General features: G+C 42.8%; 2 protein-coding genes across 2 annotated transcripts in view; one reads left to right on the top strand and one right to left on the bottom strand.

The window, feature by feature from the left end:
- Positions 1–36,840: 36,840 nt before the first annotated feature.
- Positions 36,841–60,087, bottom strand: nuak1b (NUAK family, SNF1-like kinase, 1b). Its single transcript, XM_050073164.1, has 7 exons — positions 58,798–60,087; positions 52,703–52,823; positions 46,675–46,826; positions 45,426–45,491; positions 44,575–44,694; positions 42,720–42,852; positions 36,841–41,204 (listed from the first exon to the last, which is right to left on the bottom strand). Exons 1-7 carry the CDS (start codon positions 59,113–59,115, stop codon positions 40,111–40,113), a joined length of 2,004 nt encoding a protein of 667 aa, XP_049929121.1. The 5' UTR covers positions 59,116–60,087; the 3' UTR covers positions 36,841–40,110.
- Positions 60,088–71,158: 11,071 nt separating this feature from the next.
- Positions 71,159–72,089, top strand: part of mov10l1 (Mov10 like RISC complex RNA helicase 1) — a 14,531-nt gene continuing 13,600 nt past the window's right edge. Inside the window, exons 1-3 of the mRNA XM_050073269.1 lie at positions 71,159–71,304; positions 71,544–71,684; positions 71,808–71,995. Coding sequence (XP_049929226.1) covers positions 71,588–71,684; positions 71,808–71,995 — 285 coding nt within the window. The 5' untranslated portion in view covers positions 71,159–71,304; positions 71,544–71,587. The remainder of the gene's footprint in view (positions 71,305–71,543; positions 71,685–71,807; positions 71,996–72,089) is intronic.

The following is a 72,089-nucleotide window of genomic DNA, read 5'->3' as shown; positions in this document are numbered from 1 at the left end:
CATTTCCATGTTCAGAGCAATTGTGTGTGGTATGAAAGAAAATATTTTCGGTACAATTTGTTGCACTTAAGAATATCTGATAAGTGCATATTTAGAAAAGGCACTTACTACTTGGAATAGAATAGAATAGAATAGAATAGAATAGAATACAACATTATTTTAGCAGCAAGGCTATTTGTGAAAATGAAAGTCAACCCTAGATTCACTCTTGTTTTGGAACGAGCTTTGTCTGCCTGGCATTTCACCTCACTATAGTTGCATTTTTTATTCTGCGCTGTGTCTGATTTTCAGTGCTTTCTCTTGGATGCGTGCTGCTTACAGTCTGGCACATGTTCGCTACCTTTTTATAAAGCCCCAGTCTCACCATACACACTGCTAGTGGGTACTGATGATTGAGAGGGATTACTTTTGTATGAGACTCTCCATTGTTTTTTAGGAAAATCTTTAAGTAGTCTTTTGAATACAAAGTCACAAAGTATCCTCATACAGTGGTGTGTATGGTATGCACATTCAACAGTTTGTATGGTATCTAATGAATGGCGTCCTCACATTATGTACCTAACACAGTGTTATGTAGGTTAGGTTTAGGGAAAGAAACATCACTGGGCATCAGGACCCTGTGGACAAAAGCGGTAGTGTTTTGCCGGAGTGAAGCCTACATTTCCCATGAGCTCTAGCGCGTATTGTCGTAAAGACGCTTACCTGGCTCGCGCATGTGTTTGTTTTGGGGATGAATGAAACAACAAGACGGGAAAACTTTGCCCCCGCTCCTATCGGGGATCCCAGCTCACCTCTGCCGCGCCCCAGCTCCACCTCACCGGCGTAAGTGCCACCGCCGCCGGGGTAAACACAGCAGTCGGCTGGTAAGGCTGAAGGCCTGTTTGGTGAGCACTTCCACGGCTTCTTGGACTGAGTATGGAGCGGTGCCTCGCCACTCGGCACTTGCTGGACCCTGTCCCCGGAGTGAATCTGCGCAAACTGCGGCCTCTGTGTGTGGCTCCCCGGACAGCTAATGCCGTGGACCCACCGGCTCCTGCCAGGACTGGGCTGGTAAATGCTAGATCGCTAGCGAACAAAATGTTTATCCTGAAGGGTTTCCTGACTTCCCGAGGATTGGATTTTCTCTGTGTGACTGAGACGTGGCTGACTGTTGGTGAGTCCAGTGCTTTCACAGAACTTTTACCCGATGATTGCTGCTATTTTAACTCCCCGCGGACGTCGGGTCGAGGAGGAGGAATAGCGACTATTTATAAGAGTCACTATAAATGTAAGCAGCTAGGTAAGATGACGTGTGCCGTCTGAGTGCCTTAAATCGTTTCGTCCTGGAAGCGACCTGGGGCGGACCCGGACACAGTTTCCTAAAGGTATGGATATACACTATATAGAAGTAGCTTATCTTCACACCAATGGTCTCATTTGCTGTTGTAGGTCACGCACAGACATCAGCAGAAACGAGAGACTTTTGCATATCCAGTTAAAAGTTCCTTGTAGCGGCTTTAATGTTAAGTTAAGCCTGGTTGTTATGATAACTTTATTTGTAGTGTAATGAATGTCTTGTGGGTGTGATTTGGGCAGGTGGTAGGAGGCAGGGTCAGCACTGACATCACACTTGGGGGTTGGTGGTAATGACTCATTTTAAGGGAGCTGACAAAAACACAGAATGTTAAAAGGGTAGGTGTAATAAGTTAAGGCTTCAGCCTACACCTTTTCAGTCCTGTTTTTCTTTTTTTTATAATGCTAAAAAAGCAATAGCTTAATGTTTATGTATTGTCAGTCTCCCAGGATATTTGTGTTTTATAAGTTAGAAAATGACCAAAATAAACTGAACTAAACTAAAAATATACAAATTCTGGCGCACTGCTTTTCGCAGGTATACATATAAACAGTGCATGAGAACAGACTGACATTAAATATCACATGAGTTCTTCTTGACATTCTATCAAACACATTATACTGATGTAATGTTATCAGCCATTAGCACACATAGACACTTGAAGTTGTGTCTCTCTTTGTCTTTCTCCATTTCAGACTATGAAATGACTGAATTACATTGCAGCTGCTGGCTGAGGTTGGTCACTATTGTTAGGTTTAGCTGCTAGCCTGTGTTTTATGGAAACCTTGCTGGTGTGGCCAGTGCAGAAACATAAATTATATTCCACTACCTAAAGAATATGTATCAAATCAAATTGTAGGGTTGTAGTTAAGGTGGTGACGTGACATCTGGCAGTGGCATTAAACTACGTCTGTTGTAGCACTGGTCTATTTTGACTTAGCGGTAAAGAGTTCTCATCATTATGACTAGATGTTTATAATTTTAGTCTAAAAGTTACAGAATGGTTATGCAAATTAGCTGTAAGAAACCCCATTTTGTAACCACATACAATACCACTGGTTGTGGGTTCTGCCAGCCCTCTCTCCTGGCACAGTCCAACTGGAGACAGGTCTGGCAATGTGAGACTAGTGTGGGTCTGGCTCAAGGGTGCAGCCACCACAGAGAATTCCCATCTCTAATTCTTCACAAACTCCACATTAAATTGCTTCAGCATCTGTTTTTTTCCAGACTTACACAGCCTAAACAAGGGAGGTGACTTGTATGGAAAAGGGATGAGATCAGTCTCTCCCTTTGTCGTCCCTTGGGTGTCACATCATCACATGATCTTGGTTATGGAGCTCAAAATGCTCACGGACCCCGTTATACCCATCTGCTGCTCATGGAGGCCCCGGGGAGACATCTGAAAGATGGCCACACGACACAACACGCAGACCCGACCACAGGAGAACAAGGGTGAGGAGCTGGTACATTTGGATGAGGATGAAACGTGTATCCAGAGGAAGGCAGTATATTTCAACAAAAAGAAAAACAAGGAAGACAGGGGTCACATGTGCTTGTGGAAAGGGAAGAATGCTGCCCTGAAGATCACAAGCAGAGAAATAATTTATCACTACTCCCTCTATCATTTCTCCTGGCAGAGACAGATGGCCTGGAGTCAGATTGGATCACTTCTGGCTTTCTTTGGGATTTTTGCCTGCTGCGTGTTTTGAGTGTTCGCACATACACACATTCATTTACTAACACACACATACACAGGAGGAGAGGGGCAATTAGCAGCGTCAGCTAAATGAACATCTGCCTCCAATAATCAACTGACTTCATTTGAACACATGATAATTGTAGAGACAAAACTCAACAGCATGAACTCATGCAAGGTAGTTAATCTTTCATCAAATCGATTAAAGGGTATATTTAAACCAGTTTTCATAGGATAAAGGATTTGGGGACCCTTTGTTTGAGATAAATTATAATCCATCATATTTAACGCCGGAAAAATATTATTGTTTTTGGCTGTTTCCAATTTTCTGCCAGTGTTAGGGAGGCAGCGTTTGAAACTATAGCTCGCAGCATTGTTTGAAATGCTGTGGTTCAGTAATGGTGAGATGTAATTGAGAAACATTTTGACCATGGCCAACCTACCCGCTCCATGTAGGCTTCAACTTTTCAGTTTGTTTTAAACATTAGCGTTTTGCTGGCACTCTGGGTCAGTTGGGGTCAGTTATTTTTTCATGCTGAAACTTGAAGCAGATTGAAATAACAGTTAACCAATGGGAATCCTATCTCATTGGAATACAACAGTCACAGAACAGGGATACAACCTTGCTCAAGGACACTGCAACAAGGCGGATGCCAACCCATACAGTAGCTGCAGTCTAGGTAATGAGGTTGATGGATTTGTTCCTTAAAAACAAGGCCAGACTGTTCTCTTCTCACTGCCCATTGTAAAAGTACAAATGCAGTAGAAACTAACTTGTACAACTCTGTAGCTTTAGTTTGAGGAGAACAATGCAGTTGCACATTTTTAGGGCCCATACACGTGCCACTTCTTTTGTGCCAAAGTAAATGCCCAGAAGGCTTGCTCAAAAGCTAGAGTGACGGTGTCATTGGGTGTAAGCGTTTCCAAGTGCCTACAGCTTTTGGAACACCACAACGTGCAGCACATGTCACGTGAAGAGCCAACAATCACAGGTGGCAGATATATTTTCTTTCTTCCATAAATATCAATCTTACCAGAGCTTTACGATTTGTCCTACGGGCAATACTTTAGGCCGAATACACACCTGAAGAACAATGCCTGTAAAAAGATCCACCCCAAACGCAGGAATTCTGGTGAGTAGGTTCTGTTATGGTGCTAGCTATGGTCACTTAGCAACATCAGGTGCAACCTGCCTTCACGCCCTTGAAAGTTGGCACAGAGTAAGCACCTAGCACCAACCTCACGTTTTCCAGGCGGTAAAAGATGTGGCAGCTGTCCCGGCCCTTAGGATACAGGATCGAATGTCTTGTAAAAGAGGTATTCTATAATAACTTAATTGCACAAGATAAAAAATAAGCCATGTTTTCAGGCTTCTGATACTGCTGAACCAAAGTAGTCTCTCATATAATGTAACAAACCTATAGTTTTTATGCTATGACCACCAGTTTGAATTATTGTGTGCTTTGTCCACCATTTTGTTGGGGTAACAATGGAGAGGAAGCCAGTGAGAGAATTGGAATTGGAATGGTAGGAAATTCAAAACGCTTTGTCATTGTGCCACCACAGGTGCTGAATTCTATCAAATCATTTGCTCGGACAAATCGATGTTTGTTAACGTTAGCTAGATCAGCTTACCATACAACAAATAACGCTGACAAGTGTTTCTTGCAGTGTTAACAGGTGTAACTCATGACAATAATTATGGCTGCATTCCATTCAGGTACTCCAGTGCCAAGGCCTTCATACTTTGCATGTTATTGCTCGCTGTCATGGCTATTGGCCCGGCTAAATGGAATGCAGCTATCATTAATGTAATTAGTTACACCTGTGCTTTTCCTGCAACGGCACGTCAAAATGTTTGCTGTGGGGAAGGTTTATGGGAAAGTGTCAGAGGTTTGGTTCATTGTCGAAAACATGCTCCAGTATTTACTCAGACTTTGAAAGAACTAAACAAAGTCCAAGACGCATCTAAATGTTCTCCAGTGGATACGTTGTTTAGAAAGCTTGAAATCTGTGCAGCCACTGAGGTAACAAAGCAGCAACTGTTATTGATCAGCAACACCTGCAAACCCCTACTGATATATTGGTAGTTGTACTGAGCACAGACCCAGTTAATTACACCTTTGTAGGGGGTTTAATGCCTGAGTAGTTGTTTTTCACATGTTACACAAACATGAACATGAACATGAATCGTACCCAAGATCGCCTTTTCATATGCAGTTTGTCAATCCATTCCCTGTGTTACCTCTCACAGTAACAGCTCACCAGCTCTTAACCTTAGTGGAGAACATGCTGGCTTATTAACATTAACTTTAGCTTGCCTTGTTATGAGCTAGTAACTAGCATTGAGTGGTCCGGACCATTCAGAAGGAAGGATGGCGAGGTCTTTGGGTGCGGTTCACAACAGTGGCTTTATTGCAGTCTTCACTACAAAACAATAAACATGGCCTTCTCATGAGGTTAAAGAGTAGCTCTGAGCTCATCTACACACTTAATTCTGCTGACTATCATCACTTTTTGCTTCCCAAGAGAGCTGCTTCCATTCACATACACACAAAGCACACGTCACACCCTCACAGGTTATCCACAAGGCCACCGGCCCTAAAAGAGTGAGCTGGTAACGGCTGGTGCGGTTCCCCAAAGTGTTCACATTAATCAAACAAGCTGGACTTTGGGGTGTACTCGGATCCAAGTCCCTGATGTGAAAGCCTCCTAAATGCTGACTTAGCTCCATTACAATGCAGTAGTTGCCAATTAGAAGTTGCCCTGAGAGTTACCCTGTGTATCACTGCCTCTAGGAAAGTCAAATGGAAAAAGAAAACCCTACCGCCTCCATCTATCTTTACTCCAGTGAGCGATCACAGCCACCATCTCGTAAACACACACACTCGTAAACATGTAAACACTACGGGGTATAAACATTCACAAGGTCAGTTTCACCCGCATAATCATTGCTAAAGCATCCAAACAAAGCAGGCATGCTGCAGCGAGGGGACACTGTTACGTAAGTTAAATTAAACCAGAGAGGATGACGTTGATGCCAAAGCACAAGTATGAGCTAATTGCTGATTTGTTGTGCAACACGGGTTGAAACTGCCGTGCACCTGACTCACTTCTTTGATGTTAATGAAATACTGCTGGCCCACTGGGTTCTTCACCCTGCACAAGGGCACAGCGGCCCCTATTATGACATGGAAACAGTAATTTTTTTCAGGATGAAAGTGAGCACGGCGCGGGATAGACAAACATCTCACTCTCTCTCCATTTATCTAATCTATCCACACACACACATGAATGCATCTTCAGAATTTCATGTGGAAATGAACCAGGTTTTTGAGTTGCGATAACCATCTTGCTGTAATGATAGTCATGCCATGCATTTCTACAGCTCCTCCATTCACAGGTGTCTTCATCTCTCTCACTCGTCGTGTCTGTCAACACGCAGATGAATCACCGATTGGAGGAATTCATTGGACTTGAGCAGGATGTTTGTGAACGCTGGAAGGCCTTGTTTTCATCCTAGTTCCATCGAGGTATCCAGGCTTTGCGTGCATTTTGGTGATAGATATGCCTACAATGGATGCCAACAGCAATTGAGGCGGGAAGAGTGAGAATGAGTGGGAATGCTGGGAAGGGGCGGAGACAGCGACTGGAAAAACACCACAGAAGTGATGTTATGGATCTGTGGGGAGCAGATATCGGATATTTAGAGGTTGGATTGGGAAATGGCTCATTTGAGGACCTCAAACACCTGCGTGCTCATCACATGTGAGTGTGAGTTTTAAAAATAAAAGAGGGTTTAACTCACACTCGTGATTCACAGCTCAGTTGCTTTGGCAGAGTTCAAGGGCTGTGATTTGGAGCTGTGCGTTCACCCACGCCCCGTCACATCACACACACTCTTGGGTAAACGCACATGCTCACTGTAAAATAAGAAAAGAAAAGAAAAAGAAGAGAAAGGAAAAGAAAAAAGAAAAGAAACAGTAAGATAGCAGATTCAAGTCTGAAAATAACTTTGAGAAATGAAACACGCCTTGGCTGGAGTCCCGCTGCATCCACACCCACCCCCCTGACACACACATTCATCAGCAAAATCAGTCAGTCTGTGAAAGATATGAGCTACCTCCAAGTGATGATGAATAGAGTGCAAGCTACCCTGAACTTTATAATTATAATGATCACACACGGCTGTAATTCTCACCCAACACACTTAACACTTCAGCTCTGTCTTGCTCGGCTGGCATAGACACGCCACACCAATAAATATGCATTCCTGCTCCCCTCTCTGCAAAGATTAAAGGCCTGTTTTATGTGTACACCACTCTGGAGCTGACGTGTCTGTGTCTGCTTTTATCAGCATACAGTATGGCTGTACAGTGAGAGACGTAGTCATAGTTAGAACTGACTTACAAAATAGTTCAGATGTATCCCCAACAAAAGGTACATCTGAAGTGACCAAGGGGTTCATGTTCAACTTAAAAAGAAAAGAGAAATATATTAAAATTAGAAAAAATCCATATATATCCATCCACATAGCAAGCAAGCAGAGCCATTAAACAGTTAGCTAAAATGTATATTTAATGGTTTGCTAAAAGAAGCCTTGTGGATAAATGATCGAAATAGTAATATTAAAGGATAAGCAGCTTAAATAGTTAGTACATTTTTGATGTATGGTGAGCTAGATGTTAAAACAGTGCAAACAGCTGGCTAAAAGTAATGGATAAGTTAACATAGAATAATGAGTGGTTTAAATGCTGTGTATAGTTAAAAGTGGATAAATGGATGAATGATGAAATAGCTAAGGGTTGATGCTAGCATGGATGGAGCTTGGTTATATAAAGAGCACTGGATAAAGTGTTTGAGGTGGGGCCTTGTTCATTCCTATGAAAGTTACTCAGTGGCGCATGAAGACAAAATGATTCAACTGCCACTTACAAAGTTACCTGATGATCAGCGCTGCTTCCGCGACACTGAACCCACTGATCAAGCACACTCGAGACCTCTGTCGGCCAAACCAGCTACTTCCAGTTTCAGTTAACGTGAATGATGATAAAATGATCAAATATGATAAAATCCTGCAGCTCTTTTAGACTTCCCAATTGTTATCAAACAATTGGTTAAAATTCTGATGGTGGAATGAATGATTTTAAAGGCTTGTGATGTTAAAAAATGTACCCACTGATTTACATACGTCTCTTTCACCATGTAAGTCAATGGGAAAAAGCCTTTTTGGTCCACAGGGCATCATTTGAAGGTGTAATTACACTGTTTGGCCACTAGAAAATTGGCTTCAAAGCCCAGCACTCTTTCTGAGGGCCTGGTCAATGTTAGAATTGATAGTACAGATGTATAGATGAGGGACATGTTTTTGTTGATCCCAAGTGTGAAGTGTTGTTCGTCCAATTGTAGCAAACAAATGTTTAGCAGGGGCAAAAAAGACAAAGTCCACAGCTCCAGATCCAGGAGTACTGGAGGAAAGCCGACAGAGGGTCCTCAGCCGTGGGTGCTGACCCCTCTGCCCACCTGCCCTTCCTCAGGTTTTCTAGAGGAGGAGCAAAGCATAGCTGGGGTTGATGGGACTTGCTGGGGGCTGCTCAAGGGTTGTGGGATAAAGCCATGTGGCTGAGAATCAAGCCAGGGCCCCAGGAGCATGTTGGAGTGTTGATTTTCACCACAGCCATGAAGCTTTTGTACAAATCATAGTCATTTTATCACAACGTATTGTAACATAATAGAAACTCTTCACAGATGTTTTGTTTATAAAACTCTGGAGGCTTTACCAGGAGAGGCAGTCGTAGCTGGTGTGAGGAGGGCCAGGGCCCGCAAAGCATGTTGGAGAACCAGAGAGTGTGCAGGATGTCTGCAGGGTCTGTGTCTCCCAGTGTCCACCACAACCCTCCATATGGAGTCACCAACATGCTCTGCGGGCCCTGCGCTCTGAGTGCCTCTCCAGCCCCAGTAGAGCCTCCAGATTTCTGCAAACAAAACATACAGAAGAGGTTGTAATTTTCTGATAAATTAAACTCTCCGCTACGATAGCAGAAAAAGCTTTGTGGCTGTGCAAAATCAACACTCTTGCATTGCCTCGCGTAAACATAGACAGCTGATGACATAACCAATCACAACAGAGCGCACAGCAGAGCATCCCTCCCCTGTCCCTGCAGACCGTCCAGTCTAGCTGCAGCTGTATCGAATAAATGGCTGAGTTGTAAAACTGCCTTTCAGTATGCTAGAACTAAAGCAATCTTTGGCTCATGATGGGCGCCGTCAATGATGAAGTAGGCTCGTCGAGTTCAGCTGTCTGGAGATTGATAGGATCATACATTCAATAACCTAACAGTTGACAGTAACTTAGGTGACAAAGTGAAATTGTCATAAGTACAAATACAGTGAAGACTAAGGATGACAGTGCTTTTGTAATAACAATACAGAGTCGATGTGCTTAGTGTCAAACATACTCTTGATGGCACTGAACAGCAGAGAGGACAAACCACAAGGCAAGATACTTGACTTTTAAACAGCCTTTACACACATTGTGGTCTTATCAAAGACATCCCAGAAGCTTCTCGAAAACAAGCCGACATGCCAGCACAGCTTGCTCTCCCTCTCCACTACCCACAATCCTTATCTGGAAAGTAAATAAGGGCTCCCATCCTGTCTGGAGGGGTTTTGTCTCTTTCTACACTGAGGTCTGTCTGCCAACCATCCTTAAAACGTGGTCAGAGGAAAGGAGGCAGTAAGGCAATGTATCTTGTACAAGCCAAACAGAAGGTAACTATCAGTGTTTGGGATCACGAGGCTCATTTATGAAAATGTTGCATGAGATTTTCCAGGATTTTTGGAACCTTTTGGAGAAAATGTCTTGTAGGGATAAATTCTTGGATATACAGTATATTCCAAGATTCGTGGAACACTTACAATAAAAGGTTGTTTCAGGTCGGAGTCCTAAAAAAGATATCGGCGCAAGACAAAAACTGAACTCTCTAGCTTGTGTTTGGCATCAAATTTGCTCATAAGAATTTTTAGGGGGGGCATTTCGATGACGACAAAAACCTATATCTCATACTCAGCTGTCGACTGAACAGACTTAAAGTTTTTCGTCATTCTTCGTACTCATTTATCCTCATATTTACCTCTGCTCTTGAGGGAAATGGTTGAGGATTTTCACATTTCTCTGCTGCCGCATTCACAGACAACTAAAAAAAAAAGAAACAATTACCAATTCAACCGGCTGACAAAACCCACTCCAAGTCTTTCGTTTCCTAAGAAGCTCAACCCTCATAAGGAGGTCATAGCTTTTAGACTTCCATTCCTGGTATTTTCTGTCTAGGGATTGCGGCGGTGAAGCAAAACATGAAGTTTGTTTGAGTTGCCAACTGGAGAAATGAACTGTAAACACTTGCATGCCTCTCATTTATTCACATTGTGAGTGGAGATGCCAGAAAACAATTCAATTAATCTTTGGCAGAGGGCAGGAAGACTGTAGAGGACAGGATATAAACACACACACACACACACACACACAGGGAGAAAGACAGAGAAGAGATAGATTAGGAGAAGTAAACAATCATCATGAAGAGAAAACGTGCCACGGAAGCCACCCTGTAACGGACGAGGACCGCATAAACAGAGCGGCTGCTAAAATGTTGGCAGGGAAAGCATCACTGATCAGTGGTGGGAATCCAGTTGTAAACACTGTCTATCAGCGGAAGGAGAGGAAGGATCGCTCTGCGGTGCCAAAATGTGTTTGTGTGCATGTGATTACTGGCCTGTGTGTGTTTCATTTGTGAACGTCCATACACGTCCATGTGTACGGGAGAACAAGGTTGGTTTGTCACACATTTACTTTCATTGCCATCCCGTGAAATCTGCATCCTGAATGGATTTCCTCACAATGTGTTATGGAAGCTTAAAACGTCAGGTAGGAATGAAGTGACCTTACTTTCCCTAAGCTTGTTCTGATTAAAAGCAGGCTGTTGTAATGCACTGTTTTTATGTTTTCCTATGAAAAGTAATGCGCTAAAATTCATATCCCATGTAATCATGAGCCAGTAGTTGTTGCATAACACATGTATTTGGGAAGGCTGGAATCATGTGACCAGTGCACTGATAGGTTTAAAGAAGGAAGCAGTTAAATAAGGTGACAGTTTGGGGTAGTGGATTTTCCCCGATGACTTTCCCTAGGAGACCGGTGTTTGGAACCATGCAAACTTGGTGTCATTTTAAGGTGCGTCATCACCATGTGCCTTTTTTAAACTCAATCACAGTAACTTTACTTGCCTATAGCTAACATCTGTAACTTTACAAAAAACCTGCCTCTGTCCAGGGTGCCAGCTGGTGCCTGATTAACCAAACAAATCAAGGCGATTAAAGATACTCAGGTTGACACTTGTTTTATTACCAGCTTACAGTACATTAAAAGCAAAAGAAGGCCATACTCTGTAACTTTACATTAAGCATGTAACTTTTCATTTGGTTTGTGCAACCTGGTCTCATTCTGAAGATGTCAAATACTGGCGCTTAGGCAATGACTTTCAGCATCAAACACTGATGAAAAAAGCAGTCCTTTCACATGAGCATGATAAAAAGGCCGGTCCCTGTTATCGTGTAATGGTGCCCGGTGGTGTTAGGGGGAACTGCGGCAGGACAACAACTCAAGTTAAGGGAGCAAAAACGTACTTCCCGTTTGAATGTAAAGCCAAACCCTGTTGTTTTTGTCTAAACCCAAACACATGCTTTTGCTGCCCACACCTAACCACATGCGTGTGTTCGCTTAACGTAACCACGTGCGACTGTTGTTGAAGGAAAAAATGTCAATTCACAGTGTTGTACTCACGTAGTAGGTTCATTTTGAAAAAGACTGTATGCAAACTGTACATTTATGGGCACCATAAAGAATGTGGTGACAGAGACATGTGCTTGTTTTTCTTGAGAGGCCACTATGTTTGAATACTTGTTGTTTTATTGTGGATTTTTGTATTATATGTTGTATTTGTTGCATTTTAAATGTGTTTTGATTGGCTGCTACCTCGGCCTTGGTGTATTTTGAAAACAGACAATGCATGAACAGCCTTGTGTTACCCCTGGCCATTTTTGTCCATTTCCAAAATTCAAAACTCCCTCACAAATGAAAGGTCACAGGGGGGGGATTTTTTGCATGGGGGTGTCATTCTGGGTGAAATTTCTTAATCTCAACTTTCAGCACGAAAATCCATTATTTGACCCTGTAATGCATTTTTATCCTATCCATGACCCTTCAAGTGGACAAAAATGTCCATTTTCTAGAAAGTGTCCAACAAAATGTCACAGGGGGGTGATTTTTGTGAAGGGGGGGTCATTTTGGGTTAAATTTGAAAATCCCAACTTTCAGCATGAAAATCCATTATCTGACCCTGTAATGCATTTTTATCCCAGCAACAATAACAAATGGCTAAATGACAGGTGGACATTTTTGTCCACTTGAAGGGTCATGGATAGGATAAAAATGCATTACAGGGTCAAATAATGGATTTTCATGCTGAAAGTTGGGATTTTCAAATTCACATTTTTGTCCACTTGAAGGGTCATGGATGTAACTTTTTTGAACGGTAACACACAGCATCCCAAAACATCAACAACAAACGCACCCAGGGTACTTTGTATGTCTTATGTCGACGTGGAAAGTCCATGACCAAGTGTTGATATGTGACGAGGTCAGAGTGAGAATGGGTTGGTATCTGACGTCATTCATGGGACGCTAGTTTGTAGAATATCATACGAACTCTTGTGTTAGGATGTGTTGTCAAGAGATATGGACTTTCAAATATGTCTTGTGATTATTGTTTATGTTTTTATATAAGGATAAAAAATGTACTTTATGGTATGTTTTACCTATTTATGTTCTATCAGTGGAGGAGATGTGTTTGGTTATTGCATTCTAATGAAATTAAACTTTTTTAAAGTCATTTTTAGGATTGCTTCCATTTGTAATTTTACCCCATTGAAATAATACAGGGACAATCAACCCCATGATAGATAAGGTTGTCACAAGTGCACAGGATGTATTTGACAGTCCATATCATTTGAACTGAATAAGCATAAGGAGAGTAACGTCACTTCATTTCTACCTTACACTTGATGCTTCCATTTCACACTGACAGGGAATCTTTTAAGGGTACGTGTGACGACCAACCTCATTCTCCCCTTTATACATACTTATATATAAATACATTGGTGTTGGGGGGGGGGGGGGGGGGGTGGACCTATTAAAGATGAGGGCCCTGAATGTTTATTTCTACTCTTCATAAAAGACGATATGAGAGTAATTGGTTACAGTGCAGAAGTTGCTTTACACAACCCCAAAACCCACAGCCATAAACTTATGTGAACCTCTTCAAACAGAGATAGGTTACTATCATTAATCAGCGCAGACAGATGCCTGTATTAGTTGTGTTTTTTTCTATCTGCATGGCCTTTAATATCTCATTTACTCTGCGTTTACAGTGTCATGACTCTATGTTATGTCACCACATCTTAGTAAGCTGGGACCATAAACAAAACGAGCACCACTGCTCATAATTCCAAATGTAACATTTACAGTATCCTACACAACTTGCACGCAAAGCGCAATACCATCTGAAAGCCAATACCTCAAGAGTCATTTCTGGTTACACTTTTATGTGTCCAAACAAAATGTTATAACTTGGCGCCATGGAAATAAGTGGAGGTAAAAATAGTCACGGTAAAAATAACACATTCCTAGCGAGTGACAGATCGACGTTTGCCCATTTAGTGCAAATGTTGCTGCGCTCCTGCGGCTGCTAGAAGAAATATTGGTGGGAGGCACGTTCCCAGAAAACGGGCCCTTTTTTTTTTGTCTGTGTGCTGAAAAGGATAATTGCTCATCTGAGCTCACACAAGATGCCTCTCTCCCTTTCCAATGGCAACATAAACTTCTTCTGCATTCTTGAGAGAAGAGTTATGTTGACCTCCTCTCCCTCTCCCGGGGTGTTTGTGCGTGTGGAGGAAAGACTGAGTGTGTGGGTGCAAGCATGGTGTGCATGTACACTGTGTGTCTATGCTCATGTATGCTGCATGTACAGTAAGATTGGAGTGTAAAGGGTGGACGCTGATTTTTAAACTGAGGGGAGGATACAAGAGAGAGCTTTTGTGGAGTGGGTGAATTGTGTGGGAGAAGGAGAGGAGTTTGGTGGTGGTGATGGGGCTGGGAGGGAGAGAGCGAGGTCACTTCAGTGGTGTTTGAACGTTTGTGAGTCAGACTTTAGCAATGAGGGAGTAACAGAGGCCATGAATGAGAGTGCTTGTTTATGTGGGTCAGTGGGCTCCCTTTTAACCCCTTCAGCCTTTTCTGCCTTTGTACAGGAAGTAGCTGCTCCACCCATGGTCGTGCCTGACTGAAAGACAAATCATGTGTGCGGGAAAGGAAGTCAAACACACCGCGAGTGAGACAAAACCCTTTGTAGTCCCTGTGGCTCTGAGCAAAAAGCTCTCCAATAATTGCCGTGTTTACACTGGGGATATGAGGCTTGCCTTTCGTCACACGTGCGGCACAAAGCTTCTATCTCCATCCACAGAAGGCAGAGGTTAATTGGAGTGAGATCGTCTTTCTATAGCAAGCCCCATAATGAAACTCTTCTCTCTGCAGGAGGGAAACTGGATCAGGACTGGAACTCTAAACTGTCGCTGACATTTCGCTGGGAGCCAAATGTGGCGGAGGAAGCCTTGGCGCTTAGCATCGCATGCACACAAATTGCTTGTCCTGTTTATGCAGCTGCTTTATTCGGAGGAAATTCCAGATAAAACAGCCATTTCAGGATGTGAATTAGATGAAGGAAAATACCACGTCTAAATACTGTATGTGCACCTGGTGGAACTCAATCAAAGCTCTGTGAGTGCTGACCCTTTGGGACAAATTTAAGATTGAGGAGAAGGGCAGGTAATTGACTCGGCAGATTTGCAATGATGCACACTGATTGCTTCATAATGAGAAGATAAAAGTTCAGGATTTTACAAGCAGCCCACTACTGTAACTAATTTTACTGCTACTATTTTTGTCTGCTACAGTCCAGCACTTACATTGCTTTTTAAAAACCCATTAAAGAACCAGTGTGTTTGATTTAGAGGGATTGATTGGCAGAAATGGAATAAAATATTCATAACTATGTTTTCCTTAGTGTATAATCACCTGAAACTAGACTGTTTTTCTTAGCTAAAAATCAGCATTACAACTTATATTTCCATGTGTCTTGGGTGATATGATCTCAAGTGGACAGTACTAAGTACAAGTGTAAACAGCCATCAAGACGCATTGTGATCTGATCACTCAAACCATTTGCCGAGGTAGTCTGGGACGCATTTGACCACATATCTTTTGTGGTGTAGACGCTACTGAGTCCTGATGCATCCCCAACAAGGACTACGAAGTACTCAGTGTAGGAAGTGTTGCATGACCATCTGTTGTGTTGAATATCTGCAGACAGCGATATCCCCAGCTGTAGAGACACAATCGCTAACGTGACTAGCAAGAAGCTAGCAAAAGTGTGGACTTAATAGGCCCCGCAACCTTCCAGCATAAGTGACATAGTTATGAAATTTAAACAGAAATGGTCAGCTGAAGACACATGATGGACACAGGTGTGAATGGAATTGTATCCTGGCTGTCCACTTGTGTTCAGATCACCAAAACGCACGCTAATACCAGGTATAAACAGGCTCTAAGATTTCTGCTTCCACCTCAATACAATGAAAGTTAATTAAACTTCTTGGGAGTTCAATATTCACCCTGTTCTCTAATCTCGTTCTGTTTTTGTCTTGATTAATTCCTGAGGGAAATATCAGGCTCTTTAGCCGCTGAATGCTCCTCTAGATCCATCAGCTACAGTATATGCTAACTTTGTCTGTTTGCCATTTGGTGCCGGAAAGGTACAGAGGGTTTATCAGAGCAGCTTTACTGAAAGCAGCTGCTGGAAATGAGGTTGATAAGAGCTCTGAGAGTGAACCAGAACAGTGAAGTCAGTACAACCAAAACAATGAGCTGAAAGATGCTAAAATGCTGCATAGCATCCATTATATTCATCTCATTGGATTCACCAAAGTCACACAATGACACAAACTAACTAACTGATCAAGGCAGCAGTGGTCCCGTGTTAAGTGAGTTGCCCTTCCATTGGAACGGGCTGTGACGTAAAGGTAAAGCAGTGTTGTTTTAGGTGTCTTTTTTTAAGTGGCACATTGTCATTTGAGACATTGTTAAAGTAAAAATATTGATTACTGCAGCCTTACATGTCTCAACAGCAAAATCTCTTTCCAGAAACAATGTTTGCATTACTGTGGATAGACCACACTGGTGACAGTTTTCTTAGGAATGATTTCTTTAGTACAAGGTAGGTTCCAATGGAAAACTGTTAACTGTAAGGTTTGTGTATTATTATACTAGAATAACCAGGACACTTTCTGGAAAGATGTATCTGTGAAATTGCTGTTGAAACCATCACAAATGAATTTCCATTCTCTTACCTTGTTTGGGGTGGAGGGGAAAATCTCACAGAATGATATTTCAAAACTTGGACAAGTAAAAACAAACTATCTGCATGGATAGACACCACCGGAGGTAATGAGGGAAAAAAATGATTGGAAGAAGCCTTGGTCTGATTCTTGTTGCTGAAGGACACAACAACAGGATGGTTGTTTTTCTGATGTGGGCTTGAGCTCTGTTCTATAGTTCAGATGACCTGACCTTGAAACTACAATCTGCAAGTGCCTGCAAGTTATTGTTCCTGGTCCAACATCAGAGTCTAAATAAACTGCTGGCGGCTTTTAGATGGATGAGCTTCACAGGAACTCATACAGAGTGATTCACCAGAGTTCAAACCACAGCAAGTCTGGAAGTGGGAAAAGAACAATGATATCAAAAGATCCCCTGTTCAGTCTCTGACAACCCCCCTCCTTCTGCCACACAGGTTGTGAAGAGGACATCTGTCCTCCGTAAACTCACCAGGACGTCACTGTCGGAGGGTAGAATGTCTGGAATGTGCCCTTGTGGTCAGCGGGCCCGTGAACCAGTCATCTGGCTAGTATTGCTTCCAGAGTCTGGCAACAAAGGCATCCTGATCAGGCTCTCACCTTAGTGGGGTTCTCTTTGGACCGGGCCAGAGGAATTCCTACCTCAGGAGTTATGATTTCGACCTCCGGGTCAGCCAGTTGGGGACCACCCTCGTCTAAACATATCAGCTCTCACATTGTCCGGTTCATATTTTGGTTTGTAACATCATATTGAGCATATTTTGTGATAATACGCTGACATCAGCTTCTAGGAATGTCTGTCAGTTCACTAATCTTTCCCACCCTGCTCACTGCATAGCTCGCTGCTGTAGCGTGTCATTACTGTATGAAAGATTTGTGTTTTGAGAAGGAGACGTGTGGGAGGTGTGTGTGTGTCAGTTACTGCCTTTGATGTTGTCAGGTACTGAATGTTGTGTTTCAGCAAATGTTTCAGTGGTCAGAGGAACAAGTTATGGCAGCTCCCTGCTAATCACAGAATAATTGTTTTGTGAGAGACGGTAAGTGTTGGACTCTGAACAAAGTGTCAGGTAAAAATGTGAGAAATATTTTTGCATGGAAATGAAATTCTTTTGATGAAAACCTTTAACTCAAAGACAGCTCAGAGATTCAGCCTTCTTCTTGATTTGTTAAAAGGGTAGTTTGGATCTCTTAAAGTGGGGCTGTATGATGTGTTTATCCATAGTCAGTGTATGACATACAGTAGATGTCAGCGAGAACACCCACAGTTTGGAGAAGCAGACTGGATTTTGACATGGAAAGTTTAGCAATGTACTGCTTTGTATGGATGGATTACAGAATGGGCCTTGTGGTTACAGACCCAGGGGCCCAAAGTCTCAGGGCGCCCCTGGCCTTTGCCTGCAAAGTGTCATTCAATTAACACATAGGATGAGACTAAAAAAGACCACAAAGAGACACAAAATAACTATAAAAATGGGCCACAAAGAGACATAAAATGACTATAAAGAGACATGGAACAACCAAAGAAGACACAAAATTATCTCAAAGAGACACAAAACCATGTAAAGATGCATAACGACTACAAAGAGATGCAAAACAACCACAAAAGGAGCAAAACTACCACAAAGTCTCTGTGTCTTGTTCCTTTGTAAGCTAGGTGGTGGGGCCTTTTGCATATCTGTTCCCAGGGGCCCATTGCCTCATAACACACCCATGCTGCTGTGGATGGGGCAGCAGCAAAACAAATGAAAGCCACCTTTAAAAAAGTCCCACTGAAAAACGGCAATATCACTTTGGATGTACGTCATAATTTGACTTATTTTACTGCTTTATCTTGTCGTCAAACAGCAGTTTCCAACAAGGACATGAAGCCGTTACATTGCCGACCGAGACTGTGTGAATTTGGTGATTAAAAGGGTTAGTTTGAATTCACCAAAGTTACACAATAACACAGACAAACTCCATGATCGAAGCAGCAGTAGACCCACAGCTCCTGTGTTAGGTGAGCCGAAATTACAGTTTTTGTCAGTGGCGTCTGGTGGCTGTGACAAGAGCAAAGATGGCAACTGAAGCCTACGAAAGGCTTCCACATCAGAATATGAGCTATTGGACTGGATTGGACAGCCACAAAAAGGTTCACAGGCTGAGATCAATGCAAGAAATATTCAATTTATTTAGGACATCTGAGAGCAAAAAGAAGAGTGCTTAAAGTGTAAAAAAAAAAAAAAAAAAGTGAATGAAAACAGCAGCAAACATATCAGTACTTGACTTTCATCAGCGCTACTGACATGAATGCTTCACAGAACAGATATAGGCCCAATTCCAATCCGGCCCCTGAAGACTCAAGCCCTGAACCCTCACTGACTTAACTGACGTCAGCTGTAAGTGATTGAGTGTGAGAGTCTGAAAGGGCTCCGGATGCTACAAATAGGAATGGGACAGCACTTATCCCCCTCTCTACAAAATGTTGTTAACATTGGCGGCTCTGGGTGTGATCATTTATCGGTTATTGTCAGCATATATTCCACACACAAAGAATATATATCTATCTATATAGATAGATAGATAGATAGATATTCTTTGTGTGTGGAATATAACCACTGGTATTCCTCTGACTTCATGTGTGTTTATGTACCATCTTAAATCCTTGTTAATGTAATGTTTCATTGTTTATCTATCTGTGTTTTTTCGCTCTCCTTCCATAACGTTACCGTTTGCATATCTGCCGACCGTGTTACTTTCGGTGTTCCGAGGGCAATCCCTGTATTTGACGTCACAACGCTATGAACTGTGGGTAATTTCCTTACCGTAAGTCCGCATCGATGCTGACCTACGGTAAGGGGGCATAAAGGGCTCACTCACTGACTCACTGACTTGAAGATTTGACAGTGGGACAGCCCTCACACACTCACGCACTTAACATGAACGCGCCTCTAAGTCAGTGAGTCTGTAAGGGATCGGATTGGAATTGGGCCATTGACACAGACAGATTCACACCAGGTGTGATGAATCAGTCAGCTGGTGCCACTAATTAGGTGAGATCAACTCTGAGGAGCAGAGCCTGACTACCACATCACAAAGGCCTGTCCTATCAGTATTGTACTATTAACAACATCCTCAAATATCAATGTATGACATGAAGATACATAAATATACAAAAAATATGACGAAGCATGTCCTAAAGGGATATGCAAGTATGTGCAGATGTCTATAAAAAGCAGGACAAATGAAGTGTTTCATTCAGGCCTAAAGGCTAATCAGTTTGGGAAAGAAAGATCCGCCTACTTTCACATCTGTATGTCTGCAGCTAGGGTTAACTACACTGATGGAGTTAACCCTAGCTGCAGACATAAGCCTGTGGACCTTTCTGTGGCTGTCCAGCCCAGTTGCATTACGGATAAGTAACTCGTACAACCCCATTTTAAAAGAGCTGAACTATCCCTTTAAAGCTGCACTTTTTATATTAGAATCAGATGAGTCTCATGCATAAAGTGTTGCTTGTAGTGAGTATCACCTGACTCTGCAGTTCCCCTCGGCTCTACACAGCTTTTTAGCCTCATTTAGTTTTGTTTTACAGCTCAAAAATTCCCCTCTCATCCACCCTGTTCTTGGCTGTAGCAAGCAGCTGGTGTCAGCAAGAAAAGCTCTGAAAAGCACACTGTACACTTCCTGCCCCTTGTGCAGATATTCAGCCATGTTGAACCTCCTAATTTTCTTCAGCTGTCTAGAGCAAAGAACCCTTTCTCCTTTCCTCTTCCCTTCATACAGCTTTCAGCCATTTATTGTCTCTCAGTTCATCTTTGCTATCTGCTCTATAGCTGCTCTTTATTTTTTATCATCAGCCTCCTCAACTGGATCTTCCTCTAACCATCACTCTCTCCTCCTCCCTCACAATTTTTTTCTTTTAATTTCACCCATCCCCACTCTCCTGTGTTGCGTGCGACGAAGAGAGGTATACTCTTTCGTCAAGCCTGCACAAGTGGAGGGAGGAGGGGGTCAGAATTGAGGGGGAGGAGGGAGGTGGTGGTGGAGGGCTGCTGGGACGGATCCATTTTCAAAGCGTTATCTTTTCATTTGTTTTCCTTCAACATTTCACTGCTATTTAGGAGGAAGAAAAAAGAGGGGAGGAAAAAAAAAAGAAAACCCATACTCACACACACACACACACATAATGAGAAATGGCCCAGATGGCCATCACTCATAAGGAGAATCTTTCAGGAACAACTCACCAGCCTATCCACCATGTTAAGACAAGACACCCCAACAGCCAGCCCCCACCCTGACTAACCGCAGCTGCCAAAGGGAGATTTGTATCTTTGCCTGGGAGAAAAAGCACAGAGCTCCCATCCAAATGTCACCCTAAGTGAGCATCAAACGGGACTCACCTGTAGTCGCCGAGTGCTCGCCTTTATTTGAAACCCGACCATTCCCCAAAGAACTTCCCCACCCCTCGTCTTGGCAGGCAATACAGACCGTGATATCTGTCTAGGATGTTCCTCTTTTCTTAAATCAATCCAAGAAGCGTGTATTCATCCCCCCCGAGGCTGTTTTTAATCCCCTCATCATGAGAGGAACCGCAAAACCTCCTCATAGTTGTCTCCATTCCCACAAGCATACTTGGGACAAAAACACATTTTCATTTATCTGGTGGAATCTCTTGTTGGTGACATGCTATTGTAAGAGCACACGAGGAGGGAAGGATGGAAAAGAAGAGCCAAGGGTTGAAGGACAAGAAGGGAACGGGAGAGTGATTACCTCAGTGGTTAGCACTTCATTACCTTGTGTCTCACGTTGTTTTATGTGCACGGCTGTGTCTTAGGTGGGCTGTAATGGGATAGCGAATGTCAGGCCCCACATACTCCTGCGAAGTTTTTTTTTTCCCCCTCCTCCTTTTAAAAAGAGACAACAGTTGATGGACCACCCTGACAGGGATTAATGCTGACAGAGGTTTTACCAACAGGTTATCTGAATGTGGCGAAGGCTCAAAGAGGTCAGATCCTGTAGATATGTGGTTATATGTACAGTAGTTGTACCGAGCAGATTAGCGGACAGAGTGTACTTTTCCAAACAAGCTGCTGAAACACGAGACTGGGCGAATTTGATTACGCTCTAACAGGATAACTTGACGGGGTGCGGAAAGAAACGAACGACGAACGATCTAATTTTGTAACGATGAGCTGAAATCTCATTTTAGGTTGGACTTAGGTTGGATAAATGTGTGTTTGGCTGCTCTGGTCATACACAGATCCAGCTTCTGGACACAATGCTCCAACTGGGTTACATGTCAGGAACTTATTCATATGCAAATACACATACAGTGCTCCAACCTGATGTAATATTTTCTGTTTTAAATAGCCAGAATCGTTCATCTCACACTTGTCTCATTGAGCAACGCTGTCTGCCAGAAATTACATTTGTATTTTACTAAACTGCTTTCTTTATTGCATTGTTGAGGCAGTATAATCACCTGGATTGTGTTCAGAGACAACATTTCTGTCAGGTAATTAAGCATTCATTCATTCATGTACCACATAGGCTTTGCAAAGAGGTGGTTGGGGAAGATGGCAGGCGTACAGAGTGCAGGCTCTTGACATCAGAACTTTGGGTTCGTGTCCAGACTCCTGTCTTAGGTTTAGGAAACAGAAACACTTTGGTTAAGGTTTGGTAAACCATGATTTTGGTTACATTTGAACCTTTATATGCCGTTCTTATTACAAACCTTCACATTATGGTCTGAGTCAATTTTGACCCAGACCAAAAATATCCTCATAAAGTGTCAACACCAAAGTTTGAACCACAAATATAAAGTATAAATAGACTATCTGACATTAACAAATTGGTGATTAATCAATAATTAATGTTTCACAGTGCAGGAAGAGTGTAATTTTAAGGTTTTACATCACCTGTTTATAGAGAAAAAACATCTGCTATCATATAATATCATGTCCTAGTTTACGTAAGACATGTAAACACAATGAAAGCATCATGAAAGTGAAAATGGCAAGGTCACTCTGGAACTGTTGGGTTTATTATATCAACATGTCAACAATTCTAAACAACCATCAAACACTATCCTCACGGCTACTACATCATAAATAAATCCTCATAACGACTGTCTAATTATAACTATTAACTTTCAATTTAACAATAACAATAACTAACATTTTACCAACAAACAAAACAAAACAAAAAATGCTAATTGCAAAGTCTGCTATTAAAACAAACATTTAAGATTTAAAAAATGTTGTGGGCTAGCTTTAACCTGGAAATCCAGATGCCCCGCCCCTAGCAAATTCAAACCTGGAAATCCAGATGCCCCGCCCCTAGCAAATTCAAATTTGCACTGCATGGGGATCTGGCCCCAATGAGCAGAGCCCGCTGAATCGCCAATCGGACCAATCAGATCAGTCTATCTGACAGAGGCGGGCTCTGGGCGGGCGTAACATGATGAGGACAGCGCTGCGCCAGAGGAGTCGAAAACTAAACAGCCAAGATGGCAGCTGCTGAAGGACCGCATCCATTAAATTTAGCTAGAGAAGACTGTCCTAGAAGCCTCCGCTTTCAGGAAGGAAGTTTTTGCCGTTTTGCTGACGGGATACGGCAAACGCATAATATATCAGTTAGCCCCACTGGTCGGCAAACCAATGGGGCTTAGTGCAATGAATACGTCACCTTGTTTTTTGCTCAGATTGGCCATCGTACTATCCAATTGTGTGCAGCGGCATTTGAAATGCCCCAGTTAGTGCTGCCCCTTGGGTAGGAAGGGTGTATCGGTGAGGGCCAGACTCAAAATCTGTCTAGATTTGAGTCTGGATTTCCAGGCTTCCATCAGATTTCAGGCTAAAAGAAGGGTATTAACTGCTGAAGTGGGAAAGTAAACAAAAAGCTAAAGTCAGGGAGACCAAAACAAACTTCTTACATAAAGGAAGAATATTTAAATTTTTAGCCGTTACGCTCTTTAGCAGAAACATTTTGTCATGGTTTGTGTTACTGGTCACTTGCATATGGTAAATATGCTTTGTGCTTTGGACTGTGTTGTTAACGACACACTGGGGGCCTTTGTTGCCTCTGGTTCTCTGACATTGGTTAGGTGTGTCTGACCTTTTAGGTAAGGAAAAGATTGTGATTTCGGTTAAATGTTAGGTAATAAAAAGTGCTGATGTAGTCACTACTAGGGATACTGTATAGCAAGATTGCCCATTTTGGTAGAAAACAACTGAAATATGTTGTTGGTAAACATTTTGTTGATAATCTAAAAATGTTTTCAGTGAATATTTTGCTGATACATTCAGTTTCAACATTTTTGCAAGTTGCCAGAGCCGCTAATTAGCAACACTTCCTCATTATGTTGTTGGAAAACATAATTTGCACACCATTACGTTTCCCTCAAAACATATTTGCTGTTTCAGTTTAGTTGTATGTAAACATGACAGGGCTTATCAAACCCCCCTCCGTGTGAAACAGCTGTGTCTGGAGAGCAGCGGAGGAAGAGGAAGCAGGACAAGGAGTCCGCACCCGCGGTCATATCAATCACTGTGATGTCAGTTTGAGGATGGCCAGTCAGTTGGCAGAGATGATAAAGCCATGTGAGGAGACATTGTTAAAGGGTGGCAGCGTGAGAAAGTGTGATAGTGATGCTGCAACACCACTGCACACTGAGCAGGGACAACACACTGAAAGCTGTTTCAACACATCTGCAAAGCCAGTGGAATAATTAGAAGACTGAACTTTCAAATTAATTTATTTTAAAGATAAAAACCTAGTGGTGAAGTGGCTGTGGGACAAAACTGGTCGGGAGTTTCCCTGGTCAATTCTTGGGACTATTTAAATTCACATGAAGAACGGACAGGCGAAAAAGACAGAGAGGAAAATAACTATGAATGGAAAGAGAGTGGAAAAGCAGAGGGAGGGGGGAAAAGGAAAAGAAACTTTAATCACAGAAACACTGACCCATAAAAAAGGAGAAGCAGACACAAGTGGAAACCAGAGGAATGTTATCCAGCTGGGGGATACATCCATCCATCCAGCTCTTTCTGCTGTATTTCTACTTAAAGCTACGGCTGAATTGGATTGGGGTGGGGGGGTTGGTAAAAGAAAAAGCCTCCGAAACAAAAACCAAATTGAAGGATGAGCTAAAACCAGCAGTGCTAAAACCCTGCGGCCATGGGACTGGGTCCCGGAGCAGCCAGGCCGCACATCTCTGAGCTGTAGCCAAGAACGACTTTGCTTCCCAGCCCTCGCCTCGGCCTTTTCACACTCCGGAGAGAGAGACAGCGCTCATACAGAGTGCTGAAGGCTGTTTAATTACCTGACTGGCCAGTTAGCTGGATGGCTCGGCCACGGCGTCTGACGGGCTTCCTCCCAGTCTCCACTCTTCTCCATGGCCTAGACTCGGCCCCACCATACTGGAGCTAAACCCACATCCCCTTATTCGGAGCCAAGGCCAATTAGCTGCATCCATGCTCACACTGCTGACTATTCACTTTTCATACTCGCCTGTGTACATCCTAATGCTAACAAGAACAAGATGTTCTGTGATGGGGATTCTTATCAGTAGCTACAGGATTGGCAGAATGCAGAGTTCACTGATTTACAATGAAAGGGCTACATGCCATAGAAGCATTTCCTCGCCTTGGCTTCTGAAGAGGCGAAGGGTGCATGAATATGTGTTGTAAAATACTTGGCTGCGTCCCATCGTGTTATTTTTACACCCTCCTGTTCGTGCCCTAATCACTTGGCCTGGGGGAAACCACTCCCTCACCGGATGAACTCTCGCTGCCATTTGGAAGGGCGGGGTTTATCTCAATAAAGTTGATGGAGATGTATGTAAAATACACCCTGTGGATTCAGACTATGGCCCGAGGGGAAATATCTACAGAGCAATGATTTACAGGAATGACAAGTAGCAATACTGCATTAAATAGCTATGTCACTTCTGAATGTTTGGGTGACAGATACAGTAAGGAAACATGAGCAACGCTGCCGACTGCATCTCTCCCATTGCTTTGCACTTCAGGCACGCCTATAATGTTCTTTATATTTGCATTGTACTGCATCGCCTCTGCTTGGGTGATCTCGTGGAGTAAACGGGCCTGCCCGCTCCACTGATGTTATTGAGTGGCATACTGCAGTATGTCTCTCGACAAGGCCCAGCTCAAGCGGATCTCTGCAATCATGAGCAACAGGTGGGCTTGGACGGCGTTCCCTCCACTGCAAACAATTTTGCTTTGAAACCCTTAAAGCCTGATCCAAGACAGGAAAAACTTCCCATTAGTGCTGCTTATTTTCTTTTCATGGACCACACACACAAGCACATGCACACACACAAACACACCAGAACATGTAAGCATTGACTTTCATTCATTTCCTGGAAACTTAACCAAACTTTAACCATAATCACGGCATACCTAACTCCAACCATAACCCTTACCTTAAAGGAATAGTTCAACATTTTGGGATATATGCTTATTTGCTTTCTTTTTCTTATGGCAATGAGTTCTGGTGAAGAAGGTTGATACCTTTCTCATGTTTGTCAAAAAACATAAGGCTATGGGCAGCAGCACAAAGACTGGAGACAGGGGTAAACTAGGGTGTTCTCATGCACTGTTCGCACATATTCCTACCAAAAATAATGCACTACAGTTCATATATAATCCATGTAATCGGGGAGACGGGGTAAAGAAGGAGTTACTTCCACATAAGGATGCAGACGGGGGTGGTGGATTGGTCACAAAACTCAGGACTTTTCCCAGTAGACAGGTGTTTGGAACTGTGTGAAACCAAGTGAGCATTGTGATATTTTAAGGTACATTGTCACCATGTTTTTTTTCCAGAAACGTAACCTATATAACTTAACTTGCCTAAATCTAACCTTACAGTAAGCTTATGTTCACATTAGGTAAGTAACTTTACGCTAAATTTGTAACATCATTGGTGGGGCGCTAATTTATTAGACATCATACACACCATTGTATTAGAATACGTCAGGCAAACAGCTGGCCTGGTGCAGTCCAGAGGTAAATAAACCCACCTACCAGCACCTCTAAGCTCACTCGTTGTATCTATTGACTGTATAAAAATAATGGCCGCAGCTACGTTAATGTCACCCAAGGTTTTGTGGACTCCCATTTTAGTTAGTTTGGCATTTTGGCCATCGCCATCTTGGATTTTTGGAGCCAGAGGTGACCATTATTGGAAGAGGGGGTTGACCTATAGAGGAGCGAGGGGTGAATCTGACTGAGGCTACATCCTCCCTTATGTGTTTTCATTTAAAATGTTGGATGCTATGTTTACACCTAGCATCCACATTACTCTGCCATTTTGGGACTCCTAAAACAGAGACCTTTGAAAATACTGCTGGCCCTATTCAAAGCCTAACCCTTACCCCTAGAAAAACCCAGGGTTGCATTTTAGTCTAGATGGGCGAAAATGGAAACTTTTGAAATTAATGACGCATTCACATTCGCTTCCCAATTGGATTCTGTCTTATCTTATTAAAGCTTGATATACATACCTTTTGGGATTTTCTTGGGATTTTTTTCTGTGTGGGTAACGTCACTCCTTTCCCATTGCCATGACTTCCTCCTTTGATAGATAAAACTCCCGGTACTGCTTTAATATGTTGCCATATTTGCTTTGTAATGACTCACAATCTGTTTTCCGCCACCTTGACCCCTTTATACTCATGTTACCTTCATACAGTTCCACCCTGCTGTCGATCCAAGCAATTGATTGATCTGGTCTTACTTTTCACCAAACAGTATTTTCTGTAACCAAGCAACCAATCACAGAGTAGACAGTCTTCTTTTTTACACCTGTACGCACATGCCCAATGTGCAGAAGGTCATGTGAAATGCGTTTTCAGGCATGTTACAGTGGACGGAGATCATTTCTGAAATGGTGCTAAAATGCTTGTGTCTACGGAGATCATTTTTGTTATAAAATGCCATTTTAAAATGAAAACACATTCGTGTGGATGTGGCCTGAGAGCCTTGAGACACTATCCACAGCCACTCTGTCTGGGCAATGTAGCTAATAGACCTAAACTGTTTTTTGTACCAGACTATAAACATGTTTATTTCTGCTGTAATTTTAATATAGGGGTTTATAAGGGCTGACTCTGTTTTGGAGCCAGCCACAAGTGGCTGTTTGAGGGAATGCAGCCTTTTGCACTTCGATGTTGGCTTCATTTTTAGCCCTGGAGGTTACTGCTTCTTCTAGTTTTGTTTGTTACAAAGTGTACACATTACAATTTTGCATTTCGTGGGCAGGTATATACTGTGCTTTTTCTTGGCACTTTAGATCTGTCGAGGTGCTGGTGGTTGATTTTGTCGCCTTGGGACAGAGCAAGGTGGTAGTCCTAAAATTTTATGGTTTACCTTGTTAGGACTAAATGGGAGGAATGTCCCCATAAAGATTTTTGTCCTTACAACATAATCAATGCGAGTACAAAAGCAGACAAATAGACACAGACAAAGGCCGGTCATACATAAAAGAAACTTGGTATAGGACGGAGAAAGTTCTCTCTAGGCGCTCCAGCTTTGTGTTTCTGCTGGAGGAAGAGTGCGCTACGGCTACAGCGGGCTTAAAGTTGTAATCAGAGCCCCAAGCCATCCACCCTGCGCTGGGACTCTGGAGTGGTTTGAGAGTGGGCCAGACATTCCAGAAGAGATCGCCGCCCAGACACCCAGCAGCAGCCAGTCAGCAACAAATTCCAGAATAGCAGCGCTGCCGCTAAAAATAGTCATCTGGACAGGAGAGGGATGGAGAGCCGGGGTGTGTGGAGGGGGCCCGCTGGATGGAGGATGAATGTTAGAGGAGTGGAAGCTGAGCAGGAAAGGAGGGTGGTTTATTCCATTCCATATCCAGTCACAATGTTATCACAGCGGCGCAGAGGAAAAGGAGTCCTGCAGGGTTGTGTTAGGGAACCTGTGTGAGTGCTTTCTGAGAGAGCGAGAAAGAATGAAAGAGGACTTATAAAAATGTGCACATGAGAGCGTGTCCATGCGTTTGTGTGTGTGCACGTAAAAAAGCATGGAAAATGGCCTCTCAGACTGTTATTTCTAAAACAATGTGTCAGCTAAGCGAGGGAACACACACTCCACTGTACTCAGGACTTTCTTCGGGCCCGGCCCTCTGTTTATTTTTCCTGCAATGAACGGGCAGCTCGGTTTACAACAGCCACCCTAAACCTTCACTGTGGAACATCCTGCCTGCAACAGCAGCCAGACGCGCCAAGACAGCACTGACCTCGCCAAAACCTCCGCCAGCTTTTTGCTCAATTTGCAGAATATCTCCCTGCTTTCCTCATGTGAAGCCGTTTTTCGGGAGACAAAAGGAGTTGTAAACTGATTTGAAGCGCATGTAAATTCTTCAGCTTTCATGTCCCAAATCCCTCTGCATGTGACGGCTTTTATCCGAAGCAGCTCGAGGGGGCTTCGGAGGGAGAGGCCTCTTTTCAAGTCTGTGCTCTATGCTGAACAGAGAGAACAGCTTATATCCTCCAACATTATGCAGACATCCATATCTGCAGGGCATAGAGTTGGGGTCACACTAAAGGAACAGAAGGGGTATTTGGGGAGAGGTCTGGGGTTGTTTGGCATTTTGAATGTGTGGTTCGGTTTGCTGTCTCCACCAATAAACCCCCACCTCCAGTTCGGGGGCAAACAGGCTCACCTTCTGCATATGGAGGGAGGAGGGTGAAGGAGGGAATAGTTCAGAGGGTCTAGCAGCTGGACTTTATTTAAGGGTCAAAAAGTGAAACAGAAATTGTTCTGGAGACATAAAAAAATCCCTTTGAAACTCAGATCATATCAGTGTCAGGGGTGCAGCCGCGGAAATATCAAAAGAATTTTTTTTTTTTTTTTTCTCCACAGTATTGTCTGTATTGGTCTTTGCACACACTGACGAGTGAAGGTCCAGCGTGTAGGATTTAGGGGGAAATATTGGCAGAAATGAAATACAATAAGTGTGTTTTCTTTAGTGTTTAATCACCTAAAAATAAGAATCACTGTGTCGTTACCTTAGAATGAGCTGTTAGCGGGCCCTGTACACGGAGTCCAACATGTTGCATTGCAGTGTTTCTACAGTAACCCAGAACGGACAAACCAAACACTGGCCCCAAATAGGGCCACTTGAGTTTTCACATTTGCCACCATAGTTAGCAGCCCCTCCACAACAAGTAGCATCGAAAATCAATGATTTATTTTAACATTAAACTGTTTTTTTTCGTGTGTGTGTGTGTATTAGTTGAAATCATCGGATCCATTTGTTTTGGAAAGGAAGAAACCGCTGAAAATAATTCAGCTGTCGGTAAAAACCTCCTGAACATCTTGATCTTAAGTTATCAGAGGAAAGGTGAGGACACATTAACAGGTTCTGGGCTAGCAGTCTGTCTGCTACAAGCCAAACAGTGTTGGAGAAGTACTGATTTGTAACGTGAAATTTCTTTATTCAGTTTTTTTTCCATTTTAAATCACTGGGTCCTCTGTGGATAATTCGGCTCTGAGGTGTGGACTTGAGTCACATGACTTGGGCTTGAGTTAGACTTGAGTCACAAATTGGATGACTTTGGACATGACTTAACAAAATAAAAAAAGACTTGCAACTCACCTTGGACTTAAACACCAATGACTCCTAACTTCACCTGGACTTGAGCCCTTTCACTTAAAAATACCCCAAAATTGCCCAAGCCCAAAGATAAAAAAGTATGTTATTTTAAAAGTGTGCCACAAATCAATTAATGTTCCTTAATTTCCTAAAGCAACTAACATTGAACACTATGAATTCCCAGCATGCTGACACTTAGTTCCCTGGATCTACTTTGAACCGATCCAACATCCAGTCTTTTTGCAGGAGACAACCGTAAGAGACAGTTAGAGAAAAATAATACAAAACGTAATTTTGTTTGCATACAAAAACTATGCTATGGTTAACAAAAAAACAATTTGCAGACGGAGATGCAACAACTTCCAACAAACCCTCTTGAACAAATAAGTGCAAACTTTAAGTACTCTGTCGATAAAATTGCATTACATTTGGTGAAGAGCACATAATGACTTTTTTGGGACTTGAAATTCAAAGTTTAGGACTTTGGCTTGACTTTCTTAACTTAAGACTTGACTTGGGATTTGAATGTAGAAACCTGAGACTTCCTTGTGACTTGCAAAACGATGACTTGGTCCCACCTCTGACTTGGCCTCTGGAAAAAACCTCCTGAACAATGAACACCGAAGGAATCCTAAGTGAAAGTTTATGCTTGACACATGGGAGAAGCTTCAGCTGATTGGAATCTGCAATCCTCGCCACTAGATGCCACTGAATCCTGCACACTGCTCCTTTAATTACCACAAGCATTTAAATTGTTGCATAATTGCTTTATTATTGCTTGCCCTCTGCTTGTAGTATTACATCTGAGCTTTGTACTCTGACTGAGACAACTGGAATTTGCATTAAAACAAAAAGAGACCCGTGTTTGATCCAAGTACAATTATCTTGCTCTTTCAGAGAAAACTTCCCAAAAGAAATAATGACTTTAGATGATGATTGATGTAATTTTCTGTAGTTCACTGTCAGTGTGACTAAAAAGAATATTGATGTAGGAGGGATTTATAAATAGAAGGCTTAAAGGCTACTTTTATAGCTCAGACTAGCTTACAAAGGCCAATTTCAGAGTTGGGATAACAGTTTCAATGTGTGACTGAGGAAACCTAAATCCTGCTCTGCACCATACTGTAGAAGTATTTGATGTTGTCTTCTTCCAAGGCCTGCAGCTTGTGTCTGGCCAGCACGAGCTGGGGGTGCTGTCCTACTCATCAGGACCAAAGCCCTGAAAGACTGCAGAGCTTCCAGCTGCCCACCCACTCCCCCCTTCAAAAATGTGGATCAAATTAACCCAGCAGCAGCAATGTTCTCCCTCGACAATCAATTGACTCTCCAAGTCCTAAAAACAGACACTCTTGTTTCTTCCCCGAGCCAGACATGAACTGTGTTCCCTGCTCCATGTTGTCTGCTGCTGTTTGTTTGACTCTGTCAGTCCTCTAACGACAAAAAAATTGCTTTTCTCCCGAGACTGTTACAGTCTACTTTTTTAGTAATTACCAGCAGGTGTGCAGGGTCCAAAAAAGCAACTATTCATTGAAGAAGTAGTATCAACACTTTGGTCACATAACTGCCCTGATGATTTGTTTTATATTTGCTCTGTTTCGAGCCTATTTCAGGTGAGACGCTATCTACCTGTTGGTTTTGGCATGTGTCGTCTCATTAGGGTGCAAAGTTGTCTATCATGTGACTCGCAGTACAGTCTTAATTGGGATTGGCCAGAGCTGCAATTTGCCTGATTGGGACTAGCTGTCAGTCAACCACTCACAGCTCATTACCAGAATAACTGAGTCTACTGTACCTACATTCAACAGGACCCCAGTGCAAACACAGACACTTTTCTTCAGAGTATAAAAACTATTATTTTTTCAGACTCAAGTCAGCTCTGAAAAGTTTTGTCTGACCTGGAGCACAGTGGCCGTGGTCTGCTGAATTCAGTTTGGTACAGTTGCTTCCATGTGTCAGTTTTCATGATGGAAAAGTATAGACACTTCCAGAGTTTCACGAAGTTGTCATTTGTTCTATCGATTGGTTGCTGAGTGTCAACGGAGCAAGTCTTATCTTAAAGGTATACCTTACTCCAAAAAAGGACAACACATTCATTAATTTTTGTAACCGCTTATCCTGTTGGGAGTCGCAGAGGGTACTGGAGCCTATCCCAGCTGACATTGGGCGAGAGACGGGGTACACCCTGGACAGGTTGCCAGACTATCACAGGGCTGACACATAGAGACAGACAACCATTCACACTAAATTAACACCCACAGCCAATTTAGGCCCCGTTTATACGACAACGATTTCAACTGAAAACGGTAAACTTTAGTGGCGTTTTGGCCGATCGTTTACACGACAGCAGCGTTTTGGGTGCCTGAAAACGCAACGTTTTGGAAACGGGTTCCAGAGCGCAACTTTTTGGAAACGGCAGCGTCTCCGTTGTCATGTAAACTTGCAATATGCAGTTCCTCTGAAAACGGAGACTTTTCGCACGTGCGCATTACGGTTCCAGTCACTAGGCATGCCGACCATCACAACAACAATACCGAGCTCTGTTTGTGCTGCTCACCCTGTTGATTTGAAGTGAAGTGTAGATCTGTTACTGCAGCAACGCCACCTTGCCACCTTTGGACTGTGGGAGGAAGCCGGACAACCCAGAGAAGACCCACGCTGACATGGGGAGAACATGCAGACCCCGCAAAGACGGGCCCCCCCACCCATACAAACCAGGAACCTGCTTGCTGTGAGGTGACAATTCTAACTACTGCACCATCGTGCTGCCCTGTGTTACACTAAATTAAAGAAGAAATCTTTGTTTTTTTGCATGCCCCCACTGTGGATAATGAATTAAAAGAATGTGAAAGTTCTTGGTGAACTGAAGTAATAGGCTACGAGTAGTGAGCCTGCATGGTTCATGCAGGAGTGTTGTAACTATTACATTTTGAGCCCAAATGCAGGTCTTTGAGAAGTACTGAGCATACAACGGAATAAATAGGTCTTCTTTCTGAATTCAGTGTAACACGGGGTGACTAATTGTCACACAAATCATCATTTTAGGGGTGAAGAGTTCCTCTGATGTGTGCCTGTGAAGGGTGAAAAGAGGGAGGAGGAAATAAAGTGAATTAAAATAAAGTTGGCATGCTACAGACGAAGCAAGGAACTCCTATTTGTTGTGGCCATGATGGAAAATAAATCATATTTTTGGGCTTTTTTGTCTTTATTTGAAAGGACAGATATAGTGTGAAAGGCGGAGGGAGAGTGGGGATGGCACGCAGCAGTGGGCTGGAATTAAGCCTGCGGCCACTGCGGCAAGGACACAGCCTTTGTAGAATATTAATCATCACTGAAGTACTTTGGTTTCTGTCTGTATTTTGTTGTGAACGAACCTGAATGACCTGATGAGCTGTGAGCCGTCAGTGTACAGCTGGTGATGGCGTAGGATGCCCTGATAGATAGTCTCCACTCCTACATCATAAACCACTCTGCTACCCATCTACAGTAAACACTCAGTATGTTTTAATCATTATGTTTTTTTCCAACATATGTCTGGGTTTATTTCTGCCCTCATACATGTCTCATGAGAAGGCACATACTTTAGTTTGCACACTTTGTAGCTCATGCAGCTTGCTCCTTTATAACATCCTAGATCAAGCATTGACCGGCCTGATAAACCTGAATTCAGCTCATATGTTTTTATTGTTTCTATTTTAGTTCACTGGCATCTCACTTAAAAATTACTAATAAATAAAGCAACAAACTTCAGTCAGCCTGTTCTGCTGACCAATGGAAGAGCAGGAGGTGAGCGCTCCAGTGTGCGTAAACAAACGTGCATGCCCACTAATGAGCTTCACAGGGTTGTATGTGAAAAATGAGAGAAATATGATACACTTGGACCATCATAAGACTTGGAATGGACAGCGGCAGAATGAATTATTCCACAGAGGTGGTTTAAAAGCTCTCTATGGATGTTTTTATACTTGTTTCCACTGAGAAAACTGGCCACTATTGGAATTTATTGTAACCAACAAGACCAGAAGTGCTGCACTCTGCGAGGGACAATACTGCAAAACTTTTTACAGCCACCTTTCAAGCCTGCAGGGAATTAGTTTTAAATGCGTAAAAACAGATTGTGGGTGGAGTATCACTTTAAAATCCATCAAGTTAATTTACGACTGAGGCTGGTGGAAACACTGGCTAATTTCAGTCCCGAAAAACTGGCACATGCTTGTTGGTAGCTCTGCTTTGCTTCAAGCAGGTCGTGAGGTTTTAACAAATTGTTTCAAGTCAAAGTGACCTGTATTCTTTTAGTGTGGCATGTTGACCCCAACCTCTTGCTCCCATCAGTTAATTCAGTTAATTATTTTAGAGTTATAGATGAAAATAGGTCTCCTTCGTAATGTGGATCACCACTGCCGACCTCCTTCATGCCTTCATGTAGGTTTTTGGGTCACACATTCTTAAAAAGGAAATGAGGACATCTCTCTAATAATAGTTTGTTTTACACTCATAAGACGAGCAGTGGATGAAGCATTTGTAGTTCTGCCCCGGTCGGACATCTGGGAATATTTATTTATCCAGCTTCACCACTGGATCAAACCAGAAAGAACTTTTTAAAGCTGCCCTTGGATGTCCAACTTGAACTCAAATAGATTAAGCGAATGTTAGTAACAGAGGTGTGGACTCAGGTTGTATGACTTCAGCTCGAGTCATACTCAAATCACAAATTTGATGACTTTAGACTCGACAAAATCAAAAAGACTTAGGGTGCTTTCACACCTGCCCTGTTTGGTTTGGCTTAATCAAACTCAAGTTCATTTGCCCCCTAAGTGCGGTTTGTTTCGGCAGGTGTGAACACAGCAATCTCAGGTGTGCACCAAAATAACCAGACTGAGACCTTCTTGAAGAGGTGGTCTCAGTTCGGTTACAAACGAACTCTGGTGATGTTTCGTTTGTGGTGAGAACGCGTTTCGACCTCGATCTGAACCAAGTGCAGTCACATGACACATTGTTTGGGTTAAACAGGAGCATGTTACAGTCCTGGAGGATTATTAATGTGCGTAGTTGTCCCTCCATTGTGACATTAGAAAGTGTCACATTTATCTTGCAAGTGTACTCTTCTTCAACATTTTATTTACTTCCTGGATTTTTCCCACATGGAAATTCTGACCAATCAAGAGCAGCTATCTTGCACAAGGCATTTTATCTGGTCCACTTTTAAATGTTGCCGTGAGAACACGAACCAACTCTAGGCAATTATACAACTTTCTGACAAAATTAGTCCCTGATTTGGACCAAAGCAAGACAACTCTGTGTCTGAAAGCAGCCTTACAACTCGAATTGGACTTTAACACCAATGACTCGTGACTTCTCTTGGATTTCTGCCTTTTGACTTGGAATGATTTTGGACCCTCCCTTAAGATTAAAAACTATGTTATTTTAAAAAAAAACACTGCCACGAATGAATTCATTTCCCTCTATTTCCTGAACCAACTAACATAAATCTTTTTATTTCCTTTTGATTTAAAACATGCAACAGCATACAATGTCTCTTTAAAGGAAGAATAGTCTTCCAGAAAATTTAAGAAGAGAAAGTTATGGACATTTATTCCAATATGAGATGAGATAAATACACCAAGACAGGACATGAACATAGAGAAGTCATTCTTTTGTAGTTAATATTGCTATATGCTACAAAAGTGCAATGTCAGCACTACTTTTTTTATGATACTGGCTCGTCCAGTCAACATGTCAGTATCCTTGGGCAAGACACTAACCCCAAATTGCCCCCGATGGCTGCTCCATCGGTGTGTGAGAGTGTGTGAATGGTTACTGAGTAGCAGGTGGCACTTTGTATGGTAGTCTCGGCCACCAGCGTGTGAATGTGTGTATGATATCTGTAGTGTAAAAACGCTTTCAGTGGTCTAGAAGACTAGAAAGGTGCTATACAAGTGCAGTCCATGTACTATTTTACCATTTGTTACGACTTGTTTAGGACTTGGGACCTGATTTTGCACTTATCAATCTTGACTTGGGACTTGAGTACAAAGATTTGAGACTAGTAGTATGTGAGAGACACCAATATTGGCCAGTTTTGAGAATGTGAATGGGTGTTTCAATCTGAATGTCATTCACTTTAGTATTGATCCCCCAGAGAGTCATTTCAGAATCCATTTTAAACTTCGTTTAATCACATACAAGGCTCTGAATGTTCTGGCACCAGAGCATATAACTGAGCTTCTCACACTGCACCGTCCAAACAGGCCCCTCAGGTCTGCTAGTCTGGGCCTTCCAACTGTTCCAGAGTGCAAGTTAAAGACAAAGAGTGATCAAGCATTTTCAATTCTTGCTCCTCGCCTTTGGAGGAGCCTCCAACTGAGCATCAGCTGACTTTGTTCACGACTTTAAATGTCGTCTGAAAGCGTACTTTTACAGACTGGCCTTTCCTGACAGTTGATAGACTTATTGTGTGTATGGGAGTGTGTGCATTTGCAGCCATGTGAATATGTATGCATGCCTACAGGTATATATATGCTCAAAATGTGCTTCACAAATAAAGTTCTTCTTCTTCTTATTATTATTATTTATACCAATATTTAATTGGTGTTTTTCATTGTCCTACTTACAGTTTGATGTCACCCAACTGTTTAACCTACAGAGCACTTTGCATTCAAACGACACACAGCATGAAAACCAACACATGTACCTTTCAAGATCCATTTATTTAAGTTGATACAGTACTACAGAGGCATTGTGTTGAGTAGAAATACACCCGGATGGATGAATTAAGACATTTTACAGGATTTAAGGAACTGTTATTGATTTGTTACTCTTAAAAAATACACGCTTGACCACTGCTTTCACAATGAGATGATACCACTCTATTTCGAACAAACGGTTATATGTTTTTGTGTGCAGCACATCTGCGCCTGAACACAACACACAGTCTAAAGCAGGCCGAAGCATGAACAGGGAGTATTTTGACAACAATTTAAATGGCTTGATCACCAATAAATACAAGTATAAAAACACATTGATAATAACTTTCATTATCAAAAAAAAAAAAAAAAAAAATTCATAAAAGATACCAAAGGCACGCAACTTAATCCACCTTGGCAGTCCAGGATCACCAAAAAAAATTAAAACCAAAAACTGTGGCAATAGCCATCAATAGTAATGAGACGAAAATAATACTTAAATAACATAATAATACTAATTTATTATTATTGTCATAACAATATCCAGTCAAGTTTTCCTATGATTAGACTTTCTGCTAACTAACAGATATGCACCACGTATTTCCAGTTTGGCAGAGTTAAAGTTTCATCATCAGATTCTTTCCATTGCTTTATTTCCTTTTTCTCCTGCAGCGTTTTGGACCTCTCCTGCTTTGGTAGAGGAACAGATGCAGTTTTCTTCAGGTCAGCTAATATTCTTGCATGTTGCCCTATTCCAAATAATCTGTAAGAGCTGGTTTTTGGATATTTGGATTTGGTTGACAGGCTTCTCTACATGTGTAGCAAAACGGGAAAACTGAGACTACACCAATTTCTGTTTTTTTTCTGGAGAGAAATCCCAATACTTCGAGGAAGGAAGTATTTTCTGCCATAACATAAAGCAATATAAAGTTTCTTACATTTTGGAAAATCAAAAACAGAAGCATAATAAAACAAAAATACTAACATAGTATAATTTTCTCACTGTAAATCCAGTTGACAATAAAATGCAATACAAAAGGCAATAAAATGCAATATAATACGCAACGGGGTCGTTCATTTAAAATCAGTACCCAGGACCTTTCCTTCACACCAGAGGACCACTGCAAACATTCAACATGTGATCAATTTCCTCAGGGGTCATCTACTGCATGGTTTTCCATCCACATCATTTGATATTCTGGATGATGTCAGTCACCGTTCTCCCCACTTTTCTGCTGCTGTGGAAAAGTGTAACACACTTTCTAAGGCCATGCACACACACTGACCCTCAAGACAAGCTGTATCAACAGCCTCCAGCATCTCAAATAAAAGCTGAAAAAGAAAACAAATGTGAGGTGAAGCCAACGCGGGGATGATTTCATTCACCAATGGGGATTCCCAAGCCAAAGAAAAAAAATCCAGAGGACTCCCATTAGTCCGTAACCCATCCATTCCCATGAATCATGCCAAAGCTCCATCACATCTTTGGTATTAAAAGAAAAACTTTCCATCTACTCTTTCTACTCACTTTCTTTACTTTCACTACTCTACATTACAGTTCCTTCAAAAAAAATAAACCTAACTCCTCGACCTTTCCTGTGTTTTACAGGAAAGTCCTTTCCAAGCGTCGCTCTTTCACACTCTCTCCTTCTCCCTCTAGCTATAAATCTCTACGCGCCACTGCCTCTCTCTTACTCTCAAATGAAAACAATAGCTGGCTAATTGTGCTTGGTTGACATAATGGACTAGTATACACAGCTGGAGGGCTGAGCGCGGACCGCAGATCCCACCTGTGCTGAGTCGGGCCGGGGCTGATAGAGATCTCTAGCACCGACACGTCTCCAGCCTTTTTGTCTGAGGAATTTGCTGTGTCATCAGCAGGCTAAGCAAACCACCTTACTTGGCTCTTTTGAAGAGTTTCGGGTGAAATATTAACTAGTCTGACGATTGAAACCACCTAATGTGTCTTTGGTAAAAATAAAAACAAACAAAAACAATTGAATCTCGCACTAAAACAGCCTGTTTCATCAGGTAACCTCGAAAATGTGAAACAACCAAGGTAAAGAGAGCCAGGCACATTCCAGGACTGTGAGATGGTGTCTGCGCAATCTCCCTTCACTAAATGCCCCACTAGGTGAGTCCCTCCAGGCTCCTGGTGCTGCCAGCAAATCTGCGCTTAACTAAACCACCTAAACTGCTGACAAACCAAACTATGCGCTTAAACACTGACAAAGAACACAGAGGAGGTCTCTCTGAGGCGGCATATCTGTGTGTGATTCTACTTGTGGAAGGATCGGTGGGGGGGAGGAGACGAGACTGTTTGATCTCAACTGTCTGAGATTGACCTTTGAACCCCAAAACTATTAAAGCTAGTCAGCTGTGCGCTGAAGGCCCTGGGTCTCTCCACATTCACAAACAACATTTTAATTAAAAAAGCACAACTGGTGACAGGTTGGCCTGGCTTTTCCCTCCACTTTACGGAAATGACATACATAATTCTTTTTTTTTTATTATGAATCAAAAAAGGCACTTCCTACATATTCCCTAGTATCATACACATATATAGGACATACGCTTTTATGAAGGTATATTTGCCTGCGTGTTTTACAAGCGCAGACACAGTTATATATGCTGAGTATATATATGTTTCTCATCGCTGAGCAACATAATTATATATGTCAGTTCCACACAAAGAGTTGGAGACAAGGACTCTTCCAGTAACAGCCAGCGCCCACCAGTTTTCAACTAAAAGCTACGAAAATATTAATAAATAATCAGCAATGTCAGTTATTATTGGAACAAGACCCTGGTTTGTTTCTTTTTTTTTTTTTTAAAGGAAGTAAAGATCACAAAAACATGTGCTCTGTGTGAGTTTTAAGGTGCTTTTGTAAACTCAAACTCAAAATGGGTGGTGTACAACGAGAGCCAACCAGTTTCTGGTTGCTGCGTTTGTGATTCTAACTTGCCTTCTTGCTGAATATGTAAACATGTTGAACACAGCAAAGTCTATGGGCGGGCCGAGAAAGCAGACTGGGTGGCATTCTCTCGTGCCAGCTGAAGTGTGTACATCTGTGTGTGTATGTATGTATGTGCAAGACGTATCATTTCCATCAAGATCTCGGCCCCATTTGGAAAACCACCACTTCCCTAAAGGTGTATCCCAGTAACACACTGGTCGTTAATGCCACCTACAGTATTACACATCTGCACACACACATACACACACACAGTCAGTTCCCTCTGCTTCCTCTCTCTCTCTCTCTGCCACCCATCTGTTAGGTGAGGTTGCTGCTGATGTCCAGGGCTTGCTGGTACACCTGAGTCATGTCCTCCAGGTCCCCCAGCAAGGAGAAGCTGCCATTGTCCCCCGGGGAGCCTTTTGTTTTGGGGCCACGGCTGAACTTGGGTCCCTGGAGCGGCGGGGCTGCCTGGAAGCCCTTGAAGTTGGCGAGCTGCAGCAGGTTTTCAGCCGAGACGCAGGCCCTGATGTTCGGGCGGAGGTTGTGGGTGGAGGGATGCCACTCGGCCCCGCTGAGGGAGCTGGGTGACAGGGACAGGACGGAGCTGTCCTCCCCGACTATGCTGGAGGGCCGACTCTGACTGCGAGACAGGCCAGAGTCAGTTGAGGGAGGAGGCTCGCCAAGGGCTCCAGCCACTGCTGCCGCTGATGGAGGCCCGCTGTAGGTGGAGTATTTGCCGTTTCGCTTCAAGATGCCCTTTCTCCCCATCACTCTCTTTGGTGGAGATGTGGCGAGCAGAGACATGCTGGCACCCCCTAAAAGCTCGGAGGACTCGCTGCGCTCTGGTGAGGAGTAGTACCCTGATTCCCGCTGTTGGTTGTTCTTCAAGATGCCTTTCTTTGGCAGGGAGGGCACCATCTTAGCTGGCGAACCTCCTCCCAGACTCGGCTCCTCCTCCTCTTGATCTGGGCTCGAGGCTTCCTCCCCCACTTCTGCTTGTTGAGGCAGCGCTGCTTGGCCCAACTCCACCTCGTCCAGACTGGCAGACCTCTGCTCCTCAGTAACCCTGGTCTTTAGGATCCCCTTGGGTCTCTTCAGACCTGGCTTGTCCTCTGCTCCACAGTGGGCCTGTCCTGCCTCCACATTTTCCTTCTTGGACTTTTTGGGCCTCTGGCGCAAAATCTGGGGCATGGCTGCAGCCTTGGCTCCAGAACCACGTGGCTCAGTGCGGTTCTGCCAGTCGATGAAGCGGGCCAGCATGGGCGAGCCTCCGTGGTCACGTTGGGTCTCGCAGTCACACACACTGTTCTTCCAGCCCCAGTTTACCCACCAGTGGTTGGCTATGTCCTCCACTGTGGCCCGGCGCTCAGGGTTCACCATCAGCATCCAGCGGATCAGTCCACGGGCGTCTGGCAGGAAACAGAATGAGAACAATCTGTAAGCCATCTCATACCACACACCTAGGGTTGCAGCAGTATACCGGTGATATAAAAATTGATGGTTATCATACTGTGTACATTTGCATTTCTTTGATATTGGAAAAAAATGCAACTGGAGAGAGAATCTCAACTTTATTTTAATAATTTTTAAAAGGGAGACTTTTTACACAAACATCCATTTTTTTTTTACAGCATACGACATCCCTCTGTCCTTGGACCCTGACAACGGATAAGGAACAACTCCCCCCAAAAAACCCTGTAACGGGGAAAAAAGGGCACTTGATGACTGCGTATCGATACAGTACTGCAATGCTAAATATCACACTATACTACTATGCAGTATTGTTAATTTCCCCCACCCCTTCTGGATATCGTCTTTTGGGTATCGTAACATCATGAGTGTTCTCTTTTCCTGGTTTTAAAGGCTGCTTTGCCGTAAAGTGGTGTAATTTTAACTGTTCTATTATTTGCCTTCACCCGCTTAGTCATTACATCCACATTATTTATGATAATGTATCAAAAATCTCATTGTGTAAATATTTTGAGAGAGCACTGATATAGTCACAATACTGATAGAGGTATTTGGTCCAAAATATCGTGACAGTGAATTCCCCCGTTATGAGCACTAATGAGAAATGCATTAAGAATTAAACTGTCTGGGTCTGTCTACATTCACAGATGCTTGAAGTGGCCCTGGTTGATGTGGTTTTTCATCAAATAATGGAATAATTAGAGATACATGTAAACATGTGGTGTTATAATTTTTTCGACATGCTACTTTTTTTTAAGCATAAGTTGCAATTATTCAATCTGGAGGCGTTTTATTTTTCTATTGTTCAATGTAAACCACAGTAATGTATCCTCAGTTAAATAACACCGCAAAAAATGACAGTGACAAAATTCACACCATGTGAGCATCTTAAGTTGACAATGAGAACTCAATAATAATGGGAATAAAAACGAATTTTTTCCAACTTCATTTCTGCATTCGATTTTTTCATTTTTAAATTGAGTCCTTAAACCAATTCGACTTCAGATTAATAAACAATGAATATGCTGATATGTAACAAATCAGACGTACGACAGGTTTGTAGCTTAGGCGATAAAATTTACTTTCTTTAAAATGTCAAAACAAAAAGAACATCATCCGTAATGGATCGTGCAGATTCTACGATATCTGTTCACTGAGAGCACTCTGATCCATATTCCATTAAACAGTTTATGGACCAGTGTCTCAAAGACTTTCGAGTATTTTCTGGAATTCAGATAAAGAAGTGAGTCCTGTACAATTTATAGACAGAGAGACAGGGGTCAATGGTTTCAGTTTCTGACAAACGGCGTACCTCGCTGACTCTATCTGCGCTCCAGCTGAACAAGATTTGCCAGGGTGTAGTTTATGATATAAAAGGTAGTTGGATCAGGTTTGTTTTCCTAGCGTGACAAAAAGCAGTAGAAATACAAACAGAGGTTTACAAACAGGAGTACCTGAGGACTGAGTGGGCTCTTTGTACTCGCCGTTGCTAATCTGGCGAATGAGGTTCTTGTGGTCTCCCCCATCAAATGGCATGGTTCCATAGACCAGGGTATACAGCAGCACCCCCAGAGCCCAGCTGTCCACCTGCGCAAAACAACAAAAAAAGGTTGTTAACGGTTTCATTCAGTCAGCACACACACTGCCTATCAAATAAGGCATGTGGGCTTTATGCAGCTGGCCAATAAAACAAAATATCGAGGTGTGTTAGATTGGGTGTTATGTAATAGAAACACAGTCTTCCCAGTCCTGTTTTGATTAGTGATTCATGGCATTAAAATGAATGTTGTGGAATGAGCTCAGCTCTGCTCAGCATCAGGCCTGAGTTGAGTTATACTCTTTAAGTTTGACATTAAGAAGCACCATATCACTTCTTCACGCCAACATCACACAAGAACATCTCTGTTAAAGAGATTGTGATGCTGCGGTGCTTCTCTGGCGAGCTTTTCATAGAAATAATGACAAATGCCGGCACTCTGGGAAATGGCTAGATTCCACACAGATAAATCCTTTTCCTCCAACCTCCCCCCGAGTCGCTCCTGCTCTGTCAAGCAGAAGCAAGCACTTTCTGACCACCAACCTAATGCAATGTGGCTTCCTAAGTAAGCGGTTACATAAGATTTTGTGTCTGGGGCATGAGGAGGTGCAGAGCCACGTGGGAAGTGGTGGGAGTGGAAGAGGGTAATGAGTCCAACAGAGATGGCAGAGTCGTGATATCCTGGCCCCTGATGACTCGCCGGAGACACGCTGCCATTCAGTGATCAGCAGATGACCGCTCTCAGCGTGTGTTTGTGTGTACGTGAGCGTGTGACAAAGACAGAAATGTGATGTGTGTGTGTCGACTGTGGTTAGGAAAGGATGAGATGTCCAGAGGAATGTGGCTCTGATGGCGGTGGCTGAAGCTTTGAGACACAGTCTGGGAAGAGGAAATCAGATAGGGCCAGTTAAGGAGCTAGCGTACTTCCTCAAAGGATATGGACCCACATCAAGAATGCTTCTCTCGCCTGTTGCCATTGGTCCGTTCCCGAGGGCGAGACAGGGCACGCACTATTGTTTTGTTCTATTTTCGTTGCCTGTGTTTGCTGTAATTTGTGGCCTCACCCCAACCGGGGTTCTGTAATTTCGATTGCAATCGGACTGCTGTAGTTTTTAGCACTCTGGAGTAAATTATAGTGAATTACGCTAAATTGAACGGTTGGACTTGAATATCTAAAAATGCAAGTTTTTCCCCCTCTGTTGCTTTGTTTTATGTAACTGATGCAATTTTAGAGACGACGCCCTTCAGAGTGAGTCTGGAATTGCCAGATAAGTGGCTTTGGGGAGACATTTTCACTCTTTCTTTCACCAAAACTATTTGACTTTGACCATGAGCGTCTCTTTGAGGCTGTGGAGGCTCATTCCGATCCCATTAAGATGAAGAGAAAGTGAGGAAAAACTATCCTCCAGTTCCTCACTTCAAAGGAGCCAGACATGGTAGGCAGGGGAGGACAGGGGAGGGATGCAGACAGTATCTGAGCTGACCTACTGTGGAGTTGCAAGAGAGACCTCCCTTTGACTGGAGACTAACAGTAATCCCATCAAAGAAACAGAAATAAAGCCTATCCACTTCTTTGTGTAGGGCCGACATGGTGATGATAATCACTAGTGAGATAATAAGGATGAAAGCTATATAAGGTGAGAAATAACAGCCAGGGAGGACAATGATGATGATGATGGATACATAGAAGGAAAACATATCCTGGAAATTAAGTTCACACACAAACAGCTGGGGCTTGAGTCATTGTCATTGTTTGGTTCAGTGGGCCTCACCTCTGGGCCACGGTAAGGTCTCCCATTGACAATCTCTGGTGAAGCGTAGAGTGGGCTGCCACAGAAGGTTTGCAGCAGCTTGTCCTTGTGGTAGAGGTTGGAAAGCCCGAAATCAGCAATCTGTGGAAACAGGGGTACGTGTGGAACTTACGTCAGCCATGTGATTGTTAACCCTTCACATACAGATCACTTGAGACAGGATTAGGCCTGTTTAATGGTACAAAATTTCACCTCCAAGCTCAAATCTTTAATTCAAAATTTGGCCAATAAAAACTGTCCAAGTGATGCCTCTTGCGACTAACAGACGAGGTAAGTAAAGCCCCTGGAACACCGCAGCTACCTCCATAATCCTGGGGATGGACAGCAAGGGAGCCAGGTGGTTTGTTGTTGGATTTACAGAGTTGAGGGTGAAATTGTTGGAGGGTAAAACTACAAACGACAGACTTTTTTGGCTTGCTGCTAAGGGTTGGCAAGCTAACGCCTATCAGGACCGTGTTTCTTCCACTCCGAAAGCACAGCTGCAAGCTTCCGATAAACTACGTTGTGCCGTGTTTGAAGTGTTTTATTTTTCTTCAGACTCATGCAAGTAGGCGGGAACGGAGAGAAAAAAAAAGGAGGAATCATTGCGTCCAGGTTTTATGATGGTGGGGGAAACCCTGCTGTTTGTGGCATCATGCTGACTAAAATGTTGGTGACATTCTCATGTAAACACAACAAGCAATATTAAGGTCAGCAAATTGATTGAGGTCATGTCCGTATATTGTACGATAACTTGATAAAATAATTATCATGACAGACAAAGGTGGGGTATGATAGTCCTGTGGGTTTAACAGATAAAAGGCCAGACTTACCTTAATATTACAGTTTTCATCCAGTAGCACATTTTCCAGTTTCAGATCCCTGTGCACCACTCCATTCTGAAAGACGATAAGGAAAAAAACAAACTCATGATTGATGTATCTATTGATGCATTATTTACCAGAGATGGATCCAAGTCATAAACAGCCCATTGTACTGAGAGATGATTTACTCTGACAAAGCCAGCCTGTGGCTCTCGGGGGAAATCAAGGCAGCCTGTTGGTCTAGTACTCTTTAATTGGTCCTGTCCCCTCTGGGGTCTTCACGCTGACATCTGCTGTGATTTTACTTTTTAAATCGGCTCACATGTGTCACATAAACATGAGCCTGTAATTACCACATTGTATGACTGATGTTCACACAACATCATGGGATTAAAAAACAACTATGCCGTTAATGCTTAGGTTTAAAAAAAAAAAACACCCTGGAATTAACATGTGGTATGCAGACAGACAGACAGACAGCTCAGATGCGGAGGAGTGACATCACCCGTCACTCCACCCCCCTCCGGGCTGCGCTCTGCGTGGCATTTCCCATTGGTTAGTGCCTGGCAGGCAGCTCATGTTCACATGATCCTGATTGGTGGATACAAGGAAGAAATGGTTGTTTGCTTGTTGTGTCAGTGACTCACACCACCCCACCCGGTGGGAGGTTGTGCTTGGTAGTGATGATTCATCATTCATGGCTGTCTGGGACTCTCCTATCTGAGGACCATGACATCATCCCCTATCTCCAGCTGGGAAGAGGATGACATGAGGGGAGCCCAATCCAAACAAGAGCTGAGACCTTGGGGTTTTGATGGGAGTTAGTGAGGTGTGGGACAGGGGGTTGACATGTCATGGGTGTGGCTGGAGCTAAATCTCCGGGGAAAAGCTTTGGGGGTATCTGGGGACATTCATCAGTGTGTCAACAGAGGAGGACCAAATTAATGCAGGGACTGTTTGGCGCACTGTAATCGGAGTGTAAGCCTGAATTAAACTGGCCTGTGTTCCATCTTCGCTCAGAAACAGATGACTCCCTTATACCGGCGCCAAGAAAAGCATACTGTGTAGGGCCTGCAGATTAACTGGCTATATGGATGACTGTGGAGGTGCATGGTTAATGTTACAATAAGCATGCTGTGGCCTGGAAAACAAAATCTGGATGCGTGTGAGAGAGGCAGAGAGAGATTTCAGGTGACCAAGAGAGTGAATGTGCGTGTTTTTTCTCTCTATGTGCACAGCGTGGTATGGGATTTCTCACCTTGTGGCAGTGGTGCACGGCGGAGACTATCTGTCTGAAGAAGTGTCGTGTCTCCCGCTCGCTCAGGCGCCGGCGCTCGCTGATGTAGTCATACAGCTCACCCTTGCTGGCATACTCCATCACGATCACGATCTTGTCCTTGTTCTCAAACACTGAGAAATGATAAGAAAACAATTGGAGTCCATTAATACTTCCAGAGATGGGAGGACAGCTTGTAAAGTCATTCCAGGTTCATTCGATCATGTTAAAATCACAAATGGACGTTGTTATGTAAAAAAGCAGAATAAACCAGCCCCCCCCCCTCTTTAGTTTTGGACCAAGTATATGAATTCCAGAGGAACACATAACATCTCTGCATTTCTCCCAGGGTTACATCACTCAAACCCCACCTCATGTGTCTGGCTCCTTCACAACATTGCTGGGAGGGGCTGTTAACTCAATCAAGCCCACTCCTCAGAGACCGGAGCGAGTGCAGAGCAGAGCAGCGAAAACAGAGAGGAAGCAGGAACCAAATCGGAGTTAGCTTTGCAGACAGAGAGTACACTGCAGGGTCAAACGATGCCCTTGACACATCACACTTCTACTTCACATGATGTCGACACATTTCACAACACACTCCCACATTCTTACCCCCCCGTACTGAGTGTCCATATCACATAAATTACTGCAGTTTATTGTGGCAACACGGTGCAACTTCCCCTTCTCTCAGCAGAACTAGTCTCATATCTATATAAACTAATGCATGACTCAACTGTCTCATGTATTTCTGTGTTTGAATGATAATGGAAACCAAGTAATATTCATGTCACTGTCTTCTGTTCAGTCACTTAAGTCATACACTGTAGCTACAGTTTTTCATTGTTGGATTTTTATATGACCAAAACAAATCAAGATAAAAGCTAGGAAACAACGCTGGATAATTCATCTTCAATCCGACTTTTACAAGAAATGATTTAAACCTTTTTTTACATTGAAGGGGAACAACTAAATTTAGAAATCCATTAGGTTATTTCTGTGGCCGAGGAAAGTTTAATCAATACTTGTGAACATGAGCTTCTCTCTCTCAAAGCCAGTAACCAGAGAAGTGATGCTGCAATCTTCTACAAGACAGAAGTCAATAATGCCAAGTCACAAGTCTGGACTTCCAATCTAATGCGTCCCAGTGCGTCTGTTCGGGAAAACATGCAAACTAGTGGTTGTATGTCAAGTTAATGAGCTTTAAAAGCATTTACAGAGTAACTACCTCAATTACCACAGCGTCATCAGCAAAGAGAAATGGCGTATAAAATTAGTGAACTGTCTTGCTTGTCTTTGCTCATTACAATAACACATAACAGCTCAAAATTGTGTGAATGGGTGCTGAGTGTAATGGCATAAAGCGGTGTGCATTCGCTTGTGTAGATGGAGGCAGAGACACGCTTCTGGCGAAGACTTCCATCAAGTACAATTCAGCTGAATATGAGGTTGTTACAGCACGTTTCATAAAACAAACATTACATATAATACTAAGAAAAGGTAATTCTGCTTGTGCTTAACTGTGTACGCTGCCATGTTGCTGTGACTGTCAGGTTTCCGACTTTCATGACTGTCCATTGCACTTTTTGTTGTCAGAGGTTGTTTTTCTCCAAGTTCTTCCCACAATGGAGTGCAGGGTAAGCTTTAAACTTTGGATGTCATCAAGTATAAAGCCAGACAATGAATGGGAGCCTGATTTTATGGACCCAAAAAAATATTTGTTTCTTTTATATCCAAATAAGCTTTGCTCTATTGTAGTGTGCCCAGTTCTGAAATAGAAAATGCACCCATGTACTCAGAACAATCCTCATGTGCTCTCAGTGTCATCTAGAACATCTTTCCCAATTCATTATGTAAAGAGCAGCTCCACACTTGATACTTGATGACATCACAAATTTGACTTTTAGATCTAGAAGAGAGTTAAGTTATGATAACTAATAGTCATGTATGAATTTTAAAAATGGGTGTACTTCTCCTTTAACTGACAATAACACGTGAATTAAAATGGCGACCTGTTACACATCTGGTGACCGGAGAAAGTAATGTTATTACAGTTGTACTGCTGTAATGCATTCCTGTCCAACTGGAGTCACCAAACATATCATTCTGTGTCAGTATTTAGCCTTCTGGTGTATACTTTCAACTTGGCAACATGCTTCTCTCCCAGCCAGCGCCTTGGCATGAAGGGAATGAAAATGGTTAGGGAGGGAGAGGGGGAGAGAGGGAACACTGAGGGGATGACAACAACACAGTCAGCCATGTTGCTAAGTATTGTGTGGGCTGATTTTCCCACACAGCAGGGTCACCGGGGGTGAGGGCCTCTGCTTTTTGCACCCTTGAGTGAGCACCTTCATAGTTTGTCACACCACTTTCCTCACCCCCCTCCCTGGGTCCTTTTAAAGATATAATCCTCTACAAAAACACACAGTTGCTGAGTGATGGTAATGCTCCCTGATTGTGACTGTCTGGCTACTCTGGAAGTAACAGAGGGGATGGAAGCCAAGCACCCGGGAGGTCGGGATAGATCCAGCCCTCTGATTGGTGGACAGAGTGGTGACCTAGGCTGACATTCGGTGATCCGTGTTGGGGCTGTGCTTGGAGAGCCAATTCTCAGCTTGCGCTCGCATTTACCTTTGACCCCCGGTGGTGAAATAATTACCTGGCTTACATAACTTTTGTTTGTTTCGGCCCGTTGGGTACGCCAGCCGCCACTACAGCCCTGCTGTCACTCATCAGGCTTTGTTCACAGGTCAGGCCCTCATATCTTGTCCTATTGCCTGCACTGATGATTGACAATGTTGCAAGCTTGTGGCAAGAAGAATATGATTACAAAGTGTAATACAGAAGAGAGGTGGAGTACTATTGATGTAGAAAATAAATAAGCAAGCACTAGAGACTTCACACCTCTTGATTTAGAGGGTTTTATGCGGATTACCTAACAGGTTATTTACTGAATTTGTTATTGACTGAACGGAGCTACCACAACAAAAAGATCCTCAGAGTTTAAATTACAATCTAGGCTTATGTCACCTTTAGAGAATGCAGTATAATGAATGCAATAAAACATTGTGGTTCTTCGCTCAGAGCAGGGTGAATGGTTTTATGTCTGGTCTAACTTAATATCTCCTCCTTATTTCCCTTCTTCTCCTAAAGTAAAACTTCAACATTTTAGGAAATATACTTATTTGCTTTCATGCTGAGAGTTAGATGGGGAGATGATACCACTCTCATACCTGTATGGCAAATATGATGCTGCAGCTAGCAGCCGATTTGTTTAACTTATAGGGAAACAGCTCTCCTGGCTCTATCCAGAGGCAACAAAATTTGTCTACCACCACTTCTAACACCCACTAATTAACATGTCATATGTTGTTCGGTTAATCTGCAGAAAAACATGTAAAAACAGCAATTTGTCTGACTATTTTTTTGCCTGGCGGTGTGAACTCTAAAAAGTCCCAGGTTTCGGCTGAGCTAACAGCTGTTGACTACAGCATGAAATTCACTTTACAGACATGAGAGTATTGTCATTTAGGTTTTATTTAGGTATTGAGAAATCCTGACAGTGTAATTTCAATAATGTAAAAAATACAGACACTTCTATTTCTATTAAACTGATACAGAGATGCTGTATTGAGTTGATGCAGTGCACTGCGTAGGCCACCAGAGGTCAGTCTCTACTGGTAGGACAGGCAGGTGAGCTGCGAAGAACGGCGACTGGGAGTGGTGGGGTTAACGTTACAGGACTAGCAATAACTGACCAGCATCGTCACAGGAAGACCGTGTAGACAACAGCATATTTTCATATCTAACTCAGAGAATTAAGGGTTTATTTTGATCAAACAAGAGCTTGTGATTTTGGTGATTTTTTTGACTAACTAAGGTGATTTTGGCAAGCTTTATTTTGTTTCTGTAAAGCTTGAATTAAGTGTGGTTTATGATGAGCCAATTAATCTAGTCTTAATGTGGCAAATACTTTTCTGTTAAATAAGGAATAAATAGGTGCAAGAATATTTGTTTTCTTAACATTTGTTAGTTTATTTATTTTGTTTATTTATTAGACTTTATTTATTAGACAGCTTGTGGGACATAGGAACTTGCCTGATGTGGGGGTTGGGGTGGGTTACGTCACAGGTACAGTATACTCCTGTGAAATGTCAGGAGGGTAGTATGAAGTAATGAAAAAAATCGATACGACCCAAGCCTAGCAGTAAATTTCTCTCGTAACTCTTGCAAAGGAAGCAAATGAGTGTACATTACGCATATACTGTGTATACTGTTTAAGTTATTGCTTTAACTTGTGTCAGTTTTGTCAGGCTTAGCTTTACAGCGTCAGTCACTTCTAACAATGTAGTTGGTTAGATGCATCATTTTTTGCACTGGCAGCATTCTTTGGGGTTGACTATTTGTTTTAAAAGGTGGGCGCTATGTTACCCAGTTAAGCCTGAGGAGTGAAGAGCGAAATCCGCTCTTAAATGCCCCGCACAGCATGCTGATGGATGCAGAATGTGAGGGAGTGGTAAAGACTCAATCTTCACACACACACATCTGGTTCAGCTTTGCTTCACACAAGGCAGTTAGCAGGGGCTGTTGAAGAGGGTGTTGCCGGATACACAAATCTCAGGGCCTCCTATATATCTCTAAAGCAAGGCTGGGCGGAGGCCAGGCCACAACAGTAAACGCTGGGTTTGAGGAGAAACACCAAAGGGCGAGAGCAACGAGTCTGGTCGAGTTTGTTGGTGGAGCAGTCTGCTTTTAAAGGAAGGCGGTGCACATAGGAACACCATACAGCCTTGTTGAAGTTTATAAAGCGGGGTGTTCTTTTAATCGCTCTCATACAAAACACTTAAAGCTTGGCTGCACTTCAGCCCTCCAGCTGGCTACTGGCACGTTCCCATGACAAATAGTGATGTTTGTCACTTATTCACATTGCTGATAACAACCTGGGACTTTGACACTGAACAAAGGACAGTGGGTAAGCCAGTTTGGGCAGTGGCACACAACCGGCTGCCATTGTGCCAGAGCAGCTCTTCTGAAAAGGGCATTGAAACTGTTGCTTTGTTGACACGGGCGTAAAAATAGTCACAAGTCACAAATCATATGAACACCGCAGCGCCTTGTGACTTTAATTGCCTGCACATAGGCCCAGACTATATTATAAGAGATGATTTATTGCCAACGATATGTTGAAAGAATTCAATGGGAATTGTTTAACCTTTACACTGCCCATTAATTCTAATCTGTGTTTTCTCCCAGTAACGTTAAGGTCATTCAAAAGGACTCATATCAAAAAAAGGGGGCCATTTAAGCCTGACTTGAAGGCTTTGATATTTAGAGTTGCTTCCTGGGGTAGATATATTGATGTTGCTCCAGGGAAGGCTTAAGGTCTTTCCTCCCTCTGCATAGCACTGGACCAGAGTCAGACAGGGTGCAGGCCTGGGTCACTAGGGTCAATTCAGTGTCTCCTTGGCTACACACAATTGTGCACACAGGCTCATACATAGACACAAATATACAAAGACTCACATATGTGCAAACACACACATACACAAGTACAGTCTGGTTCCCAGCTGCAGTTCTCTCTAAGTATCAGCAGATGTCTGGCCCCGAGATCAAGACCAGAGAAGACAAGAGATGAGACCTCTTAGATGTGGGAGAGGCAATCCCTCCGAATACCACCGCTCTTACACACAAACGTTCAACGCACACACACACACGTGCACGCACACATTCAGAGAGATCCAGACGCACACCGTCAAAGCCATCCAGACTTTTACTGGCCCAGGCAGCCAGACGGAGCAGAGAAGATGAATAACATCCCAGAGCTGTAGTCCAGGTCTTATTATGACATCTGCATGTCATAACATGACAATCCTGCAGCTTGGCCACAAGTGCTGAATGAGCTGAGGGAGGGGGTAGATATCGGACATGTGTGTTTTTGTTTATGTGTGTTCAAGGCGAACAAGTGTGTATGATTTGTCATGTGTGTGTTTCCAGGCATGCAGCAAACCCTCACCTTCATATATCGAGATGATGTGTGGGTGGCGGAGGGATGACATGATCTCAATCTCCCGGCGGATGTGAACCATGTCCTGCTCGTCCTTGATCTTCTCCTTCCGAATTGACTTGATAGCCACCTGGAGACAGAGGACAGAGGACGCTTTGATCAGCTGACTTATCGCAACGTAAAATTTAGATTTCACAGTCACAGATAGCTCGGGTGCATCATGTGCAACAGTTCCACCTAAACTGATCACATAAATATGTTGATTTAATTTGGAGCTGTGAAATAAGACTGAAGCACATTCATGTCTCGTTCATTATCTTATCAGTGAACTTTAAAATGTGCATGGCTCTCGCAGAGTACATACTGCACACCATGTGACATCTGCCTGTCTCAGTTAAAACATGTGAGCCAACTCAGTGAGCATGGCTACATATCTTTCCCTAATAAACTCAGTGTACTTCATCAACCTCATTTACCTCCCCTCCGAGGGGTCTCTCTCTATAGCAACCTTCGACCTCCTCACCGGGCCTTGCTGTTATGACAGCCAGATGAGTCAAACAAGAAGGAGGAGTCATCCTAGTCTCACACTGTGTAATTTCCTCAGTCTCTTTTCTGTATGAAGCAAAATGAAGGTGAAAAACAACCTGACACATGATGCTATAATGGAGGCTTGCTTTGCACTCTTTCAGGGCCTGGGCCTACATTTAACCAGGTATTAGTCAGTGTTTGGGCTGAGTCTCTGACCTGGACTCCGAACCTGTCTCAAAAGGCTCTGACACACCAAACCGACATCAAAGAACTAGTGGAGATGAAGGCAGGCTGTTGTGTTGCCCCAGGTTGCTTGTGTCTCGGCGAAAAAGTTGCAGTTGAACACACCGCAAAGACTACAGCTAACGGCTAACTAGCACCTGCGTGAGAGGAAATACCTCTTAATACCAGCAGGGGGTGGTAATCTGTATTCGTCATTCAAAAAGGGAAACCAGAAGGCCATCAGGATGGACTCAAAATGCTAGTTAGCCAGTTAGGACACGTTTGTTTGATCTCACACCCTTTTGACTTCAGCCATTTATTTGCTCTCCTTACTTCCGTTTCTCTTCTCATGCACTGAGTTCAACTGCCTATCAGAGTGATTTCCTTCACCGATGGGCTCTACCGTTTGAGACGCCGATTAAACACACTGAATCGGCTGAAAAAAAAAGCTGACAGGGGCCGATGGTGTGGGGCACACCGCAAAAACTAGGACAACAGACGCTCATTGACAATGACCAACAGCCAGGGCCTTAACAGAGAGATCAGAAGTCAGATTCACACGATGAAACATAGTGTTTCCATAGCAACCGTCTCTCTGGAAGCAGCTGAGGACGACGAGGCTCATGATAAAGAGGTAAGCAAGGTGTTAAATGTTCACAGTCTCTGGAGGAAGACGGGGAGGTCAGAGTGTTCCTCCATTAATCATATGTCAGTATTAACCTACACAGCCGTGTTTCCTCCCCTGTCAAAAAGTCCTCGAGGAGACACTTACATCACCTCTTATTTTTAGTCATTCTGATTAACAACAGCTAATGGCCTACTTTGAAATAGCCTGAAAAGCTGGCCTGCTGGGAGTTTTATGGAGGAATCAGGAGAATGGGCAAGGCTTGAGGAAGTGATTCAGTCTACTTGCATTTCAAATGGGCCTGCTACAGGAGGTTCAACAGTCAACAACTACACTTGATTTGACAATTTTTCACTGTCATGGCAATGCCACCGGGGGTAAGAGTCCACCGCAACTGGATGCATTTAAACCTCTACCCTATGTGCTCCTTAAAATGAGAGGTTACCGGCCTTTTCCAAATAAACCCATCGAGAGCACACAGTCTAGCACATGTCACTATAATTGTAGCCTAAACATTCTGGATTGAGTCCTGGGTTCGCTTTGATCAGGCCTCTATAGAGTCTGTTTCGCTCTGAATTCTGTTAGTTTAAACTTTTGTCCTCTCCTAGCTAAGCGGTAGTATTCTGAGGAGCCCAGCTTTATTCCATTCAGCACAAACCACAGGCAGTAGCGAGTGCCAAGCTAATTACCGTGTACATCAATAAAAATAACCCCAAACCGGAATAGTTCCCTTCCAGAGCGTGCCTTGATTACATAGAATTTAAAGAAATGATACCGTAATAAACAAGACGGGGTCCAGGGGGTCCACATGCTGGGCTCGTAATTGGTCAAAGTTGTTTGTGTCTTAACACTGATGTTTTCCTTTACCTCATCAGACTCATCAACATTTTATCACAGATCCCCAAACGGGAGTAACATTTCTGACTTTGGAGTCACCTCCTGGATTTAATGTAGTAATTAATTCAGGAATTCATTAATGTAGGCAACAACTGAGAAATGACCTATGCTGCAAAGGCAAGTACACTTTAACTGCTGCCTTAAAACAAATAGTCTTTTCTCCCAAAAAAAAAAGGGTTGTAATCAATCTTTAACAGCCATGATCTTCATTCCACGCTGTAAGTTAACTCACTGAATGAGCCAGCTCTCCCACATTGGGCTTGAGACAAAGCCAGGTATCTCTTGTGTATCTCCTCATGTTCCCCTGCCCTGACCCCGATGTGGATCATTAAACAGGACTGCAGATCAGCCACTTGCCAGCTGGCGGGGCTGGCTGACACAGCTACGCTTGTCCTTAAGTGGATCCCTATTACTGTCACTCACAGTAAACAGGCGCTGCACGGCTGCCCACGCCGGCTCCTGCCAGGTATGGGGCCAGCCTTGTCTGGGACCCCCCGCCCCTCCCTCTGGTTCGCAACAGAGCTGTTTGAAGTGAAAGTCCATGTTTCGCTTCACTAGAGCCTGACATCTTCCTGCGCTTTCTCAGGCCATTAAAATAGATGAAGTATTCATCACAAGCTCACTCTTCTCTGCATTCTCCGAAGATCATGATCATCTGCTGTGTTGAATATCTGTGTGTGTGTGTGAGTCAGAGTTAGGGGGGGGGGGGAAGAGAGAGTGAGTGGGAGGAAGAGACCCGTCACTTTTCCAGAGAACTATATTCTCCAAACACAGCCAGGAATCATAATACCTCATCAGCGGCACCACATATAGCAGAGGAATGTCAGTGTTTTCCCCTCTCGCGTACCTCTCTAGTGAATCCATTGTTGGGGAATGATGTAATCTGGTGCTTTAAACTCATATTAATATGACTCTCTAACCCCTCTCTTGTTTTGGTGGTGGGCTTCCCTGTGTCTCTGTGCTAACTGCCCACCCCCCTCCCATCTGTGATGGATCCCCCATACAGGATATTAACCTTCCCCTCCAATCTCATTTCCTGCTGTGGATGGCCTTTCATGTGTCACTGCCCATTTTGGGCCTGGCTGTCACCACAACCTTTTTACTACAGTCATCTAGATGGCAAATATTAAGACACACACAGTCTCTTTCTATCTCCCAGATGAGTATACAAACATGAAACCCATCTTTTAGAGCCTTGTGCACATGTCACATACCCACACTATGATCTCTATGATCAATTGCACTCCATATAATGTTGGGTTTCCATTGAGCTGCCAAAGCACTACGACATATGGCTTTGCAGATTAAAGCAGACAGTCACTCAGTTCCACTTTCGCTGACACACTGAATGTGCCCACATCTAATCAATCTTCCTCAAGTGCCTTCAGCTCATTCCACACATGTGCATACAAACAGTCACACACATAACTTCTCTCTCAGTCTGTCTCCTCACTTTGCTCTCTCTGCTCTACTCATTTGTTTTGTGGGATGAACCAGGAAAAGGTGCAGGGATTGCATAACAGTCAACACACAGCTGCATCTGCTGCACGGACACAAGGGACTAACTTTGAGTCAGAGGTCAAGTAAACTTTGGCAACGCAGTGCCAGACACACGTGGCCCGTGAGGTGGCTGACAGTCATGCTCTGTCTGGACTCTGCTGGTACTCCATGTGCAGAGGCGTTGATTCTCAAAGGACTTCCCTAAGATATACAAACTCCCACGTGAAGCACAGTGGTGCAAGGAAGTCCTATACTTTACTGAAATGCTATTTAAAGTTTCAATGCTATGCTCGGGACACTGCAGCAGATTACAGGAGAAAGGAAGCCACTGGGCCACTGAGTTTGACCTACAAAGAATTATTTGTTTACTGGCAGGTGTTCCTATCATGGCAACCCTAATTATATCAGTGAAGGCGGGTTAAATAAGAGAAAGAGCTCTCTGTGTAATGCAGCACAGCTCAGTAGCACCACAAACTACATCCTCCAAAAATGTCCATGCAGTTGAATTAACATCACTCTAAAAAAGTTTCAACAAAACCAATCATTTTAACCCTTACAGTGATAGGAGTTGTTGCAGGAGAGTTGTACTAGACCACATTAGTTTTAGATCTAATAAACCTGCAACTGAGTTTGGGAGTACCCCATGGAAGGATTACTTAACAGGCCTAATAGGCAAAGGCACAGGGGCCCAAAGTTGGAGGGGGACCCTCTTGCCCTAACCTGCAAAATATTCCTCAAATTAACACATACTGACCAGGAAGAGATACAAAATGACAACAAATAGATGCAAAGGAACTGCAAATAGACACAAAATAACTGCAAAAAGGAGCAAAACAACCACAAAGAGACACTTAACGACCAAAAAAGACACTCAAAATACAAAAAAGAGACACAAAATTGCCTGAAACAGACACAAACTACAAAAACATGCATTGCAACTACAAAGAGATGCAAAGCAATGGCACAAAAACAGGCTAAACACTTATAAAGTGTGTGTATTGCACCCATGTAAGAAAGGTGAGGGGGCCTTTTGCANAAAAAAGAGACACAAAATTGCCTGAAACAGACACAAAACTACAAAAACATGCATTGCAACTACAAAGAGATGCAAAGCAATGGCACAAAAACAGGCTCAACACTTATAAAGTGTGTGTATTGCACCCATGTAAGAAAGGTGAGGGGGCCTTTTGCACATCTGTGCCCGAGGGCCCATTGTCTGAATATCAGCCCCTGGTGTTCTTATGTACTTTCTTGAAGATTTTGGTTGAGAGATGTCTAAACAGAAGGGCAAGCTCTAGAGCTTTGTTTTAGAAACACTACAAATGTGGAATCTTGGGTAATTGTCAAATACTCATTCAGACAATCCATTTTAGAGCGAAAAAAACCCATCTTCAATTAATTACCCACAGCCAAAAATCTGAGCCAATTGCTTTGGGAAATAATATCTCAAACTCACTCTAGTCAAAGTAATTTATTCGAACCCTTCCAGACAATATGCATTGTGCAATTTTACAGTTCTAGTGAAAGTAAAACACTTCACATTAGAGCTGCTGCCATGGTAATAATAAACTGGGAAAACATACCGAAGAAAGGACAAGGGGCCAAGTGGGACAGGCCAGTAGAGAGTACCGGAGGGTTTATGGTCCCCCTATCAAGCATGCATGCATTTGCCAGTAGCTATGAAACCACTGGGGGGACATTGTTGACCTATACTAAGTTTCCCCCTGGCATTCTCAGTGCACGGAAAGTTCCTCGTGGCCTGCCAGAATGGGCACAGGGGTCAAATTTTGCCACAGGAGGAAATATTTGGAGAGATTTGTTGGTCTGTAACAGCAGATGGTGAGTTTATAATGGCAGACAGCCAATGACTTTTTTATTGTTATAAAGAAACAGAAAGTGTTGGATTGACCCCTGCGAACACACCCACACAGCACAATAAAAACAAAACCGAAAGGATGTGGCCTGTGTCTCAAACACTGTCTTAAAAAAATGTAAGTGGTCCCTGGTAGTATCTCTGGGGGACACTTAGTTGTTTTCCATGATGCTTTTACTGGAATCACTAGAGTCACATCAGTCAGTCAGTAGCCGGATTTGCACTCAAGCATCCGGTCGTGAGGCCCCGCATAGGACAAGGCGTGTGCAAGCCACAGCTCCCTGGCCCCATGGGCCCTTTTGAGCATGAGGGGGAATTCCCAGGGGACAGGAGATGCAAACGCCTATTGGAGCAACAAAGCACTTATTTTTAAGACCAGTGCTTTACAGAATTGTGCATGTAAAACAGGCCCCACTAAAAGCATCATGACAGATGTTTACAGCTGCTTAAGTGGCTCACCTCTCTGCCGGAGTGTCGCTCAATGGCCTTCTTGACTTTGCCATAGGTGCCTCTTCCCAGCGTCTCCAGCAGCTCGTAGCGGTGTTTCAGGTTATGCTTGTGGTGGTGTTTCTTCACGCCCGAGTTCCTCCGTCCATCACTGCTTGCCGGGGTGTCTTCGGGTGAGTTGCCGGCAGGTAGGGATGGAGCTTGGGGCGGATGTGGATGTGGAGGTGGAGGGGAGAGGTCACCCCCCGCCGGTTTGCCCGCTGAGGTTTGGCCCCTCTGGGTCTCGGGTCGGGTTGCCCCCCGGTGGGGCGATAAATAAGCGGTTTCCATCTCACTAGGGAAGTGTTTAAACAACCTTCCCACTGTTAAATATTTCAAACTACCTACCTAAAAAATAAATTGATAATATAATACTTATAGGTCTAATAATAGTAATAATAAATAAATAAATTACAAGGAATAACACGCAGCCTACTAGTCATATCATTACATGTGGAAACTAACATTTCCAGATTGTCTTGTTTGATCAATTGGCTTTGATCAAAGTGAACAAAGATCTCTCATCCTACCTATTCATGTTATTATCGCTATATAATCAATCTACTAATGGATTAAGCACATTATCGGTCCATAATTACCTGATACATAGTCCTGTATCACTGGATGTGAATTAATTCTAGTGCCAATATGATAATAAAATATGTATTCAGATTTCGACAGCAGGCAGCATGCCGGAAGCGGAACACACGTTGGATTTAAAGATGATATATTGGCTATAATGTACGTGCAAGCTGTATCCCAATAAAAGAAAAAAAAAAGACTAAATCAATCTGTCTGCTCTCCTCACTCCTCAGTCGACTTGCATGATCTAGCTGTGGTTAATTGTAGCTCGTTCACCTCATCTATCGTCCTAAACGCTGCCAACATCACCGACTCACATCTAAAAGGCGAGAAAGCTGCGACGAAACCGGCGTTTTGGATGAAGATGACCCTCATTTTGTCCACGGCCCAGGTATAGCTCCTCATTCATCTGGACTCTGTCTATTGTGCGGCTGCATGCTCCGTGCAGTGGTCGACGGTGGTAGAGGTGCGCTGTGGTCGGACACTATCTCAGGCTGAGACGTTGTGGATATTGCCATGGTCGTTTTGCTGCTCCCCTCTCTTTTCTTCGTCCTCTTCGTCTTCGTGTGTGCCCTTCTTCTTGTTTCTCCCCTTTCTCTCTCTATCTCCAACGTGAGAGGCTGTGAATAAGACTTGCGAGAGGATCCGAGACCGGAGGCGGGGTTTACGCAGACCTCCTCCTCCCCTGTCTTTTCTCTGCCCTTCCTTCTTTGTGCTTTCACATCTCAGATATGACTGCCGCTGATCAGGGGCGTAGCTGGGAATCATGTGCACAGGAGGTGACACCCCCCCATCCTCCTCTTCACTGTCTTATCCTCAGTCATCCATCACTGTCAAAAATGTCTAATCATTTACAGCTAAAATATGGATCCAAATATTTAGGCAATTAAACCCCTTTCCCATTGCACAAAAACCTGCTGACACCCACTAACATCTGGCTTTTTAATGCAATAGGAAAGGTTTTAATTGGCATTCACACCCAGGTCAAATGACTCCGCAGTAGTCGCGGGTATTTATGAGCTTTGGCTCCGATCAGCATCCATGGGAACACACCCAGGTGAATGTGCTAACGGACATTTCGCCCCTTTGCAAAAGTCTGACAAGCTGTCAGAGTAAGCATGGAGCCCACACTGTGACTAACTGCACCCCCTGAAGAAATATTATCATATATTGGGAAAAATGAAAGAGTGATTCCAGAGAGAAGCAGACAGAGGGGTCTACAGTCTGTGTTTGAAGGATATATCCAGGATGTCAAACTGACTCAGCAGCAACAACAGGTTAAAAAGACAAAGATAGTTAGAAGCTAAAGCCGAACTATAGGCTACAGATCACAGTGTAAAAGTGAACCACCACATCACTGCTGATCGCCACACAAGACAATGAATATAAAGGGAAACTTTGCTGATATTGAACCAGCTGTGTGGCATCGCAGTCTGTGCAGATGAGCGGCGTTTCGCGTCACCCTTGCGTCACTGACAGCACCCAGATCTCTGCTGCCGGATGGGCAGGGATCTCCGAGGGAAGTCAAACAACGTTCATCTGCACACACTGCGATGACACATAGCTGGTTGAATATCAGCAAAGTGTCCCTGCTTCCCTTCACTGGTTCCTGTACAGCAGGGTCGGTCTTTGTTTCACTGTTATAATCATTAAAAAGCAAAAGCAGCAAGTGTATACTTTCAGTAGGCTATATCTTCAGTAGCTAGCTAGCTAACCCTACACTTTACAGGGTTTGATTTTGGTTTTGGAACAGGGAAGAAACAACCTTTCCGATGTCAACAAAACCAGCCTGAAAATGAAGGATATCTGAAACGACTGCATTAGAGTCAATGGGCCACAGCTGTGTTGTTGTCGGACCCTGGTCTGAGCCAACCTGATGCTACGTTATATTTGGCTGGTCTGCTTCTGGGGGCGGGACTTAGCGAAGGGTCATTTAGTCTGCACTGAGTCTGAAAGAGAGACTGAGTAAGAGACATGTAAAGAGGTAACCACTGTAAGGTTTTCACAGGCCTCCATGCTCCTCTCTACTGTTTACCTGTTCTCAGGCCAGTCCATGATGTCAAACGCGACACACCAAGAAACCCACACACCCACAGAATGGCACTCTTGTTTGCTGCAGAGCCGTGTACACAGCTCCTGTCTACTGGCAATGGGAAAGGAGTCTACGGCCTATTTTTAGCGGGTTTACCCCTGTTTAAAAACAAACAAACATATACACACATGAATTAGGGTGGATTAGGGGAATTACACACCCCTTTATACCCCATTATTTCCTTCACCAAAGAAGTGCATGTTTCTTTCACATTTGTTTAAACATTCACAACCTCAAAGGAATAGTTTGACTCTCCCATGTCTGTCCAGTAGATATTAAGCCAAAGCCATCAGCTAATTAAATTAGCATATCAACTGGAAATAGCTAGCCTGGCTCTGTCCAAAGATACCAGAATCTCTAAAGCTCACTAATAAAAAAAACTACATATTGTTTGCTATTCCATACAAAAAACTAAGTGAAAAAAACAGCATGTCGTTGTGCAGGACTATTTCTTGGCATGGAGTCTTTTCTAAAAAAAATTCTTAAATTAATTTGAAGTGTACTGAAAAAAATCCCACACACTGTTTTATGATCCTAAATATGTAGACAAAATTGCCAGTGGTTCCATCAAAGCAACGTGATCTCATCCCAACTCATCATATTTTGCCACTTGGGCAGAAGCCCTGGCCTTATTATAATGACACCAGGCTTTTGCGTAGCATCTCGTTGCAGACAGAGTCAGCAGTAAACTATGTCAGCTGCTCTGATCGTCTAAGAGTGATGCAGGGTTTACACATAAAGCTCACTGTGTCTCACACAGATGCTAAATGGTGTCCCCCAGTGTCATTATAGTGCCTCAGAATATAATTTGATGCCCTGGGAGTAAGAAAAGACTGACTGAACATGGTCTTTGTCAGGTAAAGTTGAGAGTGTGAGCACACCTGCACTTTTGACATTTTTGGATGAAATTAATAGACAATTGACAATTAAGTTTCATGCCTAGTTTTCATTGTTCCACAAAAACAATTGGAAACAGCTACCCAAATGGGTCAGTAATACCACAAAGAAGAAAAGAGTTCAGACTGCTGGATGCAGAAAAGTTAGAACATTTAATATGCTTAATATATGCACACAACAAACAAACACTTAACGGCATGAACACAAGAAAGCTCAGAGTGGCAGCTACTCTGGACTGCGAGGAAGGAAGTGATAAATGTTATAACAGAAAACTGTAAGGACAAAACAATAGTAGGATGCTGACACTATAGGTAAAGAGCATTGTAGGTATGACCCTCTTACATAATAATAAGTTAGACACATATATCGGTTATTTTCACCAGTGGTTCCCAACTGGTGGGTCGCAGGTCAATTCAGAATGGACCACAAGTGACAAAAACACACTTTATTTTTAAATACAGTGAATTTCAGGCACAAAGCTTTTATTTTGAAGTGTTGATTATTGATGTAGAGTGAGTGACCACTTGACGGGGAAAGCAAACTAGAAGCTGAAGTATGTTGCCAAGTGTATTAAAGTGGACCTGGAACTACTGACTAAGGAGAAGTCTGGACCCTGTGGCCTGACCAGCTGGGAACCACTGATGTACGCTATTCGTGAGGATACTCTTCAATGCTCCACACACTGACAAATTTTGGGATTGTGTGATTATTCCTTAACTTTTTTTTTTGTCTTTATTAATAGTTTGCAAAAATGTTATAAAAGTATAACATATTTCAACAAAATTTAGTGGAAATTTATGTAACACAGAATGCAAAAATGGTTTATTGTTGGTGCATATTCACTTAAAATAAACATTACATTTTAAACCAAATCCTAACCAAGTGGAAGTCAAATGCCAAAAACTGCAGTTCCTCAAATGGCCACTTGAGGCTTACACCAGAAGTGAGTCAATCCCCATAGACCCCCATATTAAAATGCCCAACTTTACAGCAGAAATAAACATGTTTACAGCCTGGTACCAAAACAGTTTTGGTCTCTATAGCTAATTTTAAAATTTATGACTACTGTACAGGGATTTAATTTTCATGTAACTCATCAATTTACATTTTATTAAGGCTTAAAAATATGCATAATTAAGGCCTTGGCTGCTTTGATAGGCTATCTGTAAGGCATCAGTACAGTCTGAGTCAGATCCACCACTCACTCCTCAACTGCACCACCCTCTCATCCAAATATGGTCACTTCTGGCTCAGATAAAACAAGTTGGCAACAGCCAAAATGCCAAACTCAAGGCTTCAAAATGTGTGTCCAAAGGCCAATGGGTGATGTCATAGTGTCTGTGTCCATTATTTTATACAGTCTATGAGCTTAACATTTTAAGACGTGTCATTTTTGAACGTTTTTGCTGTCATGAGCTACTGCACATCTTCAAATGAAAAATCTAATTTCCATATTTCCCATTACTGTCAGTCTCTGTGTTTCTTTCAGTTCAGATCTGGGCTGAGATGCAGATAAAAACATCTTTATTATGAAAACAACAGAAGGGTTGTGCAACCGTGGTGAAGGAGTGGGCTCTCTGACTGCTTTAGCTGATAACACAGGACTTGGCAAATATACTGAAACCACTAACTGGATTGTTAGAGGCATCCATAGTTGCATAGTGATCTTCAGAAAAAGAATCTGCTTCCTGTCTCAAACAACAGCTGCTGTATTATACTTTAAAGGAAGCTTGCCTGCAGTTTTATCAAATCTAACCCAGGAAAAGTCAAAGCACTGTGAAACAAAAATATAAAACAAGTGAAATGTATACACTGTGAAAGACTTTGTAGGTATGTAATGCTATACGGTACACCGTTGTGCATTCATTCCATTATAATGAATAACAGACACTGACAAATATTGGCTCTGTTTGCTGTTGCAACGTTCCTACACTTCCCCTGTGTTTTATATACATGCATCATGCCAAATAAATTTCTATTTGCATCTGGTTTCCATACTGGGAGAGAACTGAGACGAATCTCAGAAGGGATTATCTAATTAATCCCATTTATTCATGTGGGCTGCACCGCAGACCACTGTAAACACAGATTTTGTTTGTTACCTGAACAAACAATATGCGTTTGATGGACTGTTAACTGAAGAAAAAAGTCCTGTTTAGAGTTTAATAACTCACAGTTAATTTTCTCTCTATACTTCTATCGGATTTATGGGGTGTCTGTGGTACTCATTTGAGTTTACAATAACCTGTCTGTACTTTAGGGCATTTTATAGTTTAAGGTGTACTATAATATAATGATAGTGTAATATAATTTGGTTGTAAGATTTTAATATCCTGTAATAATATAGGAGTAATATAAAATAATATATTTAAAATATTTAGGGTTTTTTTATCATTTAAAATTTGTCTGAAAGCACTTTATGTTGACATGCTCATTCTCTGCAATTCGGGCAGGAAGCCAACACTTCTACAGGCATCCCAGGAAGATAACCTGCTGTGGCCAAACTCTGTCCAATAATCTAATTGTATTGATTATATTGGTACTTGTTCATATGCTTGTGTGTCTTCGCTGCTAATTACAGAGGGGGGAGTCTAAGCTCATGTTAAGCACCTTCTGATTAAGGAGGGAATCTGTTTTTCCCGGTGCTCCTCAGAATAGCTGGCATCATTTCTGAACATTCGTGCCATTTGTTGTCATTAAACAGGGTAAGTAGAGTGTCCAGTTATAGCAACACTGACTCTGAGATTAGTCATCTGATCTGATTCCTCCCTTGGCCTCGATTGCTCTGAGCAGCAATGACTGGAGTTGTTTAGGTGCAGAAAGAGTGCCGCCACTGCCCTCTTGTGGTGGAAGTAGGGTCACAACAACGTCAAGAAGAAAGTGTACAAAATTAAATTAAAAAAATGTTTTTCATCCTTGTTATTAGTCATAACACACACACATGCACTGATGTGGAGCAGTGGTCCTCAACATTTTTCATGTCAAGGACCTCTAAATTGATACACATTAGGCCACGCCCCCCGCATTTAATAAGCTTTTGCATCAGTGGCCTCCATCTGAAAAGATTTTGGTTATTAGATATGATTACAACCAGAATTCTATAGCTCTCAGTTCTGCAGTTGAGGGGTGCAGCCAGACGTAAAAATCTGGGGCTCAGCCCAAACTTACAGGGGTCCAGGGGTATGTCCCCGTGGGGAGATTTTGTTCCATCCATGGCAGCTATATGCACTGTTTTTCAAGCAATTTGAGATAATAAATGATGAAAAGTCTGTACATTATTTGAAAAAACAAAACCAAAAAAAACATGATATTTAAAGAAAAAAATCCTATTTTGTATCTAATTGTTCCCCAACTGTCTTCATCATTCTGAGACCAAAATACAAGTGTTAAGGATGACTAATTTTCAGTCCTGTCAACTATAGAAAACAGGCAAAATTATCAGATGGGCATAAACAGGGTGTCTGCAGATGTCAGACACTTAAATTGAATGTTTTTTAAGACCTTTTTAAGATGATTTTAACTAAATTAAATACAGATTTTTGTACAAATTATTTCTTATTGAAGAATGACGAAAGAAATACACAGTATAAAGCTAAGGAGTAGCCTATAGATGTGGTCCCGTGCAGAGGTAGACAAGTTAGGTTAATCTACATTTTGCCAAAAGGTCAGCACGAGTATAAAGCTGGTTGAGTGGTATTTTTAACATCAGAAATTTGGACTTTCAATCACACGAAGATCATGACTCATTTTGACAAATAGAAACTGAAAGATGGATAAATGAAATATATGTTTGTAGCAATTAAGACACCACAAATTAAAATTCATTAATTTTAATTCTTAATTAAAATGAAGACTAATGGCTAGTAAGGCCTAGAATTTATAAAATTTAAGACTTTTTAAGGACCTGCAGACACCCTGATAAACAGCATTACTAATCGTGAAACATATTTTTGTTATACTATGCTGGAGTAGAGTTCACAGAATGAATGTTTAGCTGATAAATCTGATTTATTTGAATCAATTTCATTATAATCTGATTAACAACACCCCCAAGAATGCAAAGTAAATGTGGCCTTTAATACTCAGAGGAACATGTACATGTAGATTTTTAAGGGAATATCTTAGTAGGATTAATAGCCTCTGCAGTTGAGATCACCATGGTCAGAATAGTAACTTTTATGACTCTTACTCACATTGAGCTCACTTATGTAGTGACTTAAATAGTAAAAATAAACTATTCCCCATTTTTCTGGGGACCCTGAACTCCCTCAAGGACCCCTGGGGATCCCCAGACCCATGGATGGCTGAGAGCCACGGCTTCAGAGGGGTGCGAGAGTGATGGGGCTGCCACATAGTCAGTGCTCCAAGCAGCGGTTCAGTTCCTTACTCAAGAGCACCTCAGCAGTCCCCAGAAGGTGAACTGGCACCTCTTCAGCTACCAGTCCAAACTTTATAACATGGTCTGAGCTGGACTACAACCACCCAAATCAAGTCCCTATGGATGGAGCTACTAATGCCAAATACAAGACAGTACACAACCAAAAGAGTCTTGACGAAGTTAAACAATATGAAAGTATTGAGAGTGTCCTAAAATATATGATGAGATCATTAAGGAGCCTGGTTGTTGATTCACTGTATAAACAGCTCTCATTCAGCACTCAGAGAGATAAACATTAAAGTGTGACTGCCTCAACTACTCATGAATCTGGTGAATGATTCCAGGCAGCACCGGTTTAAATGGTTCAAATAGAAACTTGCAGTGATAATGTGCTATCTCTTGCCACAGTCGGCTGAAGGCACACAATTTTAAACCACCTACATAAAATGCTTTTTGGGAACAGCAGTAAATAACTGCTCTGCCATATAGACCGTATCAGTGTTTTTGCATGTTTTACTGCTTTTTGCAAGTCCATTAAGTACAAATCATACGTAGCCCTCACTTGACTGCAGCACAAGACAGATGATAAATCACAGTGAACACCGTGCCCAGGTTTGCTTTTGCCAAAGATATTGCTGCATGACAGTCAGGGCAGTCATAATAGTAATATATACACCGATCAGCCACAACATTAAACACACTGACAGGTCAAGTGACTAACATCGATCATTTTGTTACAATGCAATATTCTGCAGGTACCCCAGAGCCAAGTCTGATCCACGGTGGGGGCTCCTTGGATCACACTTGGCTCTGACCTGTTGAGGCATGGACACAGGACCTCTGGGGTTGTCCTGTGGTGTCTGACACCAGGGCGTTGGTGGCGGATCCTTTGAGTCCTGTGGGTTGCAAAGTGGGGTATGGGAATGTCCCACAGATGCTGGATCAAATTGGGGTCTGGGGAAGGCCAGGTTTATAGTTGTTTATCTGTCTCTGTGATGCTGTTTTGCATCTCTTTGTGGTTGTTTTGTGTCTCTTTTTGGTCATTTTGAATCTCTTCGAGTGACATTTTGCAGGTGAAGGTCAGGGGGACCCCTTCGACCCCATCCTTGTTTTTAAATACAAGAGGGCACCATTCCATACAGATGTGAGGTTAATTAATAAAATGTAGAATTCTATTTTTTCTTTAATTAAAACCCTCAGAAAACTTTTGAGAGATTTTTCTGGTGTCTCGTCAAACATTTCTGAAGCTATGCTGGGCCAATTTGGACTCAAGACCTCTGTATTTTTAAAATCCTGGCTACAGCCCTGGAGGCCGTAAAAGTTAATTCAAACATCTTAAAAATATGTGGTACAATTTGCGAGGTGGTTGGCAGTAATATAAAGTATGTGATGTGTAGTAAACGGGTACGGTCCTCAAACATACAGCATGTCTTAACTGACACTAACAGACATCACAAAGGAGCCTATGCTTTCACTGTATGCTTGCATATCATTACATTCAGTTTAAGCTATGAAACTTAATATCAAGACACTTTTACAGTGAATGTCAACAACCCTGATGTGTATCTAAATAAGTTTTAGGAGACATAAGTTATAACAGCTCTTAACATCTACAGAAAAGCTGCCAGGAGAAAGAATATTTAAAGTTTATAGTCAGTGATATAGTGTATGTTACACCTTGGCAGCGCTGCCCGACATAAATTTTCAAAGTCTTGAGTTCAGACACTGAAATGATTTATCCATGGAGAGTTAGAATCCCCTGGGCCATTGGCATTACTCGAAAAACCTACATATTTGGCAACCTTGGTGGGCACACTGTGAGAACCTGATGTGAAATATGGTTCTAATAACAAGACATAAGAGAGTGAAGGCTGTAGAGATCAAACTTGGCAGCAACAATATATTCAAAAGGTCAATGTGGCCAAAACTTGGTTTGATCTTACACTGGAATAATACGGAGTGGCACAAAGAGTTTTGTGTAGTTCACTTTGACAGTGTCAAAGGAGAGGAGGATATTGGCGGGGGATATTTCACACTATCAGATGAGCAGACTGATGACTCATGAATACAGTTTGTCATAAATTCAGTAGATCAACAGGCAGGTGTGACTGTGATGGCACTAATGTGCAGTGGGGTGTTGCTGAAAAACAGTACAGTAGATGTTTTCCTTCCAGGTGTGAAATCTTCCTAAGATGCACTAAGCGCCAAAAAGCAGCCCATTTGAAAGAGTAGAGGGGTGAATGAGACATTTGGTGGGTACACAGATGGTGCTTTAATGCTCAAATGTGTCGACAACGTGAGCTGGATAGCTGTAGTTTCTGATTAAAATTATACTGCAATGCATTCAGTACATTTTTACAAAAGCACAAGGGTTCACAGTGGATTCTCTGTATGAATATGGATATACAGCATATGGTGTTTGCCATCTGTTAACAACTTCCAAATCTGTATGTAGGCCTGTGATTTATTTCATCTCACAGAATAAAATGTCAGACTGATCAAGCCAAAACAAACAACCGTGGAGAGTATGGCAAACTCAGAAGTTACTGATTTAAACAGACATTTTAATGCCTCTCTGAATAACACTTTCACGTGTTACAAAATATGTCCTTCAATGAAGAGACAGCAAAAGCAGACAATTTATAAACTTTCATTTTATATTTAAAAGAGCAGTGTGTAAGATTTAGGGGGATTTAGTGGCATACGGCGGTACGCATTGCAGATTGCATCCAGCTAAAACTAATCCCTGTTAGAATTCATTCTGGAGGTTTTTACCAGGAGCTGAATTATCTGCAGAGGCCTCTTTGATTAAACCTGGTAAAAACACTAAGTACAGCAGTTTCACGTTACAAATCAGTTCGCCTCGTTGGAGACAAGCCCAGCACCTGCTAACATGTGCTCACCTTTTTTCTCTGATAACTTCAGATCCAGATGTTTAGGAGGTTTTAACCAGGAGACAGATAATCCGTAGAGGTCTCTTCCTGTCTAAAACAAACAGAGCTGGTGATTTAAAGCAGTGAAAACAATGAACAAAGCAGTTTCAAGTTAAAGATACTCATGTTTTTCCAAGGCTGCTCGTCACAGTGGGGCTGCTGACTATGGTGGCCAACACGAGGTCACTAATGGCCCTATCTTGAGCCAGTGTTTGGTTTGTCCATTCTAGGCAACTGTAGAAACATGGCAGTGCAACATGGCAGACTGTGATGAGGACCCCCTCTCTATGCAGATACAAACAGCTCATTGTAATGTGATGGTCAAAACACAACTATTATTATTTTCAAGTAATTATAAATTAAAGAAAACATACTACTGCCCCAAGAATTAAAACCTGGAAATGAGTTAGCATTTCAGTACCCCTGGTTCCTTCGTCTCAAAGTAAATGGGTTTTTGGTTAAATGCCTGACATAAGGTCGGTGGTTAACAGAAAGTGCATGTGTCTTAAAAAAGGTGGTCGCTTCCAATTTAGCCCCCTAAACCCTATAACCTGGACATTAAAATGATACCTAACATAGAAAGGGTTCTCTTGCCTCATGTAGCCTACCTGGTGCGACCGAAGTGGTTTGGCGGTGAATTATAGGAGGCACAGCACACCTGTGGGAGGGTCACCAAATTTCTCTTAGCACCTGCCTTCATCATAGGCTGAACCCAGATGTCGGCACTTTACCGCACCTGCGGACTTGCGGGCTTTCTCGCGTTTCCGGGAAGTCCGGAAGTGCTGAGGGCTGTTCAGGGGTCTCAAGCAGACTTCCGCTCAGGGTGCAGACTTCAGCGGACTGTACCAAAGATACTGGATTACTGGTTTATCCACCGTCTTTGACTTTACTTATTTAATAACCCACAATCCATTGCAAGATATGTTAATACATTTTTATTTTGTCACAAAAAGGCTATATGGGATTTATAGCTTGTTATCTGCTGGGACAGATGAGTAGGCACTTTTAATCAACTCATGAAATATGAATGTGACAGCAGCGACAGTTGAACGTTTCCATGGCAACGAATAAAACAGTCTCGAGGGCCGTCTGTCAACCGCCCAGTGCCGTAGAATATAACAAGGGCTCTGCCCTAACAGACTTTAAGTGATGACAGACAGTAAAGGCGCCACACTATGTACAACTGAAGTCCGCAAGGGCTCAGTCTGCAGGTCCAGAGGGTGGACATCTGGATTCAGCAATTGGATATAGCCTAATCTATGCTGGTGATCCGTCCATAACAAATACTGATATGCATATTTATGATAAATACATGAACAGCACTACAAAATGGCGAACACACTATATAGTGGACTATCTAGTGAGCAGTGAGTTTGACTGTGTGACGCAGCGCTCCCGCGCACGTACGCGTACTTGTGAAGCGCTTTGCGTTGGGGTTGGTTGAAACAGTGAAGAGGTCTCCTCCCCAACACGTGAACTACAGCCTCGGCTTATATTTGTGTTGAGAACGGCAACTCAAGAAATAACCTAACCTGCCCTTTGTTTTTTAAATAATGTTCTTCGTTACTTTCATCTTCACACCTCCTGTCGCCCTTTAGGTAAGGCAACTTGTAGCTAGCATTAGCATTCAGCTAACGTTGATTTGAGCTAACGAACTAGCGTTATGTTATGCAAGTTGAGGAACTTGATTATTTGGAGATGACTATCTTTTAATTAGCTATTTTCGCATCGTGGACGTGTTAGCCAGGAGGGAAACATTAGCAATGATACACAACAAGTAACTTAATCTAAATAACGTAATGTTTGTTGAAAAACTTGCTTTATTCTGTTATCCTAGTGTGGATAGTCATAGCCAGCAACTTCAGCCACCATTTTGCAGATATGCTAACAGCTGTGAAGTGTATGCTGTCAAAGCTGGTGTCTCCATTGTGGAGGAATGTGGAGGTGGATGGAGAAGGCATTTTCTCCGGTACAGCAGGTAAATGCAACACTAAGTGTAACGTCATCTTGATAAAGTTGACTCATTTCCACATGACTGTAGCAACACACCAGCAGGACTGATGCCATGTCTTCTTTGGTCCAAATTTCTTATGCTTGTCAGACATGGAGGACATTCGCCACCTGCGGGGCAGTGTGGTAACCCAGCTGTGCCTCGATTATGGCATGATAGACGATGCAATCTACTTCACCAGTGGAGAGGTGCTGGGCGGGATGCCAATGAAAGAAGGGGATGTGGTGAACTGCATAGCAGTACGAGGTGGTGCCCAAGGGGGATGGAAAGCTTTGAGGGTGAGAATCCTGTGTTTTGCTCCAGCATGAATTTGCAAACAATATGCAGTTTATATTCACCTTGTGTCAGTGAAGTTTGTTTTTTAGGGTTTGG

The sequence above is a fragment of the Epinephelus moara genome, chromosome 20 (genome assembly GCF_006386435.1).
Source record: "Epinephelus moara isolate mb chromosome 20, YSFRI_EMoa_1.0, whole genome shotgun sequence".
Taxonomy (NCBI): Eukaryota; Metazoa; Chordata; class Actinopteri; order Perciformes; family Serranidae; genus Epinephelus; species Epinephelus moara.
The sequence above is the reverse complement of the archived record's forward strand: the minus strand, read 5'-3'. Positions and strand labels throughout refer to the sequence as shown.

Bases quoted from the DNA above. Each gene is read 5' to 3' on its own strand.
- nuak1b (XM_050073164.1), bottom strand. From the start codon at position 59,115: ATGGAAACCGCTTATTTATCGCCCCACCGGGGGGCAACCCGACCCGAG. The intron at 46,827-52,702 runs GTGAGGGTTTGC...ATCATTTCTCAG, and splicing joins CATCATCTCGATATATGAAG to TGTTTGAGAACAAGGACAAG. The intron at 41,205-42,719 runs GTACTCCTGTTT...GTTTCCTGCCAG, and splicing joins AGAGCCCACTCAGTCCTCAG to ACGCCCGTGGACTGATCCGC.